The sequence below is a fragment of the Aythya ferina genome, assembly GCF_964211825.1.
Source record: "Aythya ferina genome assembly, chromosome: Z".
Lineage (NCBI taxonomy): Eukaryota > Metazoa > Chordata > Aves > Anseriformes > Anatidae > Aythya > Aythya ferina.
The window spans coordinates 85,590,506-85,658,592 of NC_140299.1; the positions used below are offsets into that span (position 1 = coordinate 85,590,506).

Here is a 68,087-nt window from a genome sequence, read left to right on the forward strand (position 1 = left end):
GAATAATCATTTTCCCTTGGGGTAAGAGCCCACCCTTCCTCGTTATAGGAACCTGCTAGATCAGTAATTAATTTCTGATCTTCCTTGGTATATTTGGGCTTACCTTCTAGGGAGATTTGCCCACTGGGGATCAGGGCCCCTTCTGTTTTTACCTCCCTTTTGGCTGCATGTTTTGCCTCTCTGTCTGCTGTCGTGGTTCAGCTCGAGTGGGCAGCCGAACTCCACCACAGCCGCTCTCTCACTCCCCCTCCTCAAAGAGGAATGGGGAGAAAACATGTGAAAATGGCTCAAGGATTGAGATAAGGACGAGAAAATCACGCAGTAATTATTGTAACGGGCAAAACAGACTCGGCATAAGGAGATAGTAAGATTTATTGCCTATTACTAACAAGCGAGAGAAGTGAGAAAACAAAGGAAAAAGCAAACCAAAAGCACCTTCCCCCCCATCCACCCTCTTCCACCTCCTCCCCCCGAGCGGCACAGGGGAACGGGGGAATGGGGGTTATGGTCAGTCTACAGCACTTCTTCTCTGCCGCTCCTTCTCGGTCACTCTCGTCCCCTGTGCTGTGGGGTCCCACCCACGGGATGCAGTCCTTGATGAACTGATCCGGCGTGGGCTTCCCACAGGCAGCAGCTCTTTCAGAACTGCTCCAGATATGGGTCCGTACCACGGGGTCCATCCCTCAGGAGAAAACTGCTCCAACCTGGCTCCCCTACAGGCAGCAGCTCCTGCTGGGTCACCTGCTCCTGCGTGGGCTCCTCTCCACGGGCTACAGGTCCGGCCTGGAATCTGCTCCGGCAGGGGTCTTCCACAGGCGGCAGCCTCCGTCGGTGCAGGGCCACCTGCTCCACCGTGGTCTCCTCCACGGGCTGCAGCGTGGAACCCTGCTCCACCGTGGTACTCCATGGGCTGCAGGGGGACATCCTGCTTCACCATGCTCCTCACCACAGGCCGCAGGGGACTTCTGCTCCGGCGCCTGGAGCACCTCTCCCCCTCCCTCTACACTGACCTTGGCACGTGCAAGGCTGTTCTCTCACTCCCTTGACTCTCCCGGCTGCTGTGTGGCGCAGCGTTTTTTCCCTGTCTTAAATATGCTCTCACAGAGGCGCAAAACAACATCACTTATTGGCTCGGATCTGGAAAACAATGGGGCCCTTCCTGAACATGGGGCAGCTTCTAGATCTTTCTCACAGAAACCACCCCTATGGCTCCCTGCTACCAAAACCTTGCCACGTAAACCCACTACATCTGCCAGCTCATTTCCTTTTTCCAATTCTGAGTTTGCTTTTTGGTGTGCTCTGATGTGCACGATTGCCACTTTCTCAGGGAGTTGAAGTGCTTCCAACAACTTCAAGATTACTTTTGCATGCTTGATATTTTTGCCATGCAAATTCAGTAATCCCCTCTCCTTCCAGATCACTCAATACGCATGTACAACCCCAAAGGCATATTTTGAGTCTGTATAGATGTTTTTGATTTTGTCTTGGGCCAATTCCAAGGCTCGGGTCAGATCAATTATTTCCACCTTTTGTGCAGGGGTGTTCGCAGGTAAAGGCCCGGATTCTACTGCCTCTTTACAAGTGGTAGCTGCATAACCATTGTGTCGTTTGCCACTTACGACTTAGCTGCTCCCATAAGTGAACCAGTTTTCTGTGTCTTCCATAGGATTGTCTTTCAGATCTGGACGGCACGAATATACTGCTTTGATGGTTTCCAGACAGTTGTGATGCACTGGGTCCCTTGTGTTCCCACTGAGAAAAGAAGCTGGATTGACAATGTTGGTGACTACAATTTCCACATCATCCTGTTCCACCACTGTAGCCTGATATTTCAAAACTCTTTGTGGGGAGAGCTAATGTCCACCTTCTGCTTCCAGTACTGCAGATACCGTATGGGATGCTAACACGGTTATTTTCTGGCCCAAGGTAAATTTTTCGGCCTCCTGGATGTTTAGTACTATGGCCGCAACCGCTCACAAACATCCAGACCATCCCTTTGCAGTTGTGTCCAATCGTTTGGAGAAATAAGCAACTGCCCTACGGTATGGGCCCAGGTCTTGTGCTAATATTCCCAGGGCAATCCCCTGCTTCTCGTGGGAAAAAAGGTAAAATGGCGTACTCACATCTGGGAGTCCCAAAGTTGGAGCTGACGTCAGGGCCTTCTTCAGTAGCTTGAAAGCTTGTATTGCTTCCTTGTTCCATTGAAGGCATTTCTGTTCAGTAGTCGTGAGTGCATACAGGGGTTTAACAAGCAGTCCGTAATTCTAAATCCATAGATGGCACCACCCGCTCATACCCAAAAAGGTCCATAGTTCCTTCACTGTTTGTGGTCTTGGAGTTTGGAATATTGCCTCTTTTCGAGCCTGTCTCAAGGTCCTTTCCCCAGCACTGATTTCATATCCCAAATAGGTTACCTGTTGTTGTACTACTCGGGCCTTTTTCTTAGATACCCTGTACCCTTGGAGTCCGAGAAAGTCTGGCAGATTCACCGCCCAAGTCAGGCAGGTGTTCCTTGTTCTAGTAGCAGTCAGAATATCATCAACATATTGCAGCAATTTCCCTTCTCCTGGTGGGGCCTCCCAGGATTCAAGATCTTTCGCTAACCGATTTCCAACTATTGTGGGGCTATTCTTGAAGCCTTGGAGTAACACCGTCCAGGTGAGTTGGGTCCTACGCCCACTCTTGGGGTTTTCCCATTCAAATGCAAATCTTTTCTGGCTGGCTTCATGGAGAGGGAGGCAAAAGAAGGCATCCTTTAAGTCAAAAACTGTAAACCAGGCTAGTTCTGGTGTTAATACAGTTATTTATTGCCCGTAGATCCTGGACCACCCTATATGACTCATCCGGCTTGTGGACAGGTAATATAGGGGTATTAAAATTGGATTCACATTCCCTCAACAATCCTACTTACACTTTTATTATTGGTCGAATTCCTTCCCTATCTTCCTGCTTTAGAGCGTACTGCTCGATCCTCACTGGCTGCTTTCCCTCCTTGAGCCGAATCTCAACACGTGGGGCATTTTTAGCTCTCCCAGGTTCATCAGTAGCCCATACGCCTGGGTATACCTGGTTTACGACTTCTTCATTAACTTGTCCTTCCATTGGCAGGTTGACTAGGGCTAAACTCATTACCCGTATATATTGTTGATCCTTTACCTCCAGAGTAATCTCCCCTTTTTCAAATTTTATTACTGCTCCTAATTGCTCTAATAAATCTCTACCTAAGAGTGCCCTTGGGGAGTTAGGCATATATAAAAATCTGTGTATGCCCCATTGTTTCCCTAACTTGTACTTCAAAGGTTGACAAAAATAAGCCTTTTCAGGTCGATCGGTTGCACCTTTTACCCTAACATAATCATTCCCTAAAGCCATTAATGCTTGATTTAGAACTGAATATGTTGCCCCCATACCAATAAGAAAGTTCACTTCCGTTTCTCCCCTATCTTCATTATAACCAGTGGAGGATCCGTTAGGGTAGATTCCCCAGGTCCCCGTTATTTCTGCCAAAATCAGGGGCTGATTACCCTAGGAAAAGGCTAGTCAGTTTGTTCTCTGAATCCGAGAGATCTGGGTCCGAATATTTTTCATTTATTTTTTTTTCCATTACATTTCAAAGTTGGTCCAAAAATTCCATGGGGGTTTCTTTTGGACCTTGTTGGAAGCATATTCTCAATTCCCAATTCAAACAGATTTGAGTATTAACTTAACTTCATAATTTTCGGGATGATTAGGGTCGCAGTGGGGTCGGTCAGGGGAATGCAATTGTCAACAGTTCCCTGAGCGGTCCCATTGGCAATCTGAGCTTGCACATGAACTCAGGTTGTTTTAAGAGTTAACTGCTTTTCTGTTTCCATAACAACTCTCTCTGGGACCCATCATGATCCCTTTGCCCCAGAGGGCTAACACCTGTGATTTTGAGATCTCAGCCTGGGGCTGAGACAGAGCTTTTAAAATTCCTACATCCTCTTTCCCTGCTCATTCAACTTTAAACACCTTTAACACCTTCAACAACCCTTTTATCACTTCCTTTATCTTTCTCCAGCCTGTACTTTTCTAATGCCAACACCAAAGGCTCAGTCAAGGGCCAATTAACTCCGCTCCTTTTCTCTCTAAGATGCTGAAACAACATATCTGTATACTACATTTCATCTTATTTTCCTTCTCTCCTCAAAGGACTTTATTGACTGTAATAAAGGACATATTGACCGTAATACGGTGTTATGATTAATAGTTCCATTGTGGGGCCACTCCTCTCCATCCTCTAGTTTATAAAGTGGCCACCACTGATTACAATATTTGATAACAGTTCTTTTACTCTCTGTCCCCCCTCTTCCCATTATATCCCTCCAATGTGTTAGTATACATTCTAGGGGGCTTTTCCGCGGGATTTCTTTGCTTTGACCTTTTCCCATTCTAATCTATAGCAGTTAATATTCCACCATTTTCCTAGGAGCTCTTTACTAGTCAATCCCAATCCCTCCAAAATCCACAATATATAGAGATACACAAATAAAATCAGACCACTGTAAATTAACTGCCTGTAGACAATTACACTGAGGACATTTAAACCCGACGAGCAGATAATATGCCTGGGCAAATTTCGTTCCCTTAGGCATACACCTCAATGGCAGTTCTTATATTATATTTACATATTCACATATTAACATATGTTTAAAAGAACACTTTAACAAAAATGCCCGGGCCTTTACATATACAACAACATACAGTTATTATTCCAATTAGAATTATTCCCCAGCAGCTGCAAACATTATGCCAGTTACCATTAAAGCTTGCCTACCCTCCTCCCGTCTCTTCTATGATCTTCAGGATGTTCCTTGTGGTTCCTAGAACCAGGGTATGGCAGCTTCTACTCAAAACCCCTTTTGGCCGCTCTATCGGCCACCTCCGTTTGGCCACTCTACCAGCCACCTCCCAAGACGCCTTCAGGGTTCGTGTTGCACGCTAGACATCTGTATGCGGCTTATCGACCTCCCCGGCCAATTGGCTTACCTTAATTAAGGTGTACCGTTTGCCCGCAACCACAGGAACTTCCTGTATCCCTGCAGTGAGCGGCTGGGAGAGGAGCTCCTCTGAGAGAGAAAAAGGGGCTTGGGGCGCGCCTAGGAGGTCTGCTCCACAGTCGATCCTGCAGCCGAACAGAGTCCTCCTGCCTGGCTCGCCAAACTCATGCGCAGAAAAGACTCCACAACCATAGGGTTGCGATCCTGGGGTGTCATGGCATACCGCTACTTGTGTTTGGGGAGCTGGTCAGAGCACCCACCTCCATTTCTGTTTATGGTGGCTGAGTTTGTTCAAGTAATCCCTGACTTGATACCTGTCCCCTGCTGGTGGTTCTGCGGAGTCCTGCCTTTAGGCACAAAGACCCAGGACCAGCCCTTCAGAAACCCACACTGGCTACTTCTGATCCCTCCGTTTTCTCGCATGTCAGCTGCAGCGCCTTCCCTGGCCCAGGCTCAGTGCTCATCACAGCAATGGCTGACATCCCAGCAGAAGCCAGCCCGCTCTCTTTGGGCGCTACCTCAATGCATGACTTTGCTCACTTTGGCCCCTCCAGCTCTCTCCCCACTCCCGGTGCAAGGACGGAGTGAGAGAGCAGCTGTGTGGTGCTCAGCTGCCCACTGGGCAGCCAGCATGGGGCACGAAGGATTTGAGATAACAGCATCACTGGCGATCACCTGATTTTCACCTACGTAGAAGCAAGCAGCTCCAACGCAGCCATGTACCTACTGCTCCATGGGATGCTACTATGCAGTCTAACCCCTCATGGTTCTGAACTACCCCTGCTGATAAGGATGTGACCTCCTGTAGCACTGAGGTGATAGAATCTGCCGGAACATTAGTAATTTGCTCCACTGTAGCGGACGTTTAGTAAAGCATGTTGTGTTAAAGGATAAGGAAGTTTGGCAGGACCTAAACCCCCTTGCGTTCCAACTTGTCCTCAGATATCAGAGGGGCTGGGGGTGGCTGGGTTTGGATTCTGAGCGATGCCCTGTTTGGAACTATAAATCCAGTTGTATTCAATAGACTAAATGATCGTGATCATGGATGCACATATCGTGTAATACACTTTCAGTCTAGTAAATGACTGGTGTAGTTTATTGGAGCAACACGAGCACAGGTTCTTTTGGATTGCCGCTGATGAAGACTCTGTCTGCAAAGCACGTGCAAATACCAAGAATATGACTAACACAACCAGCTACATATACGTTAACTTGTGGAACAACTCTATAGAGAATGTTAGGTTTCCCAGGGAAGCACTCGCTGTAACTGAGGGTTCAGACCTCACCCTGTAGGCATCCCTGTAGGGGGGAAGAGAGGTTCAGCACGGCAGCCTTCGGCTGATGCCAGGAGTCAGCGACGTCCTCCCTACTTGTCTGTGGTGGTGTCTTCCCCAACATTTTCCTCTCTTGAGCCCTTTTTTTACTATGTTCCTGCTTTTAGGTAGTGAGCGACTCAAGTCATATGCGCCTTTGTTGTGACTGGTATACATTTTCCTGGCTTTTGTTTTTGCTCAGGGAAATTCAGAGCGTGTGCTCAGTGAGAGGTAGTTGCACCTTGGAGGCGGGTAGCCTTGGGGATGGAGGTGTATTTTGGCACTGTAGTGAGATTATAATGAGCAAAGTTCATCCAGAGGACATGAGTAGGTTGTCAGTTAGACTCAGGGCTGGTCATGTAATCTCTCAGTTCCGTACCATCAGGCTCACTCTAAAATCGCGCTGTTCCTAGCAAAATGGCCCGACGCCCAGGAAGGCAAAGGCGGTGGGTTGCTCTAACACGCTGTGGCCAGGGAAGCAAAAGCTTTCCTTCCTCTTGGTTTCACAGCCTAGCAGAGCAGCTTGGTGCCGTGGAGTTTTCTAACCATTCAGTTTTCACACAAAAAAATGACACGTTCAAGCAGTGAAGAAAGAGGGCTGTTTCTTTGGGGAAAGTCCAGCAGAGAGGTTACTCGGCGGGGCCCGAGGGCTGGAGCTGGGCTCAGCACTGAGCACAGCTGCAGCAGCATAGCCAGCCAGCTCTCGGGACACGGGGCCTCCTCTCCCACACCCTCCGGAGCCGGTAACGTAGTGCTTGCAGGCTGAATGTGGAGGAAGTTCTCAGGACCAGGATGGTTTCAGTCACCAGGGAGGAGACCGAAGGGCTGCTGTAGCCCTCCATGCTTCTCAGGGCTGACATGGAAAGGAACAGAGGGCAGCTCAGAGCCTGTATCACTGGGAAGCACGCCCAGGAACCCCTCCTGCCAAGCCCACCCCACCTCCTCAGCTGGGGCAGGGGTTGCAGCTCACTGCCCAGGGTCTTTTCTCCTCCCAGACAGTTCGTGCTGATACCCCACTGCCCTCACTCACCCTCGATGATGTTCTCTAGCTTCTCCTTGCGCCCATCCACCAAGTGCTGCCCGGCAAGCCCTAGGTACACACGGCCCATCACAGATCCCGCTGGCCAGCTCGCCCCAGACACAGTCCCCCCCTCAACATCCCTGCCGGCTTGGCCATGTGTGCCCAAGTGTGACACCACCCAAGGAGGCTGTGAGGCACTCGCTAAGCTTCCCACCAGCAACCACTGCATGGGCAGGGGGTGGCCGAGGGCAGCAGGGAGCCCCCACAGGCACTCCAGGCCCACTCTGAGCCGGCAGTGCTCTGCAGCCACGTGGCTGATTCAGCAGCAGCTGGGGCTGCGGCCAAGCTGCTGTGGGGCACAGAGGGCCCATGGGGTTGTGACTCACCAATGAACCTGATGGCCGCCTCTTGCAGGGGCTCCTGGGGGCTCCACAGGTATGGCAGGCTCTGGCACAGGTAGTCATCCACTCTGCTGCTGTGCCCCACCAGCTGGAAGAGAATAGTACATGTGGATGGGGCTGGTGCAGCCTCGCCCCTTGGCCAGGCCAGCCCTGTACGTGGGACTGGCTTCCCCTGCTGGGATAGCCTGATGCCCAAGCAGCAGCCAGCTGGTGCTGGGGCCAGGCTTTGGAGGGAGCAAGGGGCAGGCTGCTGAGGTGCCACCCCTCTGCCAAGGGTCAGCTGTCGGTATGCCTGGGACCTGGGAGAGCGACGAGGCTGTCAAAGAGCCTGTACTGCTACGTGCCGGGGCGTGGGGGTAGGGGTGCGTGTATGGCTGCAGGCTGGGGGCTCTGGCCTGCAGCAGTGGCTAGAGGCAAGGGTAGCCACCCTGCACCCTGGGCCAGGGCTGGCAGGCCTTGTCTGGGCCAGGTTTTGGGAGCCCTCGGGCAGTTGTCCTTACCAGGCACTTGCCAATCCTCTGTGGCTGCGCTGTCTCCAGCAGGTTCCTGAGCTGCTTCCACTTCAGGAGCTTGGCAGCACCAAGGAGGGCTTCCCGAGAGGCCTGCAGAGCAGCAGAGAGTGGGAGATGAAACCACTGCGCATTGGACAGGCCCTGGTTGTCCTGCACCTTGGCGAGGCTTGGGGGCTTTTCTGGCCCTTGCTGGGGAGGTGCAGCAGCTGGGGAAGGCATCTGCCAGAGGGTTCAATGCTCGGGCAGAGGTGTGGGGCAACCACCAGCTCCGGCACTTCATGCTGCTGGGGCTGCAGGACAGAAGTCCCCCAGAGCTGCTCATCTGCAGCCAAGGCCAGCAAGCAGGTGAAGCGCTGCAGTCACTGATTCACCAGGGCAGGAGGCAGCCAGGGACGCCACGCACGGGGACCCCAGCAGGCTGTTCCCTAGGGCCTGGGCTCCAGAGCCCGCCACCGCGGACACAGGGCCAGACCCCTGCCCTGGCTGCGGCTCCCTTCCCAGGCTGGCAGCCATGCTGGCTCCTGCAACCCCTGGCAGGGGCTGCACCCTTCTGCGTGGCCCAGGGCAGCCTGCAGGCCAGGGTTTCTGCAGTGAGCACGCTGGCGGCTCCAGGGTGCTCATGCCCAAGAGAGCAAAGGAGCATTCAGCCTAGGCATCTGGCGGGTCCCTGTGCATAACATGGGGTCGACAACTGTTGGGCACCTCACCACTGGCCTCAGACACCTGCAGGCACAGCTGGCATGCCCGTGAAAACTCTAGTGCCTAGGTATCTGTGGCTACGCAGCACTGCTGAGCACAGCTGGGAGCAGGCAGGGCAGGTCTGGAAAATGTCCGTGCCCACCTTCTTGGCCCATGACAGCTCTGGGGCTGCAGGAAGCCTCCCAGTGGGCTTTTCTGTGGAGGGCTGCATGCGGGGCTGGATGTGGGGCAGGGAGAGGCCCCTCCACTCTGGCCCTCTGTGCAGGCGGAGGTGTAGTAGGGGCAAAATGGCTGTGGTGGGCCTGGTGCAGGCACAGAGGGGCTCTGCACCTTTCTTTTGGATTCGGGAGCTTTGGCCCTGAGGTGAGGCACATTCAGAGGGAGCCTTGCTAACAGCCCATGCCCCTAATGCTCAGGCCCTCCTGAGGGGTGTTGCCCCCTCAAGTGAATGCTCAGCTTAGTGTCCCCACCTCAGCCACACGCTGGTCCTGGTCATGCAGGTGGAAGAAGAGGGGGAGGATGGTGCTCTGCACTTGCTTCTTCATCTCCATCTTATGGGTGCCCTCTGCAACCTCCATGGCATCCTTGCAGAGAAGAATGGAGAGCTCTCTCATGCAGCTGCACTCCTGGTGAGACAGAACAAGGGAGGACCTCAGTCCAGGCTCTTCCGAGCTCACAGTGAGCAAGGGGTCGGTGTGGCAGACAGGGAGACACACGCTCCTGGCTCTTACTCTGCAGTGAGCTGTGGCAGGTAGGCCAAGTGTGTGGGCAGTGCAAAATGGCTCAAGACACAGGAAGGGCAAGGCAGTGGGTTGCAGATGGTCCACCCTGGGGCTGGCAAGGGGACACATGGCAAGGGGAGAAGCGGCCATGGGCAGCAAGGGGCTGAGGAGAAGTTGCCATTGTGGAGCACACATCTGCAGGGCTCTGCACAGGGAGGGGCTGCCCCAGCAGGAGAGCCCAAGAAGCACCAAGCAAAACGTTTCCAGCACGTGCCCAGGGATCGTGGTGGGCGAAGAATTCGCAGGCCAGTGAGACACGCGGAGAGGGACGCACCACCCCCAGGCCACATTCACGTGCCCCGTGGCCACGCTAGCCAAACCTCCTGCTTGCCCACCAGACTTACGTTTTCAAAGAGGGGCAGGAGCCTGTCAGGCAGCTGCAGAGCGATGGGGCCAGCCACTTGCCCATCTGCTAGGCGCAGAGTGTTGCGGAGGACAGTCACGGCCTTCATACTGATGTCGCTGTTGGCATCCTGCAGTTGCTGCACGACCTCTGGCAGCAGGTCTTGCAGAGTTACTGCCTACATGAAACACAGCAGTTCTGTTTCAGAAACACCGAAGACCATCCTGGCAGAAGCCCTTTGCTTACAGCAGGCACAGCCCAGAGCAGAGGTCTGTCTCCAGGAGCGTGCTGAGGCCCCTTCAGACAGAAGGCTGCTGCCTTGGGTTGCAGAAGTAGCCACTTGTGTCAGCCTGGCGCTGTGCGGGGCCTCATCTTCCCAACCTCAGCAGGATGACTGCTCTGGGTAGAGTGCTCCTGCAGCTGAGGCAGCCCTGCGCTGGCTGGCCTGGGGCCTGGCATTGACCTCTTTCTGGCACAGCAGGAGGTGCCTTTGAGCGGACACTGGTGCCGCTCTCCTCGTGCTGCACAGTCCAGGCAGGGGCTGCCCAGAAGCGCTCAGGGGCTGATGAAGAAGGCAGTGAGAGCAGTGGAGCCACTACCGCCCCTCCCGATTCTTGGCAAAGTCCAAGCAAGCCTCTGCGGGCAACAGCACCTGCAGCCCAGCCCCAGGCGGATGCCGCCACTTGGCCCAGATGCCCCCACTCACCATCTTGGGTCTCGTAGACAGCGTGACGAGGCTTGTAACCGCCATCCCACGCAGCACCGAGGACTGACTGTGCAGGTGTGAATGAAGAATGTCTGGGATGCAGGCATTGACAAGCTGCTCAAAGTCTACGCAGTCCAGCAACTGAAAGACACCCAGCAGCCCAGTGAGAGCCTGGCCCAGCCGGCAGGACTCCTGGCAGCACGCTGAATCTGCCAGAGAGCCCAGAGTTTCAAGGCACCTTGGAGAGGCACCGCTTGCTGCTAGGCCCTACCTCCATGAAGACAGCCATGGCGGTGATCTCCTTGTGCTTCTGTCTCTGGCGGAGACATATGACTGCCTCTTCAAACGCCGAGGCACCGAAGAGCGGTGCTTTGCTTCGCAGAGCCCTGGCCAGGGGAAGAACGCATTGGTAGTACCAAGCTGGGCAAACAAACCTCCTTGGGACTGTGCTTTCAGCGCTAGCTGTTATCCCATGGGCCAGACCAGGGCAAGGCTTGCATTTCTGCACTCTGCTTCAGCAGCTGGTGCCATCCACTTGAGGAGAGGCCGCCCGCCCTTCACCACATACCTTGCCTTTGCAAACATGGAGGGTGACGAGCACAGATGTGCTCGATTCACTGAGGGATGCCCTGCCTACACACAAGTTGTGGCCTTCCAACAGATGCCATTTCCTGACCACTTTGGATCCCCAGGCCACTGAGCCTTCCCGCGCTCTCTGGCCACCCTTCCGGCTGCTCTGCCACACAGCTCCAGTGCAGGCTGTGGCATTGCCTGCAGAGCCAGCCCCAGCACTCTCCTGCACCACTGGTCCCCGAGGAAGGAGTGCATTGGAAGGTGACAGGTCCTGCGAGTCCTCCTCTTGCACTGGGCAAGAGCAGCCCTTCACCAAGGAGCTCTCAGAGGCAGCAGCATGGAAATCATAGAATGAATCGTAGAATGGCTCGGGTTGGAAGGGACCTTAAAGATCAAAGAGGCTACTTCCCCTGCCGGTCTCTCCTGAGATCCCTCAGTCACCAGCACTGAGGGTCAACGCTGTCCCTCGGACCCCTGGGGACACCTCACCAGCCACGAGGAAGGGGATCACGTGGGGCCCTCCACCTCTGGGGGAAGAGTGCCAGGGGAGACAAGGACAACTGATGAGGCAATCACCTAGTCAGCACAGCAACACCTGTGTGGAAGGTCTCATGTCTTAAAAGCGTGTCCCAGCCACCCTGCGTCTGGATGTCTTCAACCAAAGTGGCACCCCCCACGTGTTGGAAAAGAGCTCTCATGGTCATCACCGCAGTCCTGCATGCAGAGCACAATGCGCGTCACATGTGGCGCCCCAGCGCTGGCTCCGGCCTGGGGCACAGACCTGGCAGAGGGGATGGAGCACCTGAGAAAGATGCCTGGAGGCCACATGCACTCCCCCATCTGACTGCTGCTCCTGCTGAAGTCCTGCAGTGTGCACTCATGGATGAAGGAGATCTGGAAGAGCACGGCAATGTAGAGCTTGTGGAAAAGTGAGTGCGCAATGTTTTTGCTGGAGGGCAGCTGGAAGATCTTGTTCATGGCACTGGTTACCTGCAGAAAACAGTCAGGTGCAGCTCTCAGTGCACAGGTGTCCCTGCAGCACTGCCAGAGCTTGCGGGTTGGGGGGTGAGGGAGGTGGGGGTGGGGCGTCGCTCTGAGCTGATGGAGGCACCGGGCCAGAGCCCGCTGCCTGGCTGCCTGGCCTGGGGCCCAGCCCCAGCGGCTCCCTGGGTTCGTCTCTGCTTTGTGGCATGGGCAAGCCAGCTTTTCGTGTCCAGAGCAAAGGGCCCAGCAGGCCCCGGGGGTCTTGCCAGCTGTCCTCAGCTCCCTGGGCCAAACCTTGCAGCCTGCTTGGGCCAGGCAGCTGCCCTGCCCGGGGCTGCCCAGCAAGGCAGGAGCAGGCGGGGAGGGAGGAGGACAGAGAGCGGCAGGGCAGGGGTGGGCTGCGTGCCTGTGCGCAGTGGGGCCCCAGCAGTGCATGTGGCCCTGCTGGGCTCTGGCTCCCAGCCCCCCTGACTGGGGAGCCCCAGGGAAGGCTGGCGTTTGGGGACAGAGGAAGAGGGGAGGAGGGGATGGGGAGGGGAGTGCAGCCCCACTGGGGGTGAGCGAGGCCTGGTCCAGGAACTCACAGCCCAGGAACGGACACAGTTGTGGTGTGGGCCAAAGCCATCGTGCCCAGGCCCTATGTATTGCATCAGCAGCTTTCTCAGCACGTCCTCTGCAACGCAGGGCTCGGAGACCATCGTCTGCCACATGGCCGTGGCAACCCTGCAGAGACAAAGCATGCTGTCGATGGGGCCACCCCAGCCACTGCCCCTTGGCCTGTGCCGGCCCTGAGGGTCCTGAGCTGTGCCAGAGGTGGGTGGGTGGGCCCTGTACCTATCGCACCACGGGAAGACCTCCAGCAGGCCCTGGACCGCGTGCTCAGGGTGCAAGGAGGTGATCTGGAAAAGGGTCCTCTTCAGGATGTCCAGGAGTGATTCCTTGCTGACCGACGCCAGGTGGTCATGGATGATCTGCATGACCCGTGGCACCTGGAGGAGAGATGAGGGAGAATGGAGCGGAGCACAGCCATGGCCCCAGCTGCCACCAGCAAATGCTTCCCTCCTGTGGCTCTTTGCCAGCCCGAATGGCTGTCGGGGACTCCCAAGCCGTGGACCCGGGCCAGGGAGAACGGCCCCCGAGAGGGCAACAGCACAGGGCAATCTGTCTGCAAACTGCTAACCTCCTCCATCTGTGAGTCTGTGATCATATCCAACACGCGGGCAACCACCTTTGTGTCAGAGACCCTGGGGTGTGTCATGCCCTCCAAGATGGTGAGGATGAAGTCCGTCCTCTCGACAGGGAAGAGGAAGCTGCCAAATACCTGCGAGAGGGAAGACATGTCACACAGCCTGCCTTGGTGGCGGGCTGCAGCTGAGCAGCGAGGGCAGCTCTGGAGAGAGAGCCAGGGCAGTGCTGGCACTGTGCCCCCAGCACAGGCAGGAGCAAGAGCTGGCGTGGGCTTGCAAGGGCCGGCCTGGGCTGGGATGACTGTAGCCTCAGTGGCTGCGGAGAGGGAACTGCCCCGCAGGGTGAAGGCAGGTGGTGGAGGTCAGGGTCAGGGCACACTTGGCGGTGTGTAGGCAGCCAGGCCTTGTGGGTGGCCAGGACAGCTGGACCTGCAGTGCTGATGCTGGCCACTGACATTAGCCTTTGGCTGCTCCCTGCTGAGATATGGTGGGACCCTGCAGCCGGCTTGCTGGGAGGCTGTGACGGACCCTGCCTCCTGCCCGCAGTTCTTGGGGCACTGGTTCATCCAGGTCTCCTGTCAACCTCACAGCCAAGAATCCCAGGAAGGGAGGGGCTCATTACCGTCGGTTCGCTAGCAGCGTCCTTGGGCAGGAAGGTGCTTGGGCATTCCCGCTCCAGAAAGAGATACGGATAGGTAGGTGTCATCAGGTGGCCTGGGCAGCAAGGCAAACAGAGAGTGGGTGAGTGGTAGGAATGATGCAGAAGCTGCTGCTTGGAGAAGACAGCTGAGAACACCAAGCAGAGCTCTGATTGTGGCAGGGCGCTGTGTCTGTCAAAGAGGGGCACTCTGTGTTGGGTGGAGGGTAGGGGGTGGGGACAGGAGACATGCCAGGGAGGAAATGGGTCTTCTGTTGCAAGGGGGAGGAGGGCAAACCGCCTCGCAGTCTGCAGAAAGGCCAGAGAGTTTGGTCCGGCTTTCTGCTCTGAAGCAGGAGAGAAGCCCCACGATGCTGCTACTGCTACAGGCTCTCCAGTCCACTGGTTCTCAGGAGTGCTACTAAGCCACTGCCCCAGGGGACATCCTGCTGCTCCAATAGGGGCTGGGGGAGCCCCCTAGGGTTGGTGCAGCACGGCTGCTCCCCTGCTCCACCCTTGGAGGAATGTGCTGCTCTTTCCTCTAGCTGGGGAGGGCGGACAAAGCGGCGTATCACCATGCCTGGTCTTGACTGGGCCCTCGTGTCTGGAAGGTGCTAGCCCACCCCAGCCTCTCTTACTCTGTCGCACCATCACGATCCTGTGGATGGCGTGAAGAGCCTCTGCAGACCCACAGCTGATGTTCTCGTCCTCCTCGGCACAGCACAGGGTGAGGCACCCCATCAGCTGCCCCAGGAGTGGCACAGGCTTCGTCTGGAAGGTGCGAACGCTGACCGTGCCCACTCTGTTTGTGAACGAGTCCTGGGGTTGAGAGGATGGACAGTGGCAGCTTGGCTGAGCTAGTGCACTTGAGACAGCAGGAAGGGGTGAGGGAGTGCTTAGAGGTTGCCTGAACCACCAGCTCCTTACCTGCATCAGAGAAGTGGGGATCAGGGCCTCGCTCAGACTGGCAATCCTCCCCACGGCATACCGACGCTTTGCCACTTTCTCGGATCTTGTGAGGGGCAGCAGGGCCTGAGAAGAGAAAAGCTGCTGGTTTGCCTTGGGATGCAGTGGCAGCTCCCGTAGCGGCAGCTCTGCCAAGCGCCGGGCAGGGTTTACACAGCGTGCCCAGGCTTCTCCTGAACAAGAGAAGAGCCTGGAAAGGGGGTATAGCCCGTCGCGGCCTTGGGGACAGACCCGCAAGATGATCTCCAGCGTAGCGGCAGTGTAGTCCGATGAAGTACACACCAGCACTTCCAGCACGCTGTCCAGAGATTTCAGAATCTGTAAGGAAGACAGAGCGGGTGGTGCTTTTTTGTTGGTCCTTCCTCATGGGAAGCTGGCTTGAATGCCTGCTGCCTGAGGCAGGCCTCAGCTGCCCAGTGGTGCCAGCAACCTGCCCAGTGGTGTCTCAGGATCTCCGTTGTCTTTCTGTTTCTCCCGTGGTCTTTCAGCAGCCAAAGCTAACTAGGAAAAAGTGCGCAGGAACTGACTGGCAGCAGGCTCTCTGTAGCTCACTCGCTGCTTACCTCAGCATAAAGTGAAGCATCCAACTTGCCCCTCTCCGTCTCTGAAGCAAGAGAGCCAATGGCGTTGATGCAGGGGCCGAGGTGCTGTGACAGCAGTGCTAGGTTCTCTTTGCTGCAAGGAGAGGAGAGAAGGTGCCCATTGGAGGCTGGCACTAGGAGCAGTGCCCAGATGCCCTGGGAAGGTGACCGTAGATGTCAGGGCCTGGGGTCACCAGGTGGGACCCGTACTGGGTGGGCAAGGCTTGTGTGGAGGCATCTTCTCCCTCTCCCGTGCTGCTCAGCCAGGGATAGAGGGCAGTCATGGCATGCAGTGCACAAAGCCCTTTCCAGCTCCTGCCTCTCTCCCTTCAGGGAAAAAAGCTGGGAAGGGAGACAATGGAGAGCCCCTGCCGGCACTGCCGGCTGGCTCTGCTGGCATGGCACCCTCTGCCCTCCTATCTGGTGCAGGGGAGAGCTGAGGCCCTAAGACAGAGCACCAAAGTCCTGCCCGGGTGGGGGAAGCCCGCTGCTGTCAGGCCCATGCTGTGGAGAGGCCCTGGCCAAGCCAGGGTATGGGGCAGGTACCTCCTTTCAGTGATGGCATACGCAGCTTGCCAGCCCAGGAGCATCACAGTGCGCAGGTGGTCGAAGGGAGACTTAGGCAGTTGCATCTGGAGAGAGACAACATGGTCAGGATGGGACACGGGAAGCTGCCAGGGGCTGGCACTGATCTGCAGGGCAGGCAGAGCGTTGCTGGCACTATACCAGCATTGGCGTCAAGACCCGGGGGGTTAAGGGGGGCACAGGCCAGGCTGCTCTGTGCCCACAGAGGCCCGTCCCACCCTCCCCTGTGTGCAGAAACCCCTGTGCTGTTCTGACTGCTGGGCTGGTGCCCGGACAGCTCACCCTTCCCCCCTCCCCGCCCCACTGGGTATCCCCTCACCTTCTTCTCCACTCCCAGCTCGTCGCTGGGCAGGTACATGTATGTCCTCTCCATCCTGGTGCTGCAGATGGTGCGGATCGAGGCCAGAAACTTCAGCTTCCAGTCCTCTTCCTGACAGTCAGGGAGCAGAGAGACAAATAGGGAGGGTGAGAGGGCGGCGACATGGCCAGCAGGGCCACTGCACCACAGGGGTGCAGTGATGGCACAAGGGGCCAGGAGGGCAGCAGCTCAGCACAGCCAGCAGCCCTCCAAAAGCCTGTGTGTGGGCAGCAAACACGGCAGCCCCCAGCTGGGAGAAGCAGGCTGAGCCTCACGCACTGACAAAGTCTGCAGTTACCATTTTGGTGCCAGTGAGAACAGCCCAGAAGTAGTCACAGGCTTCCACGTCCTTGGGCTCCGGAGACATGACGGAGGCAGCAGAAGCATCATCTGATTAAAAAAGAATGGACAGAGCTGTAGGCGGGGCAGGAGGCAGAGGGAAGAGCCATGCCCTCTCTTGAGCCCTGTGCCCACCGCCCTGCCGACTGCAAGCCCTGGGTCGGAGCACTGATGCCCCCTTTCCTCAAGGTTGCCGCTGGCAGCAGAGCAGGAAAGGTCCCTGTCCTGCAGCACTCCTGCCGGGTGAGCAGCCTTCTGCTGCCTGTCCCCACAGCAAGAGCTGGGTCCCCTCCACTCTCTCCCGCTGGGAGCCTCCCCTGCTGCCAGGGGAGGCTGTGCTGGGGCTGGCTCCTGGCTCACAGCTGCCCTGCCCTTCAGGAGCCGGCATGCCCCCCGCCGGCTGTACCCCTCTGCTGATGTTCCAGGGAAACGGGCTCCTGCTGCAGAACAGGGTGCACTCGCTGACTTTGGTCCCGTCCAGCCCGCTGGGGACCCTCGCTCGCTTGGCTTCCTCAGTTGTGGCAGTGGCATGGCAGTGCCATGCTGTGGCACCCGTCCCTGGTGGAGCCCCGACTCCAGCCTGCTGGTGAGCCTGGAGCCTGGGGCCAGGCTGGACGGGCCCAGCAGTGCCTGCGTACTTACCCCTCTGAAGCACATGGGTCTCCCACGTAGAATATGCAGCAGATCTGCTATCCTTCTCAGCATTCAGGATCTCGGGGACAAGTAATAGCAGCCCCGCCAGGGCAAAATCGTCAGTGCCCCTTTGGCAAGGAGCCGCACGACTCGTGCACTGTCCCATTGTAATCCTCGTGGACACTGTGGGGCTGCCCTGCTGGTGCTGGGTAGTTGTAGCTGTCCCAGGGGTGAGTCAAAAAGGGCTCTGCTGTGATGTCACCCAGGACAAAAGGGGGACGCTGTCTCCAGGGCGGAGGGCGTGAGGCCCAGGCACCTGACTCCTCTCAGATGCCACAAGGCCGCTGTGAGATGGGGAAGATACTAAAACTTATCCAAATTAGTATTTAGCTACATATATGGTAAAATATCCTAATTATAAGGATGTAGATGAGAACCTTATGAGCAGCAGATGTAAAAAGGAAGATATCGCTCAAGGCCAACGGGTGAGGGAAGGACGAACAACTTGTTGGCAGGAAAGAAAGCAAAGATAAACAAAAAACTTCTACATGCTGTCCAGCAGCAGGTCCAGGTCCAGAAAGGTAAAGAGAGTTTAACCTGCTCTTCCTCACTGCCTTCAACCTGAAAGACCTCTGCCCACGACCACCAGGCTACGCTGCGCAGGTGCAACCGGGAGGAGCTAAGGGCGGGGAGTATGGAAATGAGTACTTGGAAGAGGTCTGCCTTTTGGGGAAATCAATGAATATGTATGAGAGCTCGTGTAATATGTAACAGTATTCGTGTATAAAATTGTGAGAGACGAGCGGGCAGGTGTGCACTTTTTCAGGGAAGCCATTCCCAGTGCGCCTGGTGCACCGCAATAAAGTGTACCTACTTTACAACCCTATGGTTGTGGAGTCTTTTCCGCGCGTCACCTGTGTGCCCTCACACCCTCTTGGGACCACCCTGTGGCTCTGTGGCGTGTCCCAGAGCGCCAGTGTGCCTGAAGGACCTCCCTTTGTCTTCATGGGCACACCAGAGCCTTGCCTCTCCCACTCAGTGGCCAGAGCAGCCATGGATGTGACCTGGCAATCCTGGGAGACATTCTGACAGCAAAGGTCTGCTAAAACACTGGCAGACACAACTGCCAGTCAGCCTGCAAACTGCTAATCCTTGAGAAGGCCCAAGTGGCCCCTTGGAACTTTGGCTGTGCACCTAAGAAGCAGAAACCTCCTGAGCGACCACTGATAAGGGCAAAAAGGAGGAGCTCTAACAGCACTTCATTGTCTGAAAAGGTGAATATACTTTGGGAAAGTGTGGACATGGACACCTTCTGGGCCACTTTCCCTGCTTGTTCTACCCTGACCCCACAGCTTTTAGAACAGGGAGAAGCCCCTGTCTGCAGGGTCTGCAGAGAAACTTCTGTAATTTGAGTTGTTTGGATTGTGAGGAACGTGATCTCCACACAAGGGTGCCTTCTGGTTGCTACTGAGCAATCTAGAAAGTTCTCTAGTGCCACATAGGAGTAAATAACACTGTCAGCCTTCAGCTTGGAGGCAGATGTGGCGATGACACCCTAGTATCCTGCCAAGTGTTGCCATCACGGCTAACTTCTTTTGTTGGTATCAAAACTTACCAGTTCTTTTGTGATCTCTTGCTAATCATTAATCCTTCCTGTGATAATACTACCCTGGCCACACCGCTGAGTGTGTGAGGCACAGATGCTCTCTCCCACTTTCTGCAGTTTTTGGCATATCACATTTACATCCTTTCCCTCACGCTGAAATCTCTTTCAGTGCCAGGAAGTGCTTTGCAAAAAAGCCTCTACATTGCATTTTCCGTCCTTCTGAAAACGTGGTCACACATCCAATAGACAGAGAGAGCGAGCACAATTTAGAGCACATCCAAAAATCCTGCCCATAGGGAGACATTAGAAAACACCTGTGACTTTGGCTTTGGAACTGGAAATGGCACATTTTCAGAGTCCTGGGGTGACTAGTGTCATCATGTGCTCTGATCTCACCGCCTAGTCCTGCTGGCCACGCTAGTTCTCATGCCGTCCAGGATGAGACACCTGGGCACGCTGCTGGCTCACGTTCAGCCAGCCATCAACCAGCATTCCCACGTCCTTTTCTGCTGGGCACACTTCCAGCCACTCTTCCCCAGGCCTAGGCGGCTGCATTAGGTTGCTGTGAACCAAGAGCAGGAGCCAGCACTTAGCCTTGTATAGCGGCACGAGATTGAACTCGGCCCATCGATCCTTTAACCCGGCTGGCAGCTAAGCACCACACAGGTGCCTGTACTGGGCTGGAGTGGCCGCAGGGGCTGGAGTGGTAGCAGTGCTGCACCTGGCCCTTGCTGGGGAGGTGCAGCAGCTGGGGAAGGCATCTGCCAGAGGGTTCAGTACTCGGGCAGAGGTGTGGGGCAACCACCAGCTCCGGCACTTCATGCTGCTGGGGCTGCAGGACAGAGGTCCCCCAGAGCTGCTCATCTGCAGCCAAGGCCAGCAGGCAGGTGAAGCGCTGCAGTCACTGAGGCACCAGGGCAGGAGGCAGCCAGGGACACCACGCACGGGGACCCCAGCAGGCTGTTCCCTAGGGCCTGGGCTCTAGAGCCCGCCACCGCGGACACAGGGCCAGACCCCTGCCCTGGCTGCGGCTCCCTTCCCAGGCTGGTGATGATGCTCTTTTTCTTTCCCTCAATGATGTTCTTTAGCTTCTCCTCATGCCCATCCGTCAAGTGCTGCCCAGCAAGCCTTAGGTGAGGAGCCACAGTCCTCAGGGGCTGCCTTTGTGTGACTTAGGGGGGCACTCCTGGCTCCAGCAAAGCCTCATTAGCTGCCCTCGTGAGGGCTGCCGGCTTCTGGTGGTTCCCTCAGCTACTTTGATGGCTGCACACTGTGATCCCCACTCCACTGTGGAATACATCTGCCCCAGAGCCGATCGCCTCAGGCGAGTGACTGTTAGATGGCGGTTAACAGTGCTCACAACAGAAGGCTTTTCATCGTCCACAAATTCCTTTAGCTGCCATTTCACAGCTCCACTTACAAAGGGAGCCCGAGCTTTCTCTCTCCCCTAAGCACAGCCCTAACCGACGCGCGGAAAAGACTCCACAACCATAAGGTTGTAAAGTAGGTACGCTTTATTGCGGTGCACCGGACACACTGGGAATGGCTTCCCTGAAAAAGGTGCGCGCCTGCCCGCTCGTCTCTCACAATTTTATACACGAATACTGTTACATATTACATGAGCTCTCATACATATTCATTGATTTCCCCAAAAAGGCGGACCTCTTCCAAGTACTCATTTCTATACTGCCTGCCCTTAGTTCCTTCCGGCTGCGCCTGCGCAATGTAGCCTGGTGGTCGTGGGCAGGGGTCTTTCAGGATGAAGGCAACGAGGAAGAGCAGGTTAAGCTCTCTTGACCTTTGTGGACTTTGACCTTCTGTTGGACAGTGTAGGCCTTTTTTGCTTGTCTTTGCCTTGTTTCCTGCCAACAAGTTGTTCATCCTTCCCTAATGAGTTGTTCATCCTTCCCTCACCCGTTGGCCTTGAGCGATATCTTCCTTTTTACATCTGCTGCTCATAAGGTTCTCGTCTACATCCCAGATAATTAGGATATTTTACCATATATGTAGCTAAATCCATCAATGCAAAATGGACTTCCTTTACCGGATGCGGGGGAAACCTTGTTACAAAAGATGAGGAAAAGGCGGAGGTGCTTAATGCCTTCCTTGCCTCAGTCTTTAGCGGCAATATCGGTCGTTCTCTGGATACCCAGTACCCTGAGCTGGTGGAAGGGGATGGGGAGCAGAATGTGGCCCTCACTATCCATGAAGAAATGGTTGGCGACCTGCTACGGCACTTGGATGTGTGCAAGTCAGTGGGGCCGGATGGGATCCACCCGAGGATACTGAGAGAACTGGCGGAGGAGCTGGCCAAGCCGCTTTCCATCATTTATCAGCAGTCCTGGCTATCGGGGGAGGTCCCAGTTGACTGGCAGCTAGCAAACGTGACGCCCATCTACAAGAAGGGCCGGAGGGCAGACCCGGGGAACTATAGGCCTGTCAGTTTGACCTGAGTGCCAGGGAAGCTCATGGAGCAGATTATCTTGAGAGTCCTCACGCAACACTTGCAGGGCAACCAGGCGATCAGGCCCACTCAGCATGGGTTTATGAAAGGCAGGTCCTCCTTGACAAACCTGATCTCCTTCTATGACAAAGCGACGTGCTTAGTGGAGGAGGGAAAGGCTGTGGATGTGGTCTACCTTGACTTCAGCAAGGCTTTTGACACCATTTCCCAAAGCCTTCTTTTTCTCTCCCTCTTCTGTGACTGAAGCGGCATTGAGGCACACGTTCCCCATTATGGCCTTTTCCGTATCCTTGCTGTATCTTGTGCTGTCTCAGTGGTCCTAGCACACACCACAAGGTAGCTTATAACTCATGAAATGCAAGCAATCCATGCTCAGTCCAGTCTCACATTTCCCAAAAGTTAAGTTCTTTCTGCCCAGCTTACAAACACTGCCTCTCCATTTCCCCCATCTGCAACATGTTCTGTACAGTTATCCATTTCTTAGTGAACAGCACTCGCTTCTGACTTAGGTGAATTCAGGTCTGTGCCAGGTTTTGCAGCATGTACCTCATTGCACGGAACTTCAACAACTTTCTTCATAACCTTCAGCTCACTGGGATGAGGGGTTGCTCTGCGCTGTAGGCCCTACCGAAGAAAAAGCACTCATGCAGAGCATGACATTTAACAATCAGAGGAATACGTGTCATACCTCAAGATTGAATCAGTTCAAATGACATGTTTTATCAGACCACTAGAGCCCAAGCTGGACATGAACAAAATGTCACAGAATCTGATGTGGACTTCTCTGCTATTACAGTGTGCAGCTGGGTACAGGACTTCATTCTGGTCTAACCAAAGCTCGCACAAGTTTGGTAGCACTCCCAGAGTTATCTGGCTGTAACAGAGCAGGGCAGTAGCAGTGTCACAGCAGTAGCAGTGTCAGTCCTTTCCAGGGGAGAAACTACTCTAGGATATTCCAAATCACACTAAAACTCTGCAAAACTCGATGTTACTGCTTTCACACCTCCTACAACCATTCACCAAATGGTTTATGAAACTAACATTTTGGTGTGCCACAATACTGCAGCAAATATGTTTGGAAGTGTCTGGGTTAGCATACTGGCTGCGGAAGCTCCCAACAGGAAACATGGAAGACAACAGGAAGGACTGTCCAGTAGCAAGGTTTTGGAAATGCTGGACCCACAGTAGAAATGTGTCTTTCTCCCCCTCCTCCCAGACATGAATAAAAGCTTTTGGTTAACACTGACAATCCCAACATGATATAGCAGCGCTATCAGCAATGGTAGACGTGTTCATAGTATTGCTCCTTTTGTTACCTGTAAACACAACACACACTGATGAGTGTTTGGTTTAGGAGTTAAAGCACCACTCGAGTGCTGTTCAAGCATCAGCCAACTGTTCTCACAAGCAGGCTGCAGCTTTGTGCATAGGAAGCTGCAAAATCTCTTCTGTCTCCCATTTTAGTTGGCTTTCTGCCAAAAAGCATTTCAGAACATTAAGAACAGGGTTCAGTAACAACTTGATCCACAACTGCAAAGGTAAATATCACTGGATTTCCCCCAGTGTCAAGACGAGCTGTAATTCAAGATTATGCACTGGCTCTCAGCGTACTTAGGTTTAGGCTTGGGTTCAGAGCCCTCCATGGAGGCACCCACCACATGCTAGGCTGACATCACTGTCAGGAACAACATGGAATGGTCCTGTACTTTCTAAAGGAGAAAATAAATTACGAAGGGAAATGCAGAAAGTCAGCCCAGCAGAAGTGAAAAACGACAGCTGGTGGCAGTGAAACACAGCAGAGAAATAAAGTACCAGACAAGAATTTCATTGGAAAGGAAAGATCTTTAGGCAGCTAGATAGCAACAAAGAATGCCTCAGAGCAAAGGGGCTTGGAAAAAGCAGAGCAAGGTGTGTATAAGGGTAGTAGAAAGTGAAACAGGGCCAACACGCAAAGAAAACATTACACTGGGAACAATGACTAGGCCATCCTGGGCAGATCAGAATCTTCCCAAACAACCTGAGGGTCTACTTCTTTGCATTTCAGACAAAACAAAACAAAACAAAACAAGAAACACTTCCAAAAAGGTACAGATGCTACCCCTACCAACCACCCATATTCCCTCCCCACCATCCCTCACCTACCAGTAATTCCAGGTCATTAGCACCAAGATCCAACTGTTCTAACTTGACAAGGAATGAGAGTGAACTGCAAGATACAAGGAATATAAAGGGGAAAAGAGAGGAAGAGGAAGAGGAAGAGGAAGAGGAAGAGGAAGAGGAAGAGGAAGAGGAAGAGGAAGAGGAAGAGGAAGAGAGAATGAGAGAGAGAGAGAGAGAGAAAGGAAGGAAGGAAGGAAGGAAGGAAGGAAGGAAGGAAGGAAGGAAGGAAGGAAGGAAGGAAGGAAGGAAGGAAGGAAGGAAGGAAGGAAGGAAGGAAGGAAGGAAGGGAGGAAGAGAGAAAGAGAGGAAGAGAGGAAGAAGGAAGGAAAGAAGGAAGGAAAGGAAAGGAAAGGAAAGGAAAGGAAAGGAAAGGAAAGGAAAGGAAAGGAAAGGAAAGGAAAGGAAAGGAAAGGAAAGGAAAGGAAAGGAAAGGAAAGGAAAGGAAAGGAAAGGAAAGGAAAGGAAAGGAAAGGAAAGGAAAGGAAAGGAAAGGAAAGGAAAGGAAAGGAAAGGAAAGGAAAACTAATAATACTGTGTACAAACAAGTGATGTACAATGCACCCGCTGACTGATGCCCAGGCTATCCCTAAGCAGCCAGACCCCCCACCCTGTCCAGCCCCCCATATAATTGTTCAGCATGATGCCATATGGTGTGGATTAGCCCTTTGGCCAATTTGGGTCAGCTGTCCTGGGTTTGTCCCCTCCCAGCTTCTTCTTCACCCCAGCCTGCCTGCTGGCAGGACGGAGCAAGAACCTGAGAAGTCCTTGGCTTAGTGTAAGAACTGCTCTGCAACAATTAAAACATCAGGGTGATACCAACGTTAGTCTCATACTAAATCCCAAACACAGCTCTGTAACCTGCCCTGATACTGACATCAGGCTGACGGGCCTGTAATTCCCTGCAAAGTCCTTCCAGCCCTTCCTGTTGCCTGGAGGCACGTCTGCCAGCCTGCAGTCCACTGGGGCCTCCCTCATCACAGTGGGCAGCAGAAGAGACCTGCTGCGCTCCTCCCTTGCCACGGGAGCCCCACGGCTCCCACTGTCCCCCCAGGCCACAGTGAGCTCCACAGCCTTTCCAAGGAGGCAGGAGCAGCTGGTGCAGCAAGGCTGCCTCTGCCCTCCGCAAGCAACCTCAGGGCCCCATATACAACAGCCTGGCAGCATGGCTCTTACCCTCCAAACCGTCACACAGGTAGTCATTGTGGGCTTACATATGATGTTACAAGCACCCTGAAGTCCATAGCACTAATATCTACCTCTCTGTGAATATAACAGGCCATCAAATTATGGTCCCTTCATTTCGTATTTCATGTTAACAGTTAATATGTCACTCAGTAGTCATGTAACTTATTTCTCTTGAGACCTAAGACAATATTAAATTACATCTCATGCTTCTTCTATATTTGTCAAGGTGGGTGATTTATGGACTAATGAACACATTTCATGTGAACTTTTACAATATTCACCTCAGTTTCATTTCCATACTCAATATGATGTTCATGAAGGTGCATGACTACAGGATTGCTTTTCTCCAGTTAATTAGAATTCAGAGCATTTCTCTAGGTTAAAAGCAAAGAGTATGCAGCCACTTATGTTAAAATTGTTGCCCTGATTTTCACTGCTAGTGATTTCAAATTCTTTTCAGGCTAATTGGTCTGCTTTTCACATTACTTAGCTTTCATCATCCCTTTGCACTTCATTTATAGCATATTCATTTTTTATATATCAGAATCCTACTCACTGCACTTTAGAAAACAGTCTTCCTGGCAGGGGAGAAGGAACAGAGGTCTATGAAATAGGATATAGCTAATGATGTAATTAGCAGTATACCAAGCTAGTACCAGACCCAAAGGATTATAAATTTTATAAATGTTTATAAATCTAGTTATCTGATTAATTTTATATTTTGGCTTTTGGTTTTGGTTGGATGGTTTATTGGTTGGTTTGGTTTGGTTTAGCTTGGTTTTGTTGTTGTTTTGTTTTGTTTTTGAGAAAGCCTGAGAAAGTCATAATTTTGATGAGGCTGAAACTCATGAGTGGTATATGGATAACTTTTCAGCCCAGGGAGGTTTGCATCTCTTTTTCCAGTGAGCTATTCATTCAAGAATAGCTCTAGAATAGTTGAGCTATTGATCAGCGTCCAGGTGATTTTTTATATTGTTTTTGCAGATGTGGAGGGATGAGGCATGTGCTACAGGGTAATGGATGCAGTGGAGTTCTCTGTAAAGGTGATCTAGTGTATAGTGTTGGAGAGAAGGCACTACAGTTGGTGACTACATGAAAATAGTTTTTGCTTGTTTGGAAGCTCTCTACAGGTACCTCAAAGGAGGCTGTAGCAAGGTGGGGGTTGGTCTGTTCTCCCACGTGCCTGGTGACAGGACGAGGGGGAATGGGCTAAAGTTGCGCCAGGGGAGTTTTAGGTTGGATCTTAGGAAGAACTTCTTTACTGAAAGGGTTGCTAGACATTGGAACAGGCTGCCCAGGGAAGTGGTGGAGTCACCATCCCTGGAAGTCTTGAAAAGACGTTTAGATGTAGAGCTTAGGGATATGGTTTAGTGGGAACTGTTAGTGTTAGGTCAGAGGTTGGACTCGATGATCTTGAAGTCTCTTCCAACCTAGAAATTCTGTGATTCTGTGTGATTCTGTGAAGATGCAAAGCAGGGCATGAAGTGGAATGTCAGCACCAGAGCCTACCTGAGCAAGTTAAGTGATGACCACCATGTTGAAACAGAGGTTATTTATTTGAGGGACTGGTGTGGCAGTTTTAAGTATTTCCCGTTTGGGTATTACAGGTGATGCCCAGTCCTCAGTGTGGGAGAATTATCCTTGGGGCAGGTGAATGGTTTGGGTAAAGGAGTGGGAGAGAGGAATCGCGGGAGGTAGATGCAGAGAATAGTCAGACTTGCTAGTGTCTCTGATAAGCACTGGCCTTGGGCAAGGTGGGAGTTGAGCAGCCTGCTTCCACTTCTCTCTTATACAGATGTTGTGGATGGAGGTCTGTAGGCTTGGTATGAGAGGCTACTGAGGGACGGTGTCTTGCCATATGAGGATGGTCCTTATCTGGCAGCAGAAGAGAATCTTGAAGGCCATGGTGCCTGGAGTGAAACCTTTCATTTGATTATTTGTAAAATGAATCTTAATGAAATACATGCTAAACATACATATCTTTACTATTTGACTCTCCACACAAATCATGCTAGACATCACTCCAGGGAAGGGAACAGATAATGTAAGGATATAAAGGAAATGGTTTTAGTGTTAGGAAAAAGCGTTGGTGTTAGCATTAGTTGATAAAGTGAGAGGAATGCCATAAAAGAGCTGGGGGGAGAAAGAAGAGATTGGAAAGCTGGAAGAGGTAGGTGAAAGGCTGGGCTCCTTCGTCTCCACCAAGACAGGGATGCCTTGTTGGTAAGCTCTGCACCTTCATCTTTTGGAGAGGAATACCTGAGATAGCATTTTGCTAGCACTGTTATCAGATATGAGCGCTATTGCAGAAAGGGTGTTTATCAAAAACAATTCCAAATCTCATATAGAAAATAGAATCATAGAATCATCCAGGTTGGAAAACACCTCTAAGATCATCTAGTCCAGTCCCATCTGTCACCTTATTAGAAGTTTTCAACTTTGTGAAACTGTCTCAGTGAAAGTTGCTGGCAGGGCTCTTAAACAGGCAAGTGTTTGACTTTGATAGGCACCTTTTAATGTGACACAGATCCTACTCCCACTCCACCTAGGTCTCCCACAAAAAGTTATTTACAACAGAAGCCATTTTATATCTCATGGTATATCTCTACTTCCCTTGGCAGTGTGAGAAAAATCTCAATTAATTTTCTTCAGACAGGATCTTCTGCAAAGCTATTTTATTTGTGATTGGAATGGCGGAAGTCCTGTCAATTAAGAGTGCATTTTAGTAAACAAATCATAACCTTTTATTCCCTATTACCCGACGCCTGATCACCTCCCCTGTTTCCTCATTGACTGAGTACTACAGGTTCACAAGCTATTCAACACTCCTCTATAGCATATATGTACGATTTTCCTTTCTTTCTTTTTTTTTTTTTTTTTTTTTTTTCCAACCCTTTAATTTCTCCTTTCTTATGTTTTGAGAATTTGTGATCTTTGTTTTACTATTCTCACACTGCTCATCCTATTTTTCTCAAGCTTCTACCTTGTTCTGGAACAGTGAGGGGCCTTCTACTGTCCACTTACCTACTTTGCATTTCTCCTTGTTATGACTCCACAACTACCTTTGAATACAGAAAACTAGTTCTCTACTGCAAAAACACAACTTAGTTTCTCACAGCAGCCTTTTCACACACTCACTCACAACGGAAGTCTGTACTCTCTCTGTCTCCAAATCCTAACCCTAACTCTGAACTTTCTGTGAAACAAAACAATTTGTGGACTTTGACTGATTCCAAAGTGCTGCCCATACAGCAGGGCCCCACGTGCCCCAAGGCTCCAAGAGCCCTGCTGGCATATCATAGTGGGACTGGCTCTGGTCTGCACTCAGCTCACAACCACAAGATGTGTGCTGCTGTGTCCCCAACCCCAAAGGCACATCCTTTGAAAGTCCCTTCACAGTCACACTAACAATGGGAGTCTGTGTTTTCTCTCTCTCCAAACCCTAAGCCTAACTCTAGACAGTGCCCACGTCCAACACACACCACACACAGCACTTCCATGAAATGCTGCTTGCAGTGGAAGCAATTTATTTAGTAGCCCTTGATTTCCTTTGGCAGCCTTTTAATGAAATTGCTCACAATGGGAGTCTGGACTTTCTCTGTCTCTCTCTAAACCCTAACCCTAGCCCTAGACATTGCCTAGATCCAAGAAACATTTCACCTAGTGCTCCCAAGAAAAATTGCTCGCAACAGAATCTTTTGGTAGCCCTCCACTTGCTTTGGCAGCACTCTCACAACTTCAGTCACAAGGGGAGTCTGTGCTTCCTTTCTTTCCAAACATAAGGACAGGGCTAAGACAGCTCCCAGGTCAAACATTTGTCCTAGCAAGAGCTCCCATGAAAAAGTGTTCCCATCTGAAGCATTTGGTAGCCCTCAACTTCCTTTGGCAGCCCTTTCACAACCTTAGTCCTAGAGAGAGTTTGACCTTTCTCTCTCAAAACCTTAATCCTAACCCTAGGCAGTGCCCTAGTCAACACCCTCTTCCAATACCCACCCCACCTAGGCTCCCATAAAATAGTGCTCACAACAGAAACCTCTTGATAGTCCTTGACCTTCTTTGGCAGAATTTTCACAAACCCACTCAAAAAGGGAATCTAGCTTAGAGCTTGGGGATATGATTTAGCGGAGGACTGTTAGTGTTAGCTCAGAGGTTGGACTCGATGATCTTGAGGTCTCTTCCAACCTAGAAATTCTGCGATTCTGTAAATATTAATTCGGAGAAGTTTTAGCATCTTCCCCATCTCAGTAGCACATATGAAGCAAGGAGTGTTGCCTACATATTCATTCTTAATCCATCGCTCTCTAATTTCTAATCCCATGTTTCACAACGAGGAGCAGCCCAACGATCAAGCGCAGCAAGGACCTGGGCCAGCACCGCGGAGCCCATGTGGCCGCCTGGCACCGCAGAACTACAGCTCCCAGCACGCCTCGGGACGGAGCAGCCCACCTGACCCTGCGGGGACTCTGGAACGCCCCCCCACCGTGGCCCTCCCCTCCTCTGCTCGCTCTGCACTATGGCAGCTTCCACCGTCCCAAACTGCCCATGCTGTCTCTCTCCAGGTGCCCACACAGGTTCCGAGGGAGCCTTCAGACCGCCTCCCTGGTAAGGCAGCTTGTGCTGACGGGCCTGCTTCAGTGCCCCGCGTCTCTTGCTGGGGGAGCAAGCTCTCCTTTTCTGAGAAGAACTTGCTTCTTATTTCCAACCTGAACCTTCCCTGGCAAGGCCTGACAACCACCACCATAAGAGAACAGATGTTTTACTAAGACACACTGAGAAAAGCAGGGATGGAAAGTCAGTTGTCGGGGTGGGAGTCTTCTTCCTGAGAGGAGTCCATTCTCCTGTCCACGTTGGCTTTCATGCGAGCTGCCAGGCGGGAGAACCTCCGTCCTGCTGATGTGCCCTCCAGGCTGTAGAGGTGCCCCAGTAAGGAGAGGCAGCGGGTCTGCTGAAGCATCCAGGCTAGCTTCTTCCTCCTGACACACAAGAGAAACTGCTGAGCCCAGAGGCGCGGCTGTAGAGCACCAAACCAGACTGGGCAGGGGAAAGTGGGGTGGCAGCTGAGACACGTACACCTCCTCAGAGGAAGGGAGCTGGTGCTGGAAGGGCTGCCGGCACGGAAGTGGGCAAATGAAGAAGTGCTGCCAGGGGCAGCCAACCGCTACAGAGGGTGTGCTGGCACTACAGCACGGGGGGGGGGGGGAAGTGATGCCAGGCACCAGCAGGAGAAGGACTATCGCAACTCTGAGCCTTCTCCTCATCACACCCTCCCCCCCCCCAACCTTAACCCAACCCCATCCCATCCCTTGAGGTCACTGCCTTCCTTCCCCTGTTAAGCCCGTCCTCCCTGTTCACATCTCTTCTCTGTTCCCAGCCACCCCAGCCTCATCCGAAACGTGCCAGCAGGTGCATCCCTCGGCACAAGCTGCTTTCTACGCAAAGGCCCAGGGACTGCACAGGGGGGCAGCGTGAGGCTGCACTGGCCCCTGTTTGACCCACGTGTCGTGCCTTAATGCCTCGGTCCTGCTAATGAGCTATGGCACAGCTTAGGCGTGGCCTGAAGTCCAGGCAGGCCTGGGCCTGAATGCCTGGCACCAGAATACTCTTCCTTTCCCACGCTCTCCCTTCTGCTGCTTACCGAGCCTCTAGCGGAAGAGAGGGTGTTCTTCTGTTTGTGGCACAAAGAGCACCCTGAAACCTTTCCCACAGAGACTTGACAAAGGCTCCGGCGCGTGTCTGAGGGAATCGCTTTTTCAGAAGGCTCAGCGCCTGCCTGGTCGTTTTCTTGGCCAGCCCCACGCGTCCTAGATTACAGCAGACCTGCACAGGAAGAGGAAGCCATGCAGACATGGACCGCTTTCCCAAGCCTCTCCTCCTGCAGAGGCTGCAGAAATGTATAAGGGGCTGGCCATAGCAGGGACACCCCCTGCAAGAAGGGCGTCACCCTGCCGCTTTACCTCCGCTTTGAGGCTGAAGAAGGTCGCCTCCTCAAAGCAGTCTAACACAGTTGCTGTCTTCCCCATGGAGTTCCTCAGGACCTCCGCTTCGTTGAGCTTCATAAGGGCCTTTGAGCAAGCACACAGGCAGCAGGTGAGCATCGGTGCAGAGCCCCCAGCTAGCTCCACCCTTCCCTCTTGCCTCCTGTGGCACCTGCCTTAGGAGGGCCCGCATCTCCCCATGTGATCCCTGCCCTAGCACAGTGCCCCGTGGGCTCAGAGCTCAGGCACCAAGGGAGCCTTCAGACTGCCTCCCAGGTACTGCAGCTTGTGCTGACGGGCCTGCTTCAGTGCCCCGCGTCTCTTGCTGTGGGAGAGGCAAAGCGCAGGAAACAGTCCGGCTCTGCCCCCACTGTTTCTTTTGGGAGGCCCCTCAGCGGGCGTGTCCTGTTGCAGTGGACTCCAGGTGCAATGCGTGCTGGCAAGCAGGGTCACTCACCATGTAGCTGTTGGAGACGTGCAGGTAGGCAGCCGCACACTCCAGCAGGTAGTAGAAGGCTTGGGAAGCATTGCCTGTTGCCACATAGTGGCGAGCCAAAGGCATAAGCACTGATTCAATGACGGCTTCGCATTTGCAGGAACACTCGCCACCGTCCTTCTCTTTGGTCCTGCTGGGCTGCACACTTGTCCATTTGCCCTCTGGTGGAAACCGCTCTGATGCTCTGGTCAGAGGCAGGTTGCCAGGAAAAGAAGAGAGCAAAGAGCAGATGAGCATCACCTGAGATGACCCTGCTCTCCCTACGGGTAGCAACAAACCCCTATTTCCTGCTGTCTCATCCCAGCTCCCACCCCACAGCCAGCCTCCTCCTCCCAAAGCTGGAGTCCCAGCCAGCAGCCAAATGGCAGAGCTCCATCTGTCTCCTCTGGAGCTCGCTCGTTTCCACAATCATCAGAACCTTGTCTCCTCACCTGAACTCCTCCTCCGAGAAAGCCTGCTGTGGCTGCAGGGCATTTGCACTACCTGGGAAGAAGAGAGCGTGTCAAGGGACTCCCCACGTAGCCCGGGCTAAGAGCTGCAGGCTTGCAAGGGTCCTGTCGAGCAGACCCAGGGCACAAGAGCTGCGGTGATCGTCCTTGTCCCCTGGCTTATCCCTGGTGTTGGGGACCCGGTGGGCCCCAGCCTGCATGGGCCTGGACTTCCAGGGGGAGGGGGCTCCGCTGCACGGCACACAGCCTACCTTCAGGGGTGTGAGTCCTGTCCTTCTTCAGGTGTTCTCCAGCGAGCACCAAGGCCTCCCAGCTGTGCCAGTCATCCTCGTCAGCAGAGCCCTGGCAGTTTTCCCCATCCTGGGGACTGGGGACGGCGAAGCGGTGGAAGGCCACAAAGTCCCCTCCGTGGCAGCTCCGGCATTTGTGTGCGTGCTTCTCCAGGAAGGCAGCACACTTGCGCTGCGTGCTGGCCCTCTGTCTCTTGGGCCACAGCTCGTAGGCTGCCTCCCGCAGCAGCGGGGCACAGAAGGCCAGAACGCCAGCCTGCTGCTCCGTGGTCTCCTTGCTTGTAGACGGCCTCTCCACCCCTGCAAGGCAATGGATGGTGGCCTCAGCCAGAGTGGTAGAGACATTCCCAACAGCCGCTGGGAATTTCCCTCTGCACAAAGCTGGTGGGGGAAGGCCTCCTTCAGCTACAGCGCTCCTGGGTCTATGTTACTGCCACCACTTACCGCTCCCTGCCTGCTGAGAGGTGGCCGGCCCCTCTCGAGCATCTTGGATGTCTCTGGGCACCCCTGTGTCCTTCAGCCACTTAAGGATGTTGTCGCTCACCAGCATGTCCAACAAATCATTCATCTGCTGCCTGGTGCAACTGGGAAGGATGTGAGCCAGCAGCTGGGTGGTAAACACTGGCCCTATGATGGCTGCAAACTTCAAAACCATCTGCTTCTGCAGCGTGATCCGGTCCAGCTCAGCCAGTGCAATCTCTGTCAAGAAGAAGCAAATCGTCTCTCTCTTTTGTGTCCCGGAGCCTGAGCTTGGAGAGGCTGGACAGTTCCACCACAGGAAATAGGGTAGACTTTGGCCTCTCTTCCTCAGGATGGCACCTGGTGGGCAATTGGAGCCCAGGGGAATGTCTTCAAGATGGCTCCACTCCTCTTGCAACCACAGGCCACAAGGCCCAGGGATAAGAGCTCCTCCACCACGGATGGGGAGGGCACAATCCTGCGGGTACATGCGACCCGTGATGCGACCTACCGGAGCTGAACTAGGCTGATGCCCAGCAGCGCACACAGAGAGCGCTTTCACCACCTCAGAGCTGGACTTGGAGCTCCCCACAACTGCTGTGGGCCTCACAGCCGGCCCACAGCCCGGAGGGGGACATCTGTGTCCTTAAGCACAGAGCTCTGTCTGCTCAGACCAGAGTCGCCTTCCTGGCAGGGCCCCCCAGGCTGAGAGGGTGCTTCTGCAGCATGCTGATTGCCCAGCCCCTCTCTCACATGCACCCCAGGAAAGGACCCCAGCACAGCCGCGAACTCAGCCCCTCACCTTTCAAGGCAGCCGGCAGCACGGTGGTCTCCAGGCTGACATCTGCTCTGACGGTGCAGACCCTGCCACTGTTATTCCCAGCACTGGAGCTTGAGGTGGCTGAGACAATGGGTGAAGCCTCGACTGCAGAAGCTGGGAAGAGAGAGAGAGAGAGCATGAACAAGGTGGGGCAAGTCCAACCTGTCACGGTTGGGTGCGCTTCATGGCCTGCACCGAATGCGGTCAGTGAGCAGGGCAAACCGGTTTCCACTGCAATGGTTTTGTCTGCATTGCCCTTGCAACTCTTTTTCTGCCTTTGGACCAGCTGCCCAGCTGTACTGAACGAATATCCCGCAACAGAACGCAGCGGTTGCTACCTTTGACAGCGCTCCCTCCCACAGCCAGGGAAATTGCCAGTGATAATCCAAAAGGCAAAGCCCATGCAGGCTGTCCCCAGGGCAACAGCACTCTGCTTGGCGTTGCTCTTGCCATTACTGCTCTTGCGTTACTGCCAAGCTCCTCAGTTCCCAGCGCCTTTGCGGGCATTTCTGGTTTTGGGTTACACTTTCCCAGGTCTGACCCTCTCCTGCAGAAGGGCTTTCTTCTCGAGGGAGCTGGTGGCTTGCCAAGGTGACAGCAAGGTGTGCAGGAGCCCACACCTCAGCTAGATCAAGTTCTGTCCTGCTGCCAGATCGGACTCTGCCCAGACTCACTGGAAAGCCACAGGACACAGTCGTGTGTGTGTGTGTGTGGGGGGGGGTGACGTGCAACAGCATCTAGCCAGTCCGCAACAAGAGTGCTTACCGATCAAGCCCTCCCAGTTGTCCTCTACTATTTTGTCCTGCCTCCCAGTGCTGAACAAGAGCATGTTGTTGCGACGCAGGCAGCGCAGCAGTTCCTCACAGTAATATGGGATGCCAGAGCTTCTTTGGATCAGGAACCTGGGCAGGAGCAGACCCAGCAGTGACCAACACCAGGGAAGTATGGTGCAACACAGTTCTGATGGGCAGGTGGCGAGTCACTCAGGCCTCACAGGGTAACCAGCCTCTTTGTCACAGCTACGTCTCACTTCAGAAGGGGGCGGTCCTCCCACTGGCTTGGGCGTTTGGGACCCCTGACCCTACACTGTTTGCTGGAGTCCATGGGGAAATGGTCGTGGGCAATGTCCAAAGCACAACACAGCAAGCCTGATCTTCCCTGTCCTCAGGAGCCCAGATCTGCTCTGGCAGCTGGCTGGACCCCTGCTCCTGGGAATCCCTACTGCAGCCTGGCTACATTGGTCAAAGCCTTTTTCACACCTCAGCCACGCTGAGGCTTGGGTACCCATCTCCCTCTGCTCTCCTCCTCTCTCCTCTTCTCTCTCTTTCCTCCCTGCCTTGCCCTCCCTCCTCTGCAACAGCAAAGGGCTGTCACTGCCCACGTGCTGCATCCTGGGAGCTGCCTATTTTTAGCTCACACCTGCTGTGGTGAGTCTTAAGGAGAAACCCAGGTCCTTGCTGGAGTCAAGGATGCTGCCAGAAGGCCCCGTGCTTCCTTTCCTGCGGGGCGACTTCCTTCCGTGGCAGCATAGGTCCAACCCCTCCGGAAGAGCTCCGTGGCCTGCAACATACCTTGCTAGATCCCTGGGGACGCTGACCACTCCAAGGTCCTGGCAGACTTTCTGCACCACAGCTGCAGGTTTCAGCTCTTCCAGATGAAGACAGCTGATTCTCTGGGACGTTGTGCTGTCTGCTGCAGCTTTGAAAAAGCTCTCCGTTCTCTCGTGGCCAGGAGCTAAGCTCATCACCATAAAGAGCGTGACGCTTTGGAGCACGGGCCACATGACAGTCCAGGAGGCAGGGTCGATGAAGTGGGCGTTGTCGATGACAAATATGCCAAATTCTCCTCCAAGGGTCTGAAAAAAGCAGATGGATCTGTGTGGAGTCTGGCGGATTCTCAAGCATCCTCTAGGGGAGGAGATGCAGCCTCTCTCTCCGGAGACGGAGAATACTCAGAAGTCTCTCCCCAGCCGCTTCCCTCTTCAGAAGCTTACTGGCTTTTCATTTCTGCGAGACTTTAAGGCCTCCTGGAACATCACTTGCCCTTCTGAAGAAGGGAGCTTGGGCAAAGGAATGCAGAAGGCGTCAATCCTCCTCCAGGGCACATACCCTCCAACTTAACAGGAGGCAAGCTACGACGAGGCATATGGGGAGGGTGTGAGAGGGGCTTCTGGGAGGAGGGGCTCCTGGGCCCTGAAGGGCGGTGACCCTGGCACATCGTCCTGCTGCCCACTCAGGCTATTCTGATGTGGAGCCTGCAGCGGGCAGGGTTGTTTTCTTTCTCTGACCCAGGTAGAAGGAGGAACGCTCACCTTCCGTAGCACTTTCCTACAAGTCTTCTGCAACTCCCTTTTCCTTTGAAGGTCATGCATCTTGCAAACCTCGTCTGAGATGGCAAACTGGACAGGAAAGCAGAGTCAGAAAGAAACATCATCCTGGGACCAGGCATGCCTATCCACCAAGCTAGACGGCAGAGCAAAGCGCCTCTGCTTTTGCATGAGGTCAGCGCAAGCCTCTCTTCACTGGCCTTTCCAGGGCGCTGACCAAGACACCTGGCACATGCACAGGACATGAAGTCACCACAGACAAGGAGCCTCCCTGGACCCAGGAATCAGAACGGGGTGCTATGAGCACTGCAACTCCCAGCCCAGCAGAACACCCAAACAACCACCAGACTACCTCAGGAGGCCTCCCTCTCGCTCTCACCTTGACGAGGAAAATGTTGTTGAGGAGGCAGTAACTGCTCTCTTCTATCGCCCCTTGGAGCTTGGCCTGCAGGGTGCGCTGCCGGTCCTCACACGTTTCACCCGCCTGCAGTCCCAGGGCCCTGGCCACCAGCATACAGACGGCAGAGAAGGGCTGCCTCATGTTGGCCTTGGTCAGTTCCATGGTGACAACCCTGCGGTGCAAAAGCAAAAGGCAGTTGAGCTGCAGAAAAGGCCCCCAGTAGCCCACGCCTGCCTAGACAGGAGAGTTAGAGACTCACGCTGCCTGGTTCTTACTGCAAAGGAACGCAGGGTACACAGTCCCGGGGGTGTGGGCGGAGGGCCAGGCACAGGGCAGAGGCATCGCAGTCTTCCACGAACGTCAGGGGACGGGCATGGGAAGGGTCTCAAAAAACCCACTTACCTGTGCCCAGTGGCCTGGCCCAGAAAGGCCAGCTCAGTAAGTAAGTGGCTCTTTCCAGAGCCCAGAATGCCTGCGTACGCCAGGATGCGCGGCTGTCCCAAAGTCTCATAGGCCTTCAAGCTGCGTTCAAAGAGGTCAATCTCCACCTCCCGACCTGTGAAGACCAACCAGGAAACAAGCTGTTGCAGCATGCTGAAAAGCAGGGCAGCATTCCCTTTTGCTGGCACGGCGGCTTCCCTCCACCACGTCAGCAAGCCTGCCTACACCCAGGCCTCCTTCCAAGCCCCTCATCTCAGAGCCGCCTGCCTGCTGGCCACACGGCGCAGCTCCTAGGAGCTCTTTCCCCTCCGCTTCTCCTCCCACAGGCAATGAGATTCAGCCAGCTGGACGCAGCTCCCCACACTGATCCAGCCCAAGACTGGAGGGCACACTTTGAGGCACTGCAGGCAGCTGCGCCCAAAAGGCATGCCAAACATCTCACTGCACCCTGAGCCCCAGAGCTCTTGCCAGCACCCTGTAGCTAAGGTGGCGTCTTCGGGCCTGTTGTGGTTTTGGCTGCGATACAGCTCCTTGTCTTCACAGGAGCTTGGAGTGTGCTGTGATGTGGTGGACTTGCCACCAAAGGAACGCCGAGAACACACTGAACTCTTGCCGAGCAGTGCTGGCACAGTGTCAAGGCCTCTGCAGTTTCTCATGCTGCCCCACCAGCCAGCAGGCTAGAGGAGGGAGGAAGGGAGCGAGCGGCTGTGTGGGGCTCAGCTGCCTACCGGGGTTAACCTCCAGCAAGGTGCACTGCTTTGGGCAAAGGGAAGCAGCTGGGGTTCTGAAGAGCGAGGACTTCTCTACCTACCCAGCAAGGGGCCATAGTCCGACCTCTTCTTGGTAAGACCCATGTCAAAGATGCTAGAAGCGGGAGAAGACAAAACATGAGTTTCACTTAGTTGTTCAGAAGCCAGGGAATATAGAGCCTGCTGTGTTAGGGGAGGAGACCCGCCGCAGGTAACTGCTTTTCTTTCCAGCAGCATGCTGTCCGGAGCATGCTCCCCGGCCAACGTTCGAGTGGACATGCCAGGACAGCTTCAAGCACGAAGAAGGCCAGCAGCCATGGCGGGACAGCAGAAGGTGTTGGGAGTCCCTCGCCAGAGGCCAAAACCAAAGAAAGCCCAGATGCGGCAAAGAAGCCAGGGTGTGCTCTTGGCTAGTAGACTGCTCTGCCACCCTGGACAAGCAAAAGAAGCCTCTTGGAAAGGAGGACCTGTGTCACTTAGTGGCTCAGGACACCAAGCACCTGGCACCTTTGGCTCAAGTCTTTTGATAGTTTTCAAGAGACAGCAACGTTAACATCCAAAAGGTCCTCCAACCCTGGCCCGGAGGAACAGCTGAGAACTGAGCAGGCAGACAGGAGGAAGAGTGGCCCAGTGGCCCACCTTTCCCCAAGGCGACATGACTGACCCAAAGCTTCCTGCGCAGAAGGAGCTGGGAAAAAATTCCTCCTTGCATCAGAATGACCTCTGCCTTAGCCTTGCACATAGTGGAGCAAACACAGGGCAGGGAGGGAGCCCAGCGGAAAGCCGCTTGGACAAAGCCTGCATGGCTAGCGTGCGTCTCCAAAGCCAGGACAACCTTCTGCACCCCACTGGCGTCACTCGCAGCTCTCTTAGCAGCAGGAGACACAAGGGCAGAAAGGCACAAAGCAGACCCATGCCAGGCCTTTGGATCTTCTTGGCCACAGGGAAGGGATGTCTGTGGGAGGCCAGGCTGGTCTCTTGCTGCACAGCTCCTCTTTACTGGTCAAGGTTGCACCCTTGGCTTCCCCTTGTGGCCCCATCCAGATGGCTCAGAAGACACTCACCACTTGTCGGTGATCCCCACATATTGATAGATAGCGCCGGGATCTGTAACACCTTTCAACTTTGTCTTCGGCAACTCCTTGAAGAGGTAACTGGGCAGGCGAGAGGCCTTGTAGGTGTCTTCATCACAGGACACCAGCCTGGGGTAGTGCACCATCAAGCGGGCACCCAAATTCACCTTATGGCCAATCACTGCCATGGAGAGAGAACACATTGACATGGTTAGGAAAGCAGCCTTGCCCCACCCTTTAAGGCCAAGGGCTACTTCCCCTTGTTGTCCATAGGTGCATGCCTAGTGCACTGCACCAATGAGCACACACAGCAAAGATCTTTTAATTAATTCATTATATAAATATATATATATATTATAATTAAATATTTTATTATATAACTCTGCAGAGTCAGGTGCTTGGCAATCTTCCGCAAAGCCAGCACACCTCTGACTTGAATCACCGTTACTTGTACACAGCAAACTTGTGAAAGCTATCTCTTTGGGTACTTCTGATTGGCTATTACAGCTCACCTAACTTATGTCTCCTGAGTTTGCACATTACAGAGAAAGAGTGGGGGCTGGGGAAGTGGGGACACATCAAATCCCACATTAGCATACGTTAGCATTTTGATGGGTACGATTTTTAATACGTTTATGACCCTTAATGAGCAAAAGGTTACTACAGATTAGTCTGGAGCTGTTGTTCTCCTCCTTGTTTTCACCTTTTGTCCCTTATCTCCCTTGCTGCTGCTAGCTCAAGGCTACCTGTCTCTCTGTTCCCTTATTCTCTCACCTAAAAGACTATACAAGCTATAGAAATACTACACAAGCTACAGGACTCTCTATATTCTTCAAGGTTTCCTTGTTTTTCCCAGCTTTGGGACTACACCCTCAGGCACAGGTCAACCCCGCAGCAGGGCAAGCTGACCCAGCGGGAACCGCAAGTCTCTGAGCCCATTCTCCCACCTCAGGTCGAGACCTGTGACATCTGGGCTGCTCTCGGCAGGCTGTAGCATATGTGCTTGCCCCAGCCTTCCCATCTCTTCATGACTGATGTGTGTGTGACAGGTGTGCTTAAGCACACCCACGCCAGCCTCCCACTCTTCAGACTAAGGTGCGGTACCTGTATGTTCAGCCCTCTCCGGATGGCCACAGAGGCCGTAGAACATCGTCCCGCTGGTGACCCCAATAGACATTGCCCTGGCACACAGGGAGAGAAGTGCAAATTCAGTGGTGCCCCAGGCGCAGTCCTGCTCACCCCGCTCTGCCACTTCCCACGTCTCTCCTTGGCACCAACCAGGGACACCTGCTGTCCCACAGCCGGTGTGTGCCTCGGGGACTTGGAGAGCTCGGGGCACCACACACAAGGGACGTGGGGAGGGTGCACGCAAGACGGCTTGGACCCTTCCCCTGAGGCCCGATGGCTGTGACCTGCAGCAGGCCACAGCCCCTCTCACTAGTGGAGGAAAGCAGGTGCTACCCACAGAGCACCTACAATGCCAGCGACTTTGAGATTAGGCCAGAGCCCTGTTCCTGGCAGGCTGTGCTTGGAGGGACTGCGCCTGGCTGCCGTGAGCTAAGCCCAGGGGCTACCTGCTGCCTCTCAGGGTGCTGCCTCAATCCTGCCAGGGACAAAGGAGGCCAAGCCAGGAGGCCACGTCTCTTGCTGGTCAGCCCCCTTGCGCTGTCCCAGGCAGCACGCATGCCCTGCAACACCGCCACACACTCACTCAAGTTTCCTCAATGATCTGGAGCACGTGCTGAAGATCTGAAGAGCGCTGTCCAAGGCACGGGTGCTCTCATCACGCAGCTTTGCTCCAGACATTCCGAACACACAGAGGAATGTACAGCCCTGCAGAGGACAGATGCAACACATCTGGTTACAGTGCCTATGGCCAGCAGCTAATGCCGTTCCATTGCAGTCGCCAGGGAGACCAGTAGAGCTGCAGGTCAACACAAAGCCACAGAGGACTGATCCCACCAGCAAGGCAGAGCTGCTCCTCAGTCCCTCTCCACTAAACAGACACAGGCCACCCTCTGGGGGTGGGATTGCTCCCCCACGCTCACCTTATCAAACAGAAGGCTTTTGTTGATTTCACCCTTGTGAGGACTGATGATTGTTGAAATCATCCTGTTGGCATCACGGAGGCCCCTCTGAAGATCCAGTAACCTGGCCTCTGCAGAAAACTGCAGCTGGATAAAGAGGCTGGTGACTGGCCGTAGCTCAGACCACAGGTGCAGCGGCATATCCACGTCCAGCTGGAAGTGAAGAGCACGACAGCTTTGCCAGCCTGTTCTCCCGGCGGTTCCTCTGGGCCCGTGCCACGTACCGAGGGAGAGCAGGCATGTTGGCAATACCAGGTACTACTGGAGGAAGGGTAAGTCCCCTGCTCGGTGCCAATCGCAGGCCAGCCTGCGGCAGGCAGGTCATAGCAGAGTCATAGCACAAACGACAGAGGGGAATGTTCCAGCAACACTGCATCTTGTGGCAAGTACGGATGCGAGGGGCGACCCTCTGGCACGTCCCAGGGACTTGAGCAGACTCGCCCCCTTGTCCTCGCCTCGTGCCCACAGCACGTCCAGAGCAAGAGTCATGGAAAAGACAGAGGCAAGTCCACCTCCTGCCACCCGTGCCTCTTTGAGGAGCAGCACAAAATGGGCAGTTGCCTGGCACGTGCAGCACCAGTAAGCCTGGCATCAGGTCCCCTGGGTTCCCGCCCCAGGGTGCTTTTTCTTCCATTTGTCTGTTTTCACGAGAGCTCCACCCATGCAATGCACACCTTCTTCTGCCCTCCCAAAATGCAGCCTCCAGCAGCAGTGGCCTTACCTTCCTGAGAGGAGCTGCTGGTATGTACTTCTGCATCTCTGCTGCCACTTTAGGACCATTGGACACGAGAAAAGCTGGCCTTAGGTGCCCTAAGGGAAGCAAACGCAGGCCTTCACTGGCAGGACGGGACTACAAGGGGGTTGAAAGACGGGGCTGGCACTGGGCAAAGCAGAGCAAAGATTCTTTGGCGTTTCCTCCTGCTCCCCTCTGCAGCTGCTTGGCCAGAGCCATCCCCTGGAAGGAGGGGATGGCAGCGACAGCCTCAGCTGAAGCACAGGAGGGACAAAGGCACGAATGCTGACTGAAAGGTGGAAGAGGGCAGGGGGAGTTCCTCCCTGGAACTCTGAAGCAGGCAGGCCCCATTTTTCCAGCCAGTCTCAGAACACGGTGAAGCAGGGACTCACCTATCCTTTCCAAACGCTGCATCTTCGCGTGTTGCTCAAACTGGCCTGCAGCATCTTGGCATTCTGACCCAGACATGTGCTCCATCCTCTGAACCTGCAGACACGCAGAACAAAAGTACTGCCACTGGCCTCCCCAAGGAGCCCCGGGAGACACAGCCCGCCCCTCCACTCTCACTTTCCAGAGAAGGGCAGAACCTCTTGGTGCAGCAAGCCCACCTCTCTGGATTTTCAGCTGGGACAGAAGTGCCTCCTCAGAAGGACCAGAGCCACGCAGGCATCACCCAAGCATGCCCCAGCTCTCCAGGACAGCTGCGCAACCCACGGGGGACATTGCTGGTGGGGCCCACACCCTTCCTGTGCTTCCCTCGGCCAGTCACACAAAGCAAGCACTACCCAGAGCTACCCCTGAGGTGGAAGGGCAACTGCTTCAGCTCTCTACCAACCCTTACAGCTACAACTCTCTCCACGTCCAGCGCCTCAGCCTTCTGGCACCTGCCTCCTTCCCTCTCAGGTGCAGGTCTTCAGAGAGGCTCTAGAGGCCAACCCGTCCACCTACCTTCAGAACCCGTTTGCCACCAAGAAGCCTGGTCTGGATCTTTTCCTGCTCACACAGCTTCCAGCAGGTGGGCGAGACAATCACTTCACTTTTAACCGCAAGGTTTTGGGCGTTCATAACTTCCTCCAGGGCCTGGCTGCAGATGAAGTACTGCTGATGGTACCCGTCTCCAGCAGCCAGTACGGTCATTTGCCCTGCGGAGATCCCTGGGGAGAGAGGAAGAAGCAGCATTGACACCGGGGAGCAGAAGCAGTCAGCAGCACTGGAGAGTGCCAGGGCTGTGCACGTGGCACAGCTGACCCTGCAGCGCCCATACCTATCTTCAGGTGGAGCTTCTGACCCACGTGTGTGTCACGACTGCCATGCTTCTTCTGGATTTGTTGGCAACACTGCAGCACCAGGCTGATGGTCTGAGGCAGCTGAGCTTCTGATGCTCTCCACAGCACCAGTACAGCATCCCCTGGGGAAAGTGAGGGGAAGGGGAAGGCTCTCCTGAGAGACAGCAGCAAGTGGCCAGCCGGCGTGCAGAGGAGGACGGGCTTGTGGGAGGGCATCCTCCTGAAGGACAGCACCCTGGCCACAGGGACCCCTCCCCTCTGCCAGACCAGCCACAGCACCAGCCAGGGCAGCAGGGCAAGAGGGTGGGTGGCGGGGGGACCCTCTGCCCAGCACTCCTCCGCAGCTGCAGCAGCCCAGGGACACCACCGGAGGGATTGCTGCGTGGCCAGAGAGCTGCTCCATCAGGCCAGAGCACAGAGCAAGCGGCTCCCGCGGGAAACACTGCACAGCAGCAGGACATGGAAGCAGCCTCCTCCTAAGGACATACCTCCAAACTTCAGGATGTCTCCTCCAAAATCCAGCACAACTGTGGAGAAAGAAGGGAAGGCAGAGTTATGGGGCACCTTCTTCCGGAATCCGTGGGGCAAGCCACCTGTAGCCACAGCCCTGGCCCCTGTACAGCGAGTTGGGAGGCCACACAAGCACAGTACGGTGCAAGCTGGAAGGCACCTCTGGAGAGTATCTGCTCCAGTCCCGCACCCCGTCTCCACTCAAGCCGAGCCACTCAGAGCCACCTGCCCGGGGCCACGTCCAGACGCCTGGTGAAGATCTCTGAGCGGGGACACTTGCAAATGCTGCCAAAGTGGTGGCCACCACATGCTCACGGTCAGAGACGTCCCCCGGGATAAGGGGCTCAGGAGGGCCACACACAGATGTCAGTGCGAGCCTCCCTAGGTCACTGGCACGCTGGCACTCACTGGATGCCCCCAGCCTGCCTGCGGTCCTAATGGCACCAAAGCGGTGTTCCATCGTGGAACTGGAACGGTCTCTCTGCAAGCACAGAGACAGATGCTGAGAAAGCAGGTGTCCCCTTGCTCATACAATCAGAGAATGATCTAGGCTGGAAAAGGCCTTCAAGATCATCAAGTCCGACCATCCACCTAGCCTACTGAGTCCCCATCACTAAACCATCTACCTTAGTGCCATGTCCACACATCTCTTAAATAGCTGCAGGGACTGGGGCTCCATCGCTTAACTGGGCAGGCTGCTCCAGTGCTCAACCACAACCTCCTTGAAGAAATTCTTCCCAGTACCCAACCCAAGCACAGCCTGCCCCAAATCGAGAGCCTTTCCTCATGGCCTCTCTCTTGTCACCTGAGAAAAGAGACCGACTGCCTCTGCGCTGCAGCCTCCTTGCAGGGAGGTGGGAAGCGCAATGAGGTCTCCCCTCAGCCTCCTCTTCTCCAGACTAAACAACCACAATGCCCTCAGCTGCTCCTCGTAACTCTTGTTTTCTAGACCCTTCAGCAGCTTTGATGATCTTCTCTGTACACACGCAAGCAACTCAGACATCCTTCTCGTGGTCAGGGGCCCCGAACTGAATGCAATATTCGAGGTGTGGGCTCACCACTGCCGTGTCCAAGAGCTATCACTTCCCTAGCCCTGCTGGCCACACTAGTTCTCATGCAGGCCAGAATGCCATCGGCCTTTCTAGAGACCTGGGCACGCTGCTTGCACATGTTCAGCTGGCCGCCAAGCAGCAACCCCACATCCTTTTCTACTGGGCACATTTCCAGCCACCCTTCCCCCAGGCCTATGTGGCTGCATTAGGTTGCTGTGTGCCAAGCGCAGGACCCACCACTTAGCCTGGTTCAGTGGCATGTGACTGGACTTGGCCCAGCCTACCTCAGCAAAGCCTTCCCACCCTCAAGCCAGTCAACCGTCCCGCCTAACTTGGAATTGTCTGCAAACTTACTGATGGAGGGTGCATTCAATCCCCTCCTCCCTCCTGGTCACTGATGAAAATGTTAAACAAAAAAGGCCCTGGTAGAGTGCCCTGGAGAAGGCCACTGGTGTCCAGACACCAACTGGATTGAACCTGGATTGAACTCCGCTTGCTAGGACTCCTTAAGCCCAGCCGTCCAGCCACTTCTTTACCCAGCAAACAGTATGTCTGCCCAAGCCCTGAGCAGCCAGTCTCTCTGGGAGAATACTGTGGGCAGCAGTGTCAAACGCTTTATAAAAAGCCAGGCAGACAATGACCAGAGCCTCTCCCTCCTCTACCAAGTGGGTCACCTTGTCGTAGGAGATCAGGGTAGTCAGGAGGCACCTAGCCTTCAAAATCCCACGCCAGCTGCTTCTGATCCCTCCATTGGAGGCATGTGCCATGTCACAGCACTCAGGATCACCTGCTCCGTAACCTGCCCTGATACTGACATCAGGCTGACGGGCCTGTAATTCCCTGCAAAGTCCTTCCAGCCCTTCCTGTTGCCTGGAGGCACGTCTGCCAGCCTACAGTCCACTGGGGCCTCCCTCATCACAGTGGGCAGCAGAAGAGACCTGCTGCGCTCCTCCCTTGCCACGGGAGCCCCACGGCTCCCACTGTCCCCCCAGGCCACAGTGAGCTCCACAGCCCTTCCAAGGAGGCAGGAGCAGCTGGTGCAGCAAGGCTGCCTCTGCCCTCCGCAAGCAACCTCAGGGCCCCATATACAACAGCCTGGCAGCATGGCTCTTACCCTCCAAAACGTCGCTCATGTAGTCATTGAGTGTTTGTGCCAGCTCGTCAGCACCTCTGCCTGTGCCGCTCTGCTGGACACACTTCTCTGACAAAGAAGTGAAACCTGCAGGAAGAACAGGCAGAAATCAGGACATGTCTACGTGGGCCACAGGGCCTGGCAGCCAGTCCCATGCTGCCAAGCCTAAGCGCCTGTCAGTCGCTGCATCGCAAGAGAAGCCAATCCGTGCTCTCTTTAGCCATCACAGCAGGAGTCCTCAAGAGCAACAAGATAGCTGTGCCATCTACGGGCCAGGGCCCCCGAGGGCCTGGTGTGTCCCAATGGCTCGTTTCCGGGGAGGCTCTACCGTGCCCAACCCACCTGAAAAATCCGCTAAGAACAGCACTCCCACGATAAGCCTGGGGATCTGTCTGTCCCAGGTGAAGTCCTCAGAAAGAAGATCGGGGAGGAGCACGCTCCTGTTCTCCATCTCAGAGTACGGGTACTTCCCCTCCCAGGCAGATGCTATGGTCAGTGCCCTGTGGTACCGGGGTACCTCAGCAGAAGACAACCATGCCCAGCTGGGAGGGAGGAGATGAAGACCCCTCAGCACCGGACGGTGCAGTGAGCCTGGGGCCTTCTTGAAGGACAGTTTGGTCTCTGCCACCATGGGTCATCACAATCACCTGGTTGGTAGGTGATGACCTGGTTCATAGGTCATCGCTTAGTGGCTGCCCTCCAGCAACACGGTGGGCTAACAGTGCCATCCTCCATAGATCAATGCCTGCTGAGCAGCAGCCGCTGTGACCCCGTACAAATGTATAGAGCTACTTCTTCCAATGAGGTTATTAAAAAAAAAAGAAAAAAAGTACAAATAGGATTAAGACTGGAAGAGGGTAAAGAACATTCATATATTCATGACAACATTCACCACCAGAATCTTCCAGAATGGTTGCTCAGTTCTTCTGTTCTGGGGGGGTGGTTAGGGGCTGGTGGCAGGGAATGCAGGCTGCTGGTCAGTTAAGTCAGTGGACCACTGACACAACCAGAATGAAGAATGCTAACACATAAATAAAATTCAGAAATTATTCTATTCTGGCTAGAAAAGTTGTTTCATGTTGCTCCATCCATCCAAGAGGAAAGGTTGAAAACAACAGTGGCAACGTGAAGTTTAAGAGAAGAAGAGATAAGGAGTGAAGGATGGAGGATGAGGATGGTAACATAAGCAGCAAACGGTGGTTAGTAATTAACCTCTTAGAAGATCACTAGAAAAGAGATATTTAAGTAGGAGATTTGTTTTGTTTTGAAAACACTGGCTTGTGCTTTTAAGGGTCACCGATTACCTGAACTGTTTGCAAGGTCACTGCTTGAAAACTGGAAAACTTGTTCAATAAAATTAACAATTCTGTATTTTGAAAATGGTATGGTTTAAATATTGAACTTCATAAATGTTCTCATTTGTGTATTGCATTTATGAATCCAGTAGTTTTTAACTGAAAACAACCAAATGTTTTAATTAAGGTTTAATAGCAAATAAATGCATTTCAACTTTCCAAACTCGTTTTTCAGCAATTTTAGCCTACTGTAATTCCAATTACTTGATTCAAATCATGCTTCAGTCTGGTGTAACAACAAAATCAAGTTTAACTTTCATTATTCCATTATTGCCTAACATTTTCCCAGAGTAAACGTAATTTAGATGGATATAAAAGACACCGCATGTAACCAGCACAAAAACAGTCACTTCATTTTAAATGTGCATAAAAAAAACACAACAACAAACCACACAGAAACCCAAACACATGAATGGTTAACTTTTTGTTCCCTTTTTCTCAGACAAAACCTTTGTCTTACTTTGGAGAGCAATGTCTTGATATCTGAAGGAGCTCCCTCCTTGAAGTCATCCATTCCTAGAGTCAAAACGATCAGTAATTCATCTACTCATAAGCATCTTTTCTGCTCTGCTTCCACAAATTATGTCTCATCTCAGAGCAGAGCCATGCTACTCTACCATGTTATTATACCTTCAGCTGGGATTTACATGGCTGGGATTGGTGTGCTTTTAGACCAGCAAAGATCATTCAATACATTCGTTTGACCTCCTGCGTGCTACAAACCACAGAGTTTCACCTCAACATTCCCACATCAACCCTGCAGCTCCCAGTTCAGCTATTTTATGGTTTATGATTATATATATTGTAACTATATATAGTTACAATTCCAAGGACAGCTTGCAACATAATTATTCAATTCAAATTACAAATAGGTTCTCGGGCCCCCATACTACCTCATTCAAGTTCCAGGTAGCTGGTCCATAATGCTGTATGATTCTTTCAGGAGGCCATTCATTCTCTCCCCATTCTTGGGCACTACGCCCAGCTAAGGAAGCATCAATAGATCGTTTTACTCTATTCAGATAAAAACAAACAAACAAAAAACTCTTTTCAGCTGGAATTAGCTCAAACCTTTCTTTACATAGAAAGAAAAATCTAGGAGCGTAACAGAATGACACCAGGCAGAATGACAACTCCCAGAGGGAAGCCCTACAGTGACAGCGAGTCAGAACAGATGATCTGTGGCCACCCCAGGGACAGACTCAAATGCCATGACCTGCGACTGAAAGTGACCGCCAGAACTGGGATGATGGACGCATAGAATGCTTGCCTTTAAGACAAGAGACCGGAAGGATGGGCAGTGCAAACCCCTTAAGAATAACGCTTCGGAAATGAATTCCCAAGCCTGAGCTCCTGGTGAAGCCCAGATGACTTCCACAACAGTGACGATGGAAACAGACACTATCTGAAACCAAATATGCACAAGACCCAAAACGCATCTGCTCTTTAAGCTGCGACTGCAAGACAAGAAGTGCTTGGATCAGCCCTATGATCACAGAATCACAGAATTGATGACGAAACAAGCATTTAGGACCTTTAGTGTGGCTACCAAGTTGCCCATCTAATCTGTCCAGTGGAAGAAGGCGATGAGGATATCAAAACCTGAGGAGCGCGTAACATATAATGATCATATCAGGAAACATTCGATACAAAATAAAAGTTACACGCATGGAAGAAGTGATCCCTTTAAGCTCCTACTGCAAGACAAGAGGTGCTCAGCTCCCAGTTGAACATCAGCGTTGTTCCGATGAGGTCAAGTGTTCAATACCCTCAGGATGGCTTCCCCAGGGCCTGCCGAGCACCAAGAGCAACAGCACAGCACAGACAACAAGCTGGGACTGCCCTGCCTGGCACATGTTCACGCTGTACGTGACAGAACTCCCCACACATCATCTCTGCCTGACCTGATCAATCCTGAAAGGCCCCATCCGCTGCAATGACTTACAAGCACAGACCCTTGCCCTATGGGTCCATTCACAACCCCAACTCAAACATAGCACTTGCCCCCCCAACTTAGCTTGGGAATGCTGGGAGGCAGGTTCCATCCTCATCAAGGAACACAAAGGCTAGCCAGGACACTGCTTCAAGCCTAAGGCTCCTCTTCACCTGCAGAAATAAAGTGCCATCAGGCACCAGCACGCCAGCCAAACTTCTTCCAGGGAAGCACCCTCCTCAGAAACAAAACAGTAGTCAACTGACCTGCTCTGCTACTGAAATCAGATAGACACCCCCTAGACAACTCCCTGCCTCCCCCTGCCAACACCTGAGATTTGCCCCTGAACTTAATTCTCAGGGCTCAGAATCCATCCTCAATGTGGACCACAGAGACCAGCTAGGATGTTCCCAGTACCTTCTTCATCCCTGGAAAAGAGGAGTCACCCAGAGGTGGACCAATAGACTACCAAACCAAAAACAATGCCCGTTTTCCAACTTTTCTCCACTCACCTTTCCAACCCACACCCAGCGCTTCCATTCACTGTGCCAAGCCAAGCCCACAGGGCTTAGATCAAGGAGAAAGAACAGACAAACGTGACAATCCATAAAACGGTCTATACCCACTCCTCTTCTTTCATCCCCTACCGCAAGAGCCAAGAAGCCCCAGACCCATGTTCCCCAGCCCAGTATCACCGCTTCGCCCACCTAACACCCCAAAGAGATGCATCTCCAGCATTTCAGGAACTAGAACTGCTGACGTCTGGCGCGCCTCAGAAACGTGGCAGGAGACGTACTCTGCTGTCGCAAGGTAGTTTGCCCAACAGGCAAAGCAGACTAACACAGTCCACTGACCAACTCAGGGCCCACACTGCTGTCCACTCACCCTCGTGCTTCGTTCAAGTTTCCGTGCCCATGCCCTGGGCTACAAGAAACAAAGAGAGAAGGTCGTGCCCACGATGGACACGCAAACAGTACAGCTTCTTGCAGAGGACTCAAACACAGAGACCAGAGCCAGAAAAAAAAAAAAACACACCCTCAAGTCCACAAATGCCAAAAAGCCATGAATGCACAGCAGTCCCAGCAGGGGTAATTACAGACTTATCCTTTACAGATGAAAAAGGTGACCCTGCTCAGTCTCTTCGTACTACTGCGCTTATGCAGTCGAGCCCCTTGCAATGCGTGCTGAAGCTCTTTGTGAATCCTCTGGACAGTGACACAAATGGCTTGATATATCTAGAGATTAAAATGTAACCCCAAAAAAAGGAACCGTACCCCATGATTTCCCAAAAACAAGTTAGCCAGCAACCCCTCCTAAGCATCCCTCTTCTAAGTGAATTCCAAGCTCTTAAAATCTAGAAGGATGCAAGGTCTAAAGACTCAACAGCCAGCAAAACCACAGGCAAAAGCTGCAGAAATATAACAAACTGTCCCTAACCCTGAACAAGATTACACCTTACATGCCTACTGCTGCTGGTTTCAGATACATGCTTACACAGGGAGCTTTGACAATACCTTTCTCCTAAACCCTGCTCCCTCACTTTGCCACCAAGGTTGTAACTTTGATAATATTTGACATACAGGCAAAGACTCACAGTAAGCCCCGTAATCCTGCAAAAATCCTGAGGGACCCAGAACCACTAAGCAAACACACAAACTAACATTATTGTCCTATCCATGAACATGCCATAACAATGACTCACCTGAGAAAGAACTGCATGCAATAAAGGCACCTGGTACTATATCAGTTGCTTTACTCTACCAGATCCTACTAGTTGCTACCTTAAAAAGATGTGCGTACCACTCTCTACTTGGAAACGTATCAGTCCGTCCGTAGACTCTGACCCACCTAAAGAGCCCTGCAACTGACTGAAGGAAAAACAAAGCACTTACCCCAAAGAGCAGCCCAGGCAGAAGGAGCTCTCTGATGGCATACCTGGGGCTCACATACCGTTTGGCCGCGCCCAGCACCCAAGCCCAATCACCTGGGAAAGGGAAGGGGCAAAGCACAAGAAAGTAGAAAGAGAGCAGAAGGAGAAGCAGCAGCTGGCGTGTTTTTGTTTGTTTGTTTGTTTTTAGTCTGATTTAGCTCAACAGCAAGCAGAGTGCAGACAAGAGAATTGGGCTGTTTCTAGAAGCAACGTTCCGCTTGCTTAGGCTGCAGCTTTTAATCTTGAAAGGACAATATGACCAAGCAAGTAACTGGATTTTTTTCAACTGAAATTAGCTCAAACCCTTCTTTACATAGAAAGAAAAATCCAGGAGCATTAAAAAAAAAAAAAAAAAAAAAAAAAAAAAAAAAAAAAAAAGCACAACATGCCAAAGAAAAACAATTCAATGTAATAGTATCACTTTATCACTTGCAGGAAAAATCACATACTTGAGTAGGCTATCTGAGAACCAAAAGGCCATGCTGACGGGTCAAAACACACTAAAGGACACTGGGTCCTGGCCCTCCGCTGCACCGACTTGAAACCCATCCCTAACACAGCATGAAAACTTGAAACCCAACCCAAACTCAGACACAGCATTTCAGCCTCAACACAGTTTTGGGAACTGCTGGAAAGCAGGCTTCATCCTCAATGAGGTGTGCTCAGGCTACACAGCATGGGGCTTCAGGCACCTCTTCCCCTACGGAAGAAGACCACCATCAGGAACCGCCACGCAAGACAACCTTTTTCCTCTACAACACCTTTCTCAGGAACAACGCAGCATTCCAGAGACCTGCTTTGCTCCTGTTCTAAGGGCTATCACAGCCCACCTTGCCTGTGGCACCTGATAAACAGAGGAGAAAGCAACCACAGCAGCAAAACCCACAGCAGCCTTTGGACAGTTACTCTCATCCCCTCCTTAACCTCAGCCTCTTACCTGCCCCACGTGGCAGATGCTTCCACCTGTTCTCTTAAGCCACTTAAAGCACCTCTGAAAGGCAAACTGGAATTTTACTCTATTGGATGTAGGAAAATAACTGCAGTGACAACCGCACCCCAAAAACAACTGCTACCTCTGTTCATCACTCACCAGAGTCACTCCAGAGGCAGCTCAGGTCATGACGTCCTGGACTGCACACTGAGTTTCAGCCTGAACAAAGGAAAACACAGCCAGAAGATAAACTTTCAGCTGCCAGCGTTAGCACCCATCCCTCATCAACACAAGCGACTCCATCTTTAATTGTATCCTTTCAAAACAGCGGTCCACTTGCCTCTGTACCTGGAAATTAAGTCCAAGCTCAGAAGGAGTAGACAGCATCACCCATGCCACCTGGGAACACAAAAGGACAAAATGACCACTGTGCTTGCAAACAACCACCTGCCACACTGCTCCTCTATCCCAAACAGCCTCACCTCAGACCCTGAGGGAAACACCTGAGTGTCTTCCGTTCGCTTTGGATAAGGGATGACCAGGCTGAAAACACTCTCACCTTCCCTCACTGCTCCGTGACATGGGGATTTCCCTTCCCTGTCCAAGACTGCACGAAGCACCTGCAGAGACAAGAGAGAAGCACACCCTGAGGCACCTCACAGCCAGAGTGTACCTGCTGCAATACTCTCTCTTCCCAGCTCCGTTACTCCAGCTGCTCACCAGCTTTAACTGAGATTCTTGGCTCACAGCGCCAAAGCAAACTCTGCCCAGGCCACGCAACACACACTACACAAGCTACGTTATTTAAGACACACGAGCTGGAACGTTCCTGCCCAAGAATCAGTCGCATCACACAGGAAGGATGCCGCATGCTCCTAGAAACCAAACCTACCAGTCCTGAACAGCTTCCCTGCCAGACAGCTCCCCACCTCCTCCTGCCAACCACGCTCAGCACACGCACTATTTGCCTCTCAAAAACAACAACAACAAACAAACAAACAAACAAAAACCCACAAAAAGTAAGAACATACACACACAAAAGCGACTGAGCTCCACAGATGCCAAAAAGCCACGCACACACAGCAGCCCGGCAGGGGTAATCACAGACCCTTTACAGATGAAAAAAGGAAACTCTGATACGACCCTGCTCAGTCTCTTAGTAATCCTGTGCCTACGTGGTCAAGCCTCTTGGAGCATGTAATCAAGCTGTTTTTAGTTCTCTGGAGAGTTACACAAGTGATTAAAATATAACTCAAAACCAGAAGTGTATCCCACCATCCCTAAAACCAGTGATCCAGCAACCTCTGCTAAATATCCCTCTATTAAGTGAATTCCAAGCACTTAAAATCTAGAAATCCATAGACTCCAAGCTGCCTAAAGAAGCACCTGTAGAAACAAGAGAAAAAGCACACCCTGAGGCACCTCACAGCCACAGCATACCTGCTGCAACACCTCTCTCTTCCCAGCTCCTTTACCTCAGCTGCTCATTAGCTCTATCTGAAATGTGTGCCCAGGCAGCGCTGCACAAAATTGTGCCATCAGACTTAAAAAAAAAAAAAAAGGCCCACAGCACAACAGCTGCTGCTCCTTCTGTGCTCTCTTTCTACTTTCTTGTGCTTTGCCCCTTCCCTTTCCCAGGTGATTGGGCTTGGGTGCTGGGCGCGGCCAAACGGTATGTGAGCCCCAGGTATGCCATCAGAGAGCTCCTTCTGCCTGGGCTGCTCTTTGGGGTAAGTGCTTTGTTTTTCCTTCAGTCAGTTGCAGGGCTCTTTAGGTGGGTCAGAGTCTACGGACGGACTGATGCGTTTCCAAGTAGAGAGCGGTACGCACGTCTTTTTGAGGTGACAGCTAGTAGGATCTGTTAGAATAAACTAATGTAGTACTAGGTGCCTTTATTGCATGCAGTTCTTTCTCAGGTGAGTCACTGTTACGGCATGTTTACGGGTAGGATGTCAATGTTAGTTTGTGTGTTTGCTCTGCTGTGTCTGTGGGGACACGCTGTGCTTGGCTGGGAACCTGGGGCGGAAGTGATGTCAGGGCCTGTCTTCAATCAGGGCGGAAGCACTGTGTGATTGGCTTGGAGGAAGCCAGGGCAGAAGCAGCATGCAGGGCTTGCCGGCGCCATGGGCAGAAGCTGTCGGGGCAGGCCGGGACGCCGAGGAGGGGTGGCGCAACGAGGTTGGTGGTCGGTGGCGCGCCACGGTGGGCTGGATAGGGAGGGGGCGAGGCGGCGGGTGGTTGGTGGCTTCTGTGGAAATGGCCCTTGTGCGGGGTGGGGGCGGTGCGTTCAGAGGAACCTTGACAGGCTGCAGATAGGGGCAGGCAGGAACCTTTTGAAGTTCAGGAGAGGGAAATGCCAAGCCCTACCCCTAGGGAGGAACAACTCTATTGAGCAGCACTAGATATCTGGGTACTAAATAAGCATTTCTTCATGGAAGGGGTGGTTAGGCATTAGAACAGGCTGCCCGGGGAAGTGGTAGAGTCCCCATCCTTAGAAGTATTCAAGAGACGTGTGGACATAGCACTTAGGGATATGATTTAGTGGTAGCATTAGGTTGATGCTTGGACTTGATGGTCTTAAGGGCTTCTTCCAACATAAGAATTCCTGTTGAGGATGGGGATTCAACTAACAAGTGCATTTTTGGGAACTGGCTCTCTCCTTCACTGTAGGTGACAGCAGCTTTGTGGGCCCTGCGAGGAGGCACCTCTGCAGTGATTGCAAATGGAGTCCACCCGAAAATCTCGGGTCATGTCATCACAGATATTGTAGAAGGGAAGAAAGTTGGAACTTTTTTTTCAGAGGTAAGACCTGCAGGTGAGTACGGAAGTAATATGTACGCTGGGAGCAGTAGAGATTCCCTGGAAGTTTAGGGTTGAAATTTGGCTAGGCCTGCCTGTTCAACAAATGGGAAACTATGCTCTGCTTGACGAGCGGCTTTGGAAAGGTAAGTTTCAATGTTGGAATGGAACATCTTGAATCCTCTGCTTGGGTTCCTTCCAGCTGATGACTTGCTGCATCTGCCTTGCATTCAAAGAACTAAGTAGAATTTGTCTTGTTTTCAGTCTTAGAGGTTATCGTCTCTTATTGATGATTTCAGGGTGAAAGCATGCATATAGAATGTAGTGCTGAACTAAGATAGTGTGCGGTTTCATTTTTTTATCCTACGTTCTTCTTATGACTCAGTCTTTTGTTACTGTATGTAGCAATGTTTTCCTGCCTGTGTGTTGCTGTGACAATGTAACAAGGGCCGCAGAAAGTCAGGCCAAAGATCTGTGATCTTAGCAGAATAGAACAAGTATAGAGTGATACTCGTGACTTGCACTGTAAGACAAGCAAATGCCTTGGAGTATAAAAATGCTAAATGGATTTCTTGTTAAAATTGGCCATATCCTTTGGACCCAGGTAAACACTTAGCATCCATGGGTCACAGGAGTCACGAGCCTTAACCAGGTATTGTGTGTAAACTCTGGAGCTAGCACTATGTGAAGAACTGCTTGCTTTACTTTGTGTGTGCTTGTGGGCAGGAGGAGTGAAAGTTGCTTCCTGCTAGCTTTTGATGCCCCCACCTTCTGTATGGAAAGAGAACATGGGTGATCGATCTCTGTTCAACTTCTATGATGAGGCATTGTCTTTTCCCTCATTGCTTTTTCACATGAAAAAGGTGTTTTCTTAGTCCTTTTCTACAGAAACTGTTCCAAAGATCTGTCGATCCCTGTTTCTCTTGGCTGAAAAGGTTTTTATTCTACTGTGACCCTTTCAAGGTGAGCGAAAATAAAAGTTTGTGTAGCGTCCGAGATGCAAGTGAACCTTCAGTTTATGAGGTAGCAAGGCTAACTTTGAGTTTTGATTAGATTGTGGATGGTTTTTGTTGCCTTTCCTAGGCCTTCTCCAAAAGCTTAAACAGGGAAGTTGCTGTTCAACGCTGATGAGCATTGAAGTGATGTTTTCATAGGATTATGTGCACTACCAAGGCCTGATTTCCCCTTTTGTCTCTGCATTGCTTCATGTTTATCTGCTGTGAATTGTACTTGCTATTTTGTTGCATAGTGGCTGCAAAGGAATCACAGGCTGGTTGAGGTTGAAAGGACCTCCAGAGGTCATGTGGTCCAACACCCCTTTTGTGTTCAAAGAACACAAAAATACACGCCACATTATAAAGTATGACCTTGCTTTAAAAAGCTGTTTTAACAGTCCTTCATTAAGTCTTATTAATCAAGTGTCCCCTAGTTCTTTTCTTACGCTTCCCACTATACCTCCTGTTATTTTCCTTACCGTGGGAATTCCTGCTCTGGCAATTTCTGTAGGACACTTCTTGAATAGAAGTCCGGGCATATTAGTCACATGCCAAGTCATCTGTTCTACAGACAATTTCAAGAGTTAAAAGTGAAAACGTAGCTTATCCAGGAGCTCCTTGAGAACTCCTTAGTGAAATGCTGCCTGAGCCTTTTGACTTGTTACTTCAGTTTCTGTTTCAAAACTTGTTCTGTATCATTTCAGTTTGAGATGGATTCTTTGACATCCGTGCCAAGAAAAAAACCTCTCCTCTGTAGGAGCCCTTCAACGTACACAGAGCAGAGAGAGAGCAGCTATTGTGCAAGCTGTTGCTCAGGCTGGTTTTGGCTTCCTGTATTGTTTGCACATTCCCAGGTTGTTTTGCAATCTTTTCTCTTTTCAGTAGTTATGTAATTAAACTTTTTCAAAGGATGCCTTCCTTTTTTTGCAGTAGCCTCCCACTCCCTGAGATGTAGCTGTCCTTGTATTCTTTTGCTCTTTGTCAAGTCTTCTTGATACAGGTTGTGTACTTGTTTGTCCCCTACGACATGGATGATCTTACTGAATCTCTGTGATGCCTTGAAAAGGGCTATGCTCGGGGACCGTGGCAGCATTTTGGTATCTGATACAAATTTTCCTGTTGTGGCATACAGTAAACTTCTTTGATATGTCTCTTAAGACCGTACCTGTTTTCCTGCTTTGAGTAAGGAGTTGAAAGTTGAAAGGTTAGTGTTCATTTCCTTCCACCTTTGTCTGCATGTCTTGTGGTTGTGTGTGTGTGTGTTTGTTTTGGCAGGCCCTACAGTAGAGCAGCAGGGTGGAATGTCTCGAGCCGGTAGCAGGACGCTGGCAGCTCTGCAGCCTGAGCAGGTGAGAGAACGGTATGTTCTCGCTCTTTAAGGCTGTGAACATGTGGCAAGTTTTAAAATACAGGTTTATAACACAAATGGGTCCTGGAAAAAATCAGCTGGCTCCAAGTATTCAGGGCATCAAGCCAGTGAGAAGATGTGTCAGTAGGAATGAGCTGAAGTGAGCCAGATGTCAAACACCATGGAGTTCGTGTAAGAATGCAGTTCAGACACTTTTCTCTTTCAGAGAGCAGAGATTTATTTATTTATTTTTTTATCATCTCGCTGACTTATTAACTGATCAGAGAGAAGAAATTCTCTTGGCAAACAAAAAGGACTTAGAAGAAGCTGAAAATAAAGGTAATATTACGGGTCCTTTCATGGAACACCTGTTGTCATGAGCTTTTCTGGGCCTCAAAGGAAAGGAGCAGAACAAGAGTAGTCTGTCACCTGCAATTGGATATTATGGCCGTCACAGATTAGGGAACCCAGGACTTTGAGAGCTTGTCAGTGTAAGCAGCTGCAGCTTCCGTAAGAGCTGTCTCTATCAGAGAAGATGGAGAGAGAGGCCTTTGAAAGCAGCAACCCACAGCATTGTTTAAAAAACTAAAAATAGAACAGTGTTTTCTTTTGCCAACGGAGGCTCACTTTAGAAATTAAATCTAGCAAGGATCTTCCCTGTTATCATCATGCATGAAATAGCATGAATATTCTCCTGGGCTGGTTAACGTAATGTTTGGCCCCTGTGGGGAAGGTTGTTACTTAAAACTGATGCTTTCCAGAAAGAACCACCTTACCTTCTGACTGAGGAAAGTACAGTTCAGGCAGCACAGACTAAATCCATTCTTTTGTGTAAGAGTGGTGCGTGAGGAAGCTGGTCTTGGGTTAGAAAATGTGTGGAACTGGCGCATCACAAATTGTAAAGTTCAGTAAAAGACATACGGCAACCATTTTGTACTGAGGAGAATGCCTGGAGGGACATTTCTGAGTAAACTTCCTACCTGAACGTGTTCAGACTAGAAAACTCCGGCAGCTCTTGCCCAATCTGAAATGCTATGCGTTCCTTTGCTCTTTGGGAGTTCTATCTGTGAAATAGAAAGAGGCAATTACTGCGCAAACCTTCCAGGAATATTGCAAGGGTAGAAATTGGTAAGAAATTCAGGTACACGGTTGTGTAACGGTACTAGAAATAGGACAAACTTTGTCTTTGCGGATGTTACTTCATATACAAATCATTCATATCGTATTAGGTGTATATGTGATGGTAGGTGAAAGCGTTGTCAAATTGGAGCAGTTTGATTGTAGCTACTAAACTTAATGCTTCACATTGTTCATCTTAGGTAGGTTTCTTGCTGCGGCGTGGGAAACAGCGGCTTTTTTTCCTGGTTTGACCATTAGGTCACTTTTTCTTGAAACTAGCCAGATAAATCTATCTTGAGCGCAATTTTTTCTTTCTTCTAGGAAGATTGGCACTTCCTTTGTTGAAACGTCTCAGTCTGTCTACATCAAAGCTGAACAGCTTGGCTGTTGGGCTCTGTCAGATTGCAGCATCTTCACAGGACAGCATCGGCAGCATAGTTCGGAGAGCACGCATAGCAAAAGATCTAGAGTTGGAGCAGGTGACAGTGCCTGTTGGGGTCTTTCTTGCGATTTTTTTGAGTCCTGTCCAGACTGACTGTCTTCCACAGGTATGTGAGGAGGGCAGAGAGATCTTTGATAACAAAAGTGTATTTCTACTGGTGAGTTATTGGAAGGCTGCAAGAAGTCTTGCCTCAAAAGACTTCTGCTTGTATTCTTCTGAAATGAATTCTGCTGTCATCCCATTTTTTTTTTTCTACAGAAAACTACAGTCTTCTTGGGACTTGCTTCTGCAATGCTGAGAGTTATTCAGCGTTGGTTTTTGATACCCAACGTAGAGAAGGAGTTAGCTTACATTCAGGTGGTGCAATTTCTGCCTGTGTCTTATCACATAGCTTCCCTGCTTAACTTGCAACTTACAAGGCTCCTACCAATGAGCACTTTTCTGTCCATGCTGACTACAGCTGAATTGCAGGCTACGATTAAACATCAAATGTTTAATATAGGTCGTTAACAACAAACTGCAACTGTTAAGAATATATGCGGACAAGATCAGCACGAAGTAGAAGTTCTAGGCTCTGAGTGGTCTGTCCCATACTGATACTGCATGTTTGCACTGAGGCAGAATGATATCTTTCCACAAGCGTGTAAAAGCTAAGTCTAGGCTCTTACTGCCGGTATCTTTAGCAAGACTGATTGAGCATTTCTCTAACATATGAGCAAGTATTTGAGGAGCAAGGGATGGGTATGGGCACTTAAAAAGAGACTGCCGAAGGGCAGCTTCACAACTGAATTTTGTGAGTGTTTGTCCTCGTTTCATACTGAAGGGGAGTCTGCTCTAGGCAAAGTTCATGTGAAAGGAAAAGGCAGTAGTCTCCCTTTCTGCCATTATTGCTTCCTTGCTGCTCGCTCTGTTCTTCACAGAAAACCAGTATGTTTCCTTGCCAAATTCTAGTCTGCTTTCCTAGACTCCAGCCTTTGCCTCCTGGGTGTCTTGCCTTGCCTAGCCAAACTCTCCCATTCTCCTCTTCTTTATCTCATTTGTTTTATCAGGCTGAATCTTACTGGCTTCCCACCCTCAACTCCCCCCCCCCAAACTTTCTTTTTTTTTTTTTCTTTTTTTACAGACTTAGGATGGCTTGTCTTGTTACTTTTCTTCCTGCCAGCCCCCATCCTCAAGTTCTCCGATGTAACTTCAGAGGATCATCTTTGATACCTCTGCATCTGAATAATATGGTTTCTCTCCCATGCTGTAGCTGATAGTAGGATGGACTCTGAGTGCAGAGGAGAGGTTGCTTCCTCCATAGTTTACTATTGCATCTCATACTGGTTTGGGTAAGCAATTACCGAGGAAATTTGACTTCTCCATGGAGTAGTGTGTGCCTGATAGCTAGCTGGAGATAGCATACACAGAATTGAGTCAGTGCTCAGAGTTCAGTCTTGAGTTGCGGTAAAGGTGAAACAATTGAAGACTAACAGTTTACCTTCTAGTGAGCTGCGAAGCGAGTGCGGAGTTCCGATCCGCGGTTCCGTATTCTCCGTGAGGGGAGCGGCCGGAGACGAACGAAGTGCGTGACAGACCAAAAAGAAGTGCTGTTTTCACCAAGTTTTGATTGGTGGTGCCCAATATGTGGGCCTGGCAGTGTATCTTGTGATCCTATTTTTGCTCTTAAATGCTTTGAGTGTGACAAGAAAAAAGGCGGGAGCATTATCTAAGTAACTAACAGTTTAGAAGTGTTGGTGTATTTGCTGTGGCGTTTGGTCAGTTTGCCAAGTACTGGAGAGGTGGAGGGGGCTGACTGATTATCAAAGCGGTAGAACGGAGAGAGTCCTTTCTGTGGTGGTTTGGGCTTGAGCCCTGGCAATTTGGTAAGAAGGGGGAGAGTGAATTTATTTAGGTGTCAATGCCTTTTTAAATGGTATTTATTGACGGATACACAGGAGTGATTCCTTGTTTTGTATGGGCTTATTAACAAAGTGCATGAGAAAACTTGGCATTTGGCTCGAAATTCGGTCCTGTTGAAATGTAAATTTTGTGGAAAAGGTGGTAATGTTTGTCTAGAAGATGAAAGGCTGAGTGCTTCAGCTCTTTTCCTGAAGTTCCATGGATTTATGATTGGAACATGGAACGGGGCTCCTTAATAACCTGAAATAGTAAAGTTTGTATGCGGGAAGAGGCATTTAATCCCAGAGAACTGGGACATTTGGGAAGAAGATTAGGAAAAGATAGTAAAAACCCACAGTAAAAAGGTTTGCGTGGAAATTGAAACAAAGGACAGTAACTAATAAGGAATAGTAATAAATAAATAAAAGGGAATGGAAAATCAAAGGAATGAGTAATATCCAAAACAAAGATGTTTTAAAGAAAGCCTCCTTGGGTGCACACTGGCACATTCAAAGGATATTGTTAGAACTGGGAGCGCAGAAAGGAAGAGGACTTTCACTAAGTATTGCAATCAGTGGTGGCCACTATATAAGCTAAATGGCCACTTTATGGATCAGTGGACTATAACACTATCTGGCAATTCATGTTTTGGAGGAGAGAAGGAAAATAGGATGAAGTGTAGTATACTGATACGTTGTTTCAGCATCTTGGAGAGAAAAGGAGTGGAATTAATTGGCTCTTGACTGAGCCTTTGGTGTTGGCGTGAGAAAAGTACAGGCTGGAGAAAGATAAAGGAAGCGTTAAAAGAGTTGTCCCCGGTGTTAAAGGTGTGGCATGTAGTATTTAACAGAGCCCTTTGAAGTTGAATGAGCAGGGAAGGAGGATGTAGGAATGTTAATAGTTCTGCCTCAGCAGGAAGCTGTGTGTTTTTTTTTTTTTTTTTTTTTTTGTTTGAAATAGCAAAACAAATTACGCAACGTTGCTTAACTTGTCAGAAGATAAATAAGAAAGTGTTTTGACAAGCAGCCACGGGAGGGACAAAAACAGCTTACAGGCCTTTTGAGAAAGTACAAGTTGATTTCACTGAATTGCCCAAGGTAGGGAGGATAAAATATCTATGGGAAATAGCAGATCATTTAACACAATGGGTAGAAGCTTATCCCGTAGCTCGAGCTATGGCACAAATGGTGGTAAAAGCTCTATTAGAACACCTGATACCTAAATATGGGATAATCCAGTACATTGATTTTGATCAGGGCACACACTTTGCTTCTAAAATAATAAAATTATTATGTCAATCATTAGGTATTCAGTGGGAATACCATACTCCGTGGCACCCACAAAGCTCAGGGAAAGTAGAAAGATTGAATCAAACACTAAAACAACACTTGGCTAAATTAATGATCGAGACACAAATGCCCTGGATGAAATGCTTACCATTGGCACTTTTAAACATAAGAACTAAACCACACAGTGAGAGCGGATTATCGCCATATGAAATGTTATATGGTATGCCTTATTCTCAAGGGATGCCTCTAGGAAAAATGTAGTTGAGGAGCGTAGCATCCAGAAATACGTAATTACCATTGGAAGGAGGTTACAAGAGCTAAGAGAAATTGGAATGATGGCTCAAACACCACCTTTAGGATTTGCTATTCATAAGATACAACCAGGAGACAAGGTCTTAATAAAAACCTGGAGGGAAGAATCATTGAGCCCCCGATGGGAGGGACTGTAAGTAGTAAGTTTTACTTACTACTGAAACAGCTGTGAGAACAGCGGAAAGGGGTTGGATCCACAGATCCAGAATAAAAGGACCAGTAACTACCGAAACCTGGAGGGTTGAGTCCACTCCTGGGGAACTGAAACTAAAGCTAAAGAAGAACTAATATTCTGGCAATGAGGCTCTGCATGAATTAAGGACGCCAAATAAAGGGGACAAGCCTAAAGGGAGGAAAGGGAGAAGGCAAGACCGGGGCAGGACCCTCCACTGCAGTGTGTATGGTCTACCGAGGGAGGCGATGGATATTGACTGCCGAGTGAGAGGGCCTCGACCGGACTTCTCCCACACTAAGGTGAGGTTGTCCCGAGAAAATAACGTAAGAACTTTTCTTTTTAAACCCATATAAAATTGTGATTCGTTTTCCAGGAGCTGGATCACCCCGGCAGGCTGAACGGTATCACAAGCCCAAATTGACCCTGAAAGTGGGCCCAACCCCTTGACTGAAGGCGTCTTGCCTATTATGATCCAGCTACATGGGCAGAAGACGGATCCTGGGGCTATAGGACCCCAATATATATGCTTAATAGAATAACTAGGTTACAAGCTGTAATGGAAATAGTTGTAAATAAAACCGGAGGTGCGCTTGGCTTAATTGCAAAGCAAAATACCAAGATGAGGACTACTTATCTACTTATGTATCAAAATCGCTTAGCTTTGGATTATTTACTAGCACAAGAAGAAGTCTGTGGAAAATCTAACCTTAGTAATTGCTGTTTAGAGATTAATGATGAAGGTGTTTCTTCCTAGTAGCTGGTAGAATGCTACGTTTTGGTTTAGGATGAGAAGAGCGCTGATAACATGCTGATGTTTTAATTGTTGCAGAGCCGTGCTTACACCAAGCCAAGGACGTTTCAGCTTCTCACTGTCCTGCCAGCGAGCAGGCTGGGGGTGCAGCAAGAGCTGGGAGGAGGGCTGGACTGCTCGGGGTTAGGCTGGGCATCGGACAGCTGGGCATCAGCGGTGGTGAGCAATTGCATTGTGCATCACTTGTTTCATACACATGAGTAGTAGTAGAACTATCATCATTATTGTCATTATTATTATTTATGATTATTTATTATTGTTATTTTCTTGTCTTTATCTCACCTCACAGGCTTCACTTTCCCATTTCTCTCTCCCATCCCAGAGAGGGAGGGGGTGAGGTGAGTGAATGGCCGTGTGGTGTTTAGCTGCCAGCTGGGTTAAACCACAACAGAAAGAAAAGCTGTAAATGAACTTGTAAAAGAAATGAAGAAGATTGCACACGTCCCAGTTCAAACTTGGAATGGAATCGATCTAAGAAGATTATGGGAGGGGGCTTTATTGGCAGTGATTGTTTTGCTAAAATGAGGATGGTTGTATTGTGGATATGTGGAGAATTGTTAATAATTCCATGTTTAATACCTTCTATTACCAGACTGATACACTCCAGTTATACAAGGAATGCAAATATCTGCAGTACCTGTTGTGGGAATAGGAATGTTGTTTTTGCAGAGTTACGTTGTTTAGAGGGCAGGAATGTGGTACTGAGATATGCTTACAGTGATAAGAAAGCTTAGCAGGCAACCTTGTAAAATGCAGACAACCAGACTTCTTAGGACAATTAGGTGAAAATCACGGTGTCAAGTCAGACAAGCGAAGAAACATTACCACTCCAAGCAGGAAAAATGTCAAAAGAAATTTGAAATTTAACAGGCCGGCAAGTGAAGGCCATGCATTGTTTGTGAAGCATCGGATAGATGGTGAACCTGGATTACCCAGTCAGTGGGGAAACAGGGGAGGGTCCTGTCATCAAAAAGTATATAAACTGTGTTTTGGAACTAGTAGGTGCGCTCTCCTGCTTGTGGGGCGCCCGCCATTGCAATCGCGAACAAATTACTTCTTCACTGAGGTCCTCGCCTGGGCCTAAGTTACTGGCTACAGAGTTTCTCACACTGTTGACCCAGAACCAGGGAGAAGAGAAAACCCATTGCCTGACGATAATAAAAAGAAAAGAATATCCAAAATTGATACCAATTTGGCAAGTATTGACTCGATTGGAAAGGAAAACACGGATCAATACCATGAAAAAGGAGATGGGGGACTGTGAAATATGTTCATCTGATTCGTGTCAATATGGAACAATGCTAGGGCCTCATAATGAAATGTGACCTTCTGTCTTACATCCCCTTGTATAAATAACCACAAGTCCAAGAGAAACAGAGTGGTTAGTGTATATAGTTCTTGTATCTTGCAAACGAATGGTCTAGCAGTTCGTGTTGATAGAGGGTTTGAAGGGTAAACCTTGAGACTCGGGTCTGGGAGATAAGAGAATAGGGGGGAGTTTTTTGAGATAACTGCTGACTATTGCATGAGACACAACTTTCTGGCATCTGGCCCAGAGACTACTAAATAAGGGGAGGGGGGGGGGAAGCTGAAGAACGACTGAAGGACAAAACTTGTGAGGAAGACTACGAGCCTTCAGTATGAGCGACCCTCAGAGGGACCACTGGAGACTGATACGCATGCATCCGTGGGATGGTTCGGGTTCCGGGAAACTAATTATAATACCCCTGCCTTTTCCAAAAGTGGTGATGAATATGTATTAGCCTAGGAGCATAAAAACCAGCTGCCTGATGTAACTGGTGTGCGTCTTCGTGGAGCAGAGACTCCCAGCGCACCCAGTGCTGTTTGCTTACCTCTGTTCCTTTAATAAACTGTAAACTTTGATTGTAACCCTATTTGGGACTCAGTCATTTATAACAATATACAATAGCATGTTTGTCTCTAGTACTTACAAGGCGAAGTTCTGAGATCATATTTCACAGACTGCTTCTTACAGATTTCAAGAAATCCAATTGTTCTGAAGTACAGCCGTGCTCTATTACTATCTAAAGGGAACAAACTGTTTTCAAACCCATTACAGATTGGATGTTTTTTATTTATTTAAATAAGCTTGTCTCTGCAGCTTTCCTTCGTGATGCTGATCTTCGGAGAGGCAGATTGTTAACAAGATACAATCAAATTGCATTTTAATGTCTAGTTTTGTATGTTAAAGACACACAGTATCTGGGTACAGCAAGGTTCCACTAATTGACAAGGATCTTTCTGAAGTCTTCCTTATTTTTTCAGTATTCTTTTCAAATTGTGGACAGCAGGATGAGGTAGAATATCAAACACGGTGACTGTTTTTTACCCAGAGGACACTAGTAGGGAAAAGGAGTTGGTCTGAGTTGACCTTGACATGCTTAAGGGGTTGGTACATGAGAACCTCGTGAAGTTCAAGAAGGCTAAGTGCAAGGTTCACCACCGTCATCAAGGCACTCCCAAGAATGAATGCAGGCTTGTTGATGAGTGGATTGGGAGCAGCCCTGCAGAGAAGGACTTGGGAGTGTTGATGGATGAAAAGCTCTACATGAGCCAGCGATGTGCAGTTGCAAACCAGAAAGCCAGCCGTATCGTGAGCCACATCAAAAGTATGACCAGAAGGTCCAGGGAGGTGATTCTCGCTCTCTACTCCACTCCTGTGAGGCCCCACCTGCAGTGCTGCATTCAGCTCTGGGGACTCCAACATAAGAAATAAATGTGTTAGAGCAGGTCCAGAGCAGGGCCACGAAGTTGATGAGGGCTGGAGGACCTCTCCTATGAAGACAGGCTGAGAGAACTGGGGTTGCTTAGCCTAGAGAAGAGAGGGCTCTGAGGAGACCTTATAGTGGCCCTCTAGTACCTGAAGCAGGCTTCGGGTAAGCTGGGGAGGGACTTTTTGTCAGGGAGTGTAATGACAGGACAAGGAGTAATGGCTTTAAACTAAAAGGGTAGATGTAGATTAGAATAAAGGAAGAAATTGTTTACTATGGGTGGTGAGGCACTGGAACAGGCTGCTTGGGGAAGTTGTGAATGCCCCATCCCTGGAAGTATTTAAGGCCAAGTTGGATGGGGCTTTGAGCAATCTGGTCTAGTGGGAGGTGTCATAGAATCATAGAATGATTTGTGCTGGAAGGGAACTTGAAGGTCATCTACTCCCCCCTGCCATAGGCAAGGACACCTTCTGGTTATAAACGTAAAATCAGCGTGATTAAACAAAAGGCTTCTGTATAAGAGAGCACAAGTAAAATGTTCGTCGTAGGAAGAGCTCATTAGCTACTTCCAGCCAGAATGATTAGGGATAAGAGTTCTTGCATCTGAAATAGTTTCATACAGCTAGCGAATTTGTGCCAGAGCCTATGTTCAGGGTTTCCTTTGACTTACTGCAGTCTCCCTTTGCCAGTAGTACCCTGAAGCTCAAGTTTGTTTCTGAAACGTTAAGATACTTCATTTCTGGAGTTACACGTTCTGACTCGGAAAAAATTCTTGGTGCTGTATATTAATATTGAGTAAGTCAGCAGAATGCAAAATCCTGTTCTTACTCTATTTTGCAGATGTTATTCTCCCAGAGGAGTCAGATCACTTTGTTGTTGTTGTTGTTGTTGTTGTTTTAATTCCCTTCTGACAGGTGTCTTCTTTGGCCATAGCTAGCGGAAATGGCTTGCTAATAAAAGGAGGGAAAGAGGCAGCATACAGCAATCAAATCCTTCATCATCTGACTCAAGAAGCACTCTCCATTCATGGAGTCAAAGATGCAGCGCAAGTAGTAAGTGTCTAGAATTAAAGCAACAACTTTTGTGCTGTAGCATGTAGAAAAAGCACAGGCAGAGCTTGAGAATTCAGGCCATTGACTGTTTGTGTCACAACTTTCACGTGTGAATACAAGCAAGGAAGTGGAAGATGTCTGCCATTTGGAGAAGCTGGTAGATCTAATCATTCCACATGGTTCATCCCAGCTAGTCAGGAATATCCAGAAAGCTGCTAAGGGAATTCCAGTGATGGGACACGGTGAATGGATCTGTCATGTGTATGTGGACACAGATGCCAGCGTGGAGAAGGCCACATGAGTAAGTAAGCTGTGAGAGGGTGACTTGGATACCATGAGTGTAACTGAACTACACATTTGGAATATGTGGTATGGTTATAATATTATTATTATTATTATATTATTATATTAATATATTATTATTATATTATATTAATATATATATTAATATATTATTATAACCATACGTAATAATAATTCACGTGCTCTTCAAATTCTTTGTCATAAATGTTACGTAACCAATTGTTTACTCTTAAACCTCAGTCAGAGACTCAAAGTGTGAATATACTGCTGCCTGTGATGCTCGGGAAACACTCCTAATTCACTGAGACCTGCTGAGAACCCCGTTGTTTGATCAGATCATAGACACGTTGAGAGTAGAACAGGTTAGTCATTTATACTTGTGTTGGCTTTTGTTTTGTTTTATTTACTTGTTGTTCATTTTAGGAGCCCTTGGTCTTGCTGACATAGCCCTATGTAGTTTTATGATAACATAACACTTACGTTACCCACATGTCTCTTTGTACACCTTTGTACTCTTTTCGGAGAGCTTTCTTGGCTTCTCCATGCAACCCCAAGCTTTTCCATAGAAACGATCTGCAAGCAGCTTCTTTGGGGTGGCTGCATGCCATTGCTGGGATACAACTACTTCCTTTTACATAGAAAAAAATCATTCTCTGCCTTGGAAGAGCATTTCCCCAACCCTTTCTCTACTACTCTTAATTCTGACTTCCTGGCTGGCAACCTCCCGGACCCAAATACTATTCTGATTAAATCTATTAACTTACCTTCTTACCTCAGTCGTTTCCCATTTTATGTTTCTCCTCCTCTAATCTGCTTCATCCACATATTTTGAACATTTTGTCTCACTTGCCTTTATTCCCACCCATTTTCCCGCCCATTATTTCCCCCTCCCACTGTTCCACAGGAACAAAGGCCACTGTCCTACATAATTGCTTTGACATGCATAATGTTTTGTAGCAGAGATGCATCACGAGAGAAATATTTGTGAAGTACTTAAATTACACTCAAAACATGGATTTTTCACATAGCATTTCCATTTGGCAAATAGTGTATACAAGCAGTGATTGATGCAGGAAAACATGGTAAAATAGGTCATGTTCTGATAATGTTAAAGTCATATTAAGAGAAGCTTGCCAGATAGCTAGTCAGGAGCAAGTCCTCACTCGCTTGTGTTTTCTTTTTGTCTTTTTTTTTTTTTTAATGTCTGGTTTGGTTGTGTTTTGTTTTGTGTTTTTTTTTTTTTCATAGAATACCCTGAGTTGCAAAGGACCCATGAGGACTACCAAGTTCAACCCCTAGCTCCACACAGGACCACCCAGAAATCAGACCATGCATCTTGGAGCGTT

General features: G+C 51.0%; 6 protein-coding genes across 14 annotated transcripts in view; 1 reads left to right on the forward strand and 5 right to left on the reverse strand.

The window, feature by feature from the left end:
* Positions 1 to 6,830: 6,830 nt before the first annotated feature.
* LOC311427325 (maestro heat-like repeat-containing protein family member 6) lies at positions 6,831 to 9,540 on the reverse strand. Of its 2 annotated transcripts, XM_084504638.1 has the most exons (5): positions 9,438 to 9,540; positions 8,257 to 8,358; positions 7,742 to 7,844; positions 7,365 to 7,424; positions 6,831 to 7,187 (listed from the first exon to the last, which is right to left on the reverse strand). In XM_084504638.1, the coding sequence occupies exons 1-5, from the start codon at positions 9,516 to 9,518 to the stop codon at positions 6,997 to 6,999; spliced, it is 537 nt and encodes a 178-aa protein (XP_084360764.1). In that variant the 5' UTR covers positions 9,519 to 9,540; the 3' UTR covers positions 6,831 to 6,996. The 2 variants fall into 2 exon arrangements, with proteins under 2 accessions (XP_084360764.1, XP_084360765.1); XM_084504639.1 differs by lacking the exon at positions 7,365 to 7,424.
* A 210-nt stretch (positions 9,541 to 9,750) lies between these two features.
* On the reverse strand, positions 9,751 to 12,989 carry LOC311427357 (maestro heat-like repeat-containing protein family member 7; the record flags this gene model as incomplete). Its single annotated transcript, XM_084504668.1, has 7 exons — positions 12,940 to 12,989; positions 12,174 to 12,361; positions 11,948 to 12,085; positions 11,070 to 11,184; positions 10,799 to 10,939; positions 10,094 to 10,270; positions 9,751 to 9,801 (listed from the first exon to the last, which is right to left on the reverse strand). The coding sequence occupies exons 2-7, from the start codon at positions 12,347 to 12,349 to the stop codon at positions 9,751 to 9,753; spliced, it is 798 nt and encodes a 265-aa protein (XP_084360794.1). The 5' UTR covers positions 12,350 to 12,361; positions 12,940 to 12,989.
* A 326-nt stretch (positions 12,990 to 13,315) lies between these two features.
* LOC311427358 (uncharacterized protein) lies at positions 13,316 to 18,119 on the reverse strand (the record flags this gene model as incomplete). Its single annotated transcript, XM_084504669.1, has 11 exons — positions 17,651 to 18,119; positions 16,968 to 17,059; positions 16,631 to 16,741; positions 16,273 to 16,358; positions 15,709 to 15,820; positions 15,377 to 15,463; positions 15,107 to 15,211; positions 14,818 to 14,998; positions 14,165 to 14,256; positions 13,529 to 13,676; positions 13,316 to 13,344 (listed from the first exon to the last, which is right to left on the reverse strand). The coding sequence occupies exons 1-11, from the start codon at positions 17,805 to 17,807 to the stop codon at positions 13,316 to 13,318; spliced, it is 1,200 nt and encodes a 399-aa protein (XP_084360795.1). The 5' UTR covers positions 17,808 to 18,119.
* An 11,675-nt stretch (positions 18,120 to 29,794) lies between these two features.
* On the reverse strand, positions 29,795 to 35,639 carry LOC311427527 (adenylate cyclase type 10-like). 2 transcript variants are annotated; one of them, XM_084504976.1, is made up of 10 exons: positions 35,117 to 35,639; positions 34,311 to 34,447; positions 33,528 to 33,659; positions 32,711 to 32,965; positions 32,228 to 32,566; positions 31,959 to 32,010; positions 31,489 to 31,711; positions 31,011 to 31,118; positions 30,692 to 30,873; positions 29,795 to 30,029 (listed from the first exon to the last, which is right to left on the reverse strand). In XM_084504976.1, exons 1-10 carry the CDS (start codon positions 35,326 to 35,328, stop codon positions 29,849 to 29,851), a joined length of 1,821 nt encoding a protein of 606 aa, XP_084361102.1. In that variant the 5' UTR covers positions 35,329 to 35,639; the 3' UTR covers positions 29,795 to 29,848. The 2 variants fall into 2 exon arrangements, with proteins under 2 accessions (XP_084361102.1, XP_084361103.1); XM_084504977.1 differs by lacking the exon at positions 32,711 to 32,965.
* A 704-nt stretch (positions 35,640 to 36,343) lies between these two features.
* On the reverse strand, positions 36,344 to 42,449 carry LOC311427359 (adenylate cyclase type 10-like; the record flags this gene model as incomplete). Its single annotated transcript, XM_084504670.1, has 10 exons — positions 42,303 to 42,449; positions 41,747 to 41,840; positions 41,343 to 41,431; positions 40,583 to 40,774; positions 40,246 to 40,367; positions 39,639 to 39,715; positions 38,526 to 38,715; positions 37,524 to 37,576; positions 36,674 to 36,827; positions 36,344 to 36,443 (listed from the first exon to the last, which is right to left on the reverse strand). Coding segments are annotated over exons 1-10 (1,188 nt in total), but the record flags the coding sequence as incomplete, so codon positions are not given.
* A 10,751-nt stretch (positions 42,450 to 53,200) lies between these two features.
* Positions 53,201 to 68,087, forward strand: part of LOC311427672 (delta-1-pyrroline-5-carboxylate synthase-like) — an 18,281-nt gene continuing 3,394 nt past the window's right edge. The window contains exons 1-6 of one of the 7 annotated variants that reach the window (XR_014687473.1): positions 53,239 to 53,399; positions 53,538 to 53,661; positions 54,154 to 54,298; positions 66,320 to 66,438; positions 66,982 to 67,103; positions 67,990 to 68,087. The exon at positions 67,990 to 68,087 is cut by the window's right edge and continues 259 nt beyond it. Coding sequence is in view for 2 of the 7 variants with exons in the window: in XM_084505218.1 (XP_084361344.1) it covers positions 53,383 to 53,399; positions 53,538 to 53,661; positions 54,154 to 54,298; positions 56,553 to 56,656 (390 nt within the window). In the remaining 5 variants the exon portion in view is untranslated. Of the gene's footprint in view, positions 53,214 to 53,238; positions 53,400 to 53,537; positions 53,662 to 54,153; positions 54,381 to 56,552; positions 56,761 to 59,692; positions 62,143 to 62,672; positions 62,814 to 62,943; positions 63,889 to 66,319; positions 66,744 to 66,981; positions 67,104 to 67,989 lie in introns of those variants that run through there. The other 6 variants (XR_014687474.1, XR_014687475.1, XM_084505218.1 and 3 more) reach the window with 6 other exon arrangements.

Bases quoted from the DNA above. Each gene is read 5' to 3' on its own strand.
- LOC311427325 (XM_084504638.1), bottom strand. From the start codon at position 9,518: ATGGAGATGAAGAAGCAAGTGCAGAGCACCATCCTCCCCCTCTTCTTC. The intron at 7,845-8,256 runs GTAAGGACAACT...ATTCTCTTCCAG, and splicing joins AGAGGATTGGCAAGTGCCTG to CTGGTGGGGCACAGCAGCAG. The intron at 7,188-7,364 runs GTGAGTGAGGGC...TTTCCATGTCAG, and splicing joins GCTAGAGAACATCATCGAGG to CCCTGAGAAGCATGGAGGGC.
- LOC311427527 (XM_084504976.1), bottom strand. From the start codon at position 35,328: ATGTGGCCCGTGCTCCAAAGCGTCACGCTCTTTATGGTGATGAGCTTA. The intron at 33,660-34,310 runs GTAAGCACTCTT...CTCTCTTCCCAG, and splicing joins CAACTGGGAGGGCTTGATCG to CTTCTGCAGTCGAGGCTTCA. The intron at 30,030-30,691 runs GTAAGCAGCAGA...CTTGTGTGTCAG, and splicing joins TCTCTTCCGCTAGAGGCTCG to GAGGAAGAAGCTAGCCTGGA.